At 44.5% G+C, this 65526-nt stretch overlaps 1 protein-coding gene across 2 annotated transcripts; it reads left to right on the plus strand.

Moving 5' to 3' along the window:
• The first annotated feature begins 1298 nt into the window (after nt 1-1298).
• On the plus strand, nt 1299-35202 carry WDR75 (WD repeat domain 75). Of its 2 annotated transcripts, none has more exons than XM_053360216.1 (21): nt 1299-1419; nt 3642-3771; nt 4931-4996; nt 5727-5826; nt 8504-8628; nt 9686-9756; nt 14737-14847; nt 15777-15865; nt 17295-17453; nt 19410-19469; nt 19564-19679; nt 21682-21857; nt 23227-23390; nt 26117-26297; nt 27685-27779; nt 28117-28212; nt 29585-29754; nt 31023-31082; nt 32722-32862; nt 32964-33055; nt 34900-35202. In XM_053360216.1, the coding sequence occupies exons 1-21, from the start codon at nt 1334-1336 to the stop codon at nt 35111-35113; spliced, it is 2502 nt and encodes an 833-aa protein (XP_053216191.1). In that variant the 5' UTR covers nt 1299-1333; the 3' UTR covers nt 35114-35202. The 2 variants fall into 2 exon arrangements, with proteins under 2 accessions (XP_053216191.1, XP_053216197.1); XM_053360222.1 differs by lacking the exon at nt 1299-1419 and adding an exon at nt 1426-1525.
• The last annotated feature ends 30324 nt before the right edge of the window (nt 35203-65526 follow it).

Below are 65526 nucleotides of genomic sequence, written 5' to 3' on the forward strand. Positions count from 1 at the left end.
TACTGCCTTCAAACGATGGAGACTTTCTATCATATTTACTCGAGTCTAATGTGCACTTCAATTTTCAGAACCTTGAAACAAAAAAAAGTATTTGCTTGCAAATATAAATGTGCCGTCGAATCTAATGTGCACCTTAATTTTCGCAACATTATTTGGCCAAAAAAGGTGAGTAGTAGATTCGAGAAAATACAGTGTGTGTGTGTGTGTGTGTGTGTGTACACACGTACATTTGTGTAGAGAAGAGCTTTCCAAACTTTTCATGTTGGGGACACACTTTTTAGACATGCATCCTTTGGCGACACAGTAATTCAGTTTTGCATCATGTTGTGATACAGTAATTCAGTTTTAATAGCAAACCAGAGGTTAAACTTACCCCTTTCCAGCCCCAGGAGGAGCGCAGGGAGCATTTGTGCGATGCAGCTAACACACTAATGTGTCACAACACATAAGCTTGGTAAGCGCTGGTGTAGAAGATTATAAGTGTAAAAAGTCACCCACCCATGATTTTGTTTTAGCTAAAGGAGTGCCTCCAATTCTAATCTCAGGCAGACGGGTGGGGCTACAAATAACAAAATTATTATTCTTCATTTATCATTACAATTAATCCCCAGAACGGCTTCCATCAACGGCTTATCTTTATCTTTTATACCCTGCTTTGACCTGTCCATAACACCCCCTGCGCCAAGTAAAACAAAAGCCACGCAATGGCCACCACACCGTTTATACTCAAGCGGAATAAACGCGCAATGTCACGAGGCTGCCGCCCCGCCTCCCTTAAAAAAAGTGAATGAAACTCAACGTTTTGTATTTAAAGGAAAGTCGCCTTTAACTGTGAACTCTTTATATTGCGTTGTTTCCCACGACTGATGTATCTATGATGAAAACCCTGTCCTGTACACATAGCATTGGAAGCGAGATGGAGACCCAACTCAGCCTCATGCAAAATAAGGATTGCGCGACTCTTCCATTTCTAGCTCTATGCCCCGTTCTTCCTGGCCGGGAGCCGATTGCCAGACCCTGACGCGGACTTTCAGTCCATAGAGCCTAGAAATAGAGGAGCGTCGCTCTTCCGGTTTCTGTTTTGAAAGCTCTTTCTATCCCATTCCTTTCCATCTCTATGGTCCCCCCCCCCATCGGCTTCAATAGTAAGAAAACCGGAAGTACGGGTCTAACCCCTTGGTACGTCGTGACAGGAGAGCGGAAAGAGGAGGAGGAGGAGGGCGGTGCTACTGAGTTCTAAGGGAAGGCTTGGGCTAGAGCGGCAATGGAGCTTTTGCTCTTTCTTCCGGAGGAGCGAGGCGGGTCGGGGGAGGTCAAAGGTCGCCGAGGAAAGATGGTGGCGCGTGAGCAGCTCCGCGTGGTTCGCTGCGGCGGCAGTTGGCTGAGCGGGAGCCGCGCGGTCTTTTCGGCTGATTCGAAGTGAGTGGCGCTGAGGGGATCAGTGGGGGCTTTTCAGGAATGCCAGCCGCTTAAGCCGCGGGGCGGCGGCGTCAGCCCCGTTGAACGCGGCTGAATTTACTCCCGAGTAAGACACGCGTCTAGACGCCGCATTATTAGTAGTATTAAGACACGGGCTCAGGCTCCATATTATTATTATTATTATTATTATTATTATTATTAATTATTAAGACGCGCGCTGAGACTATTATTATTATTAATTAAGACATGCTCTGAGACTATTATTTTATTATTATTATTATTATTATTATTATTATTAAGACACACGCCAAGACACTATCATTATTAAGACACACGCTGAGACTCTTTATTATTATTATTTATAAGACACGCAATAAGACTCATTACCTGTACAGTGGTACTTCGGGTTAGGAACTTAATTCGTTTCGGAGGTCCGTTCTTAACCTGAAACTGTTCTTAACCTGAAGCACCACTTTAGCAAATGGGGCCTGTTGCGCCGCCGGAGCACGATTTCTGTTCTCATCCTGAAGCAAAGTTCTTAACCCGAGGTACTATTTCTGGATTAGCGGATTCTGTAACCTGAAGTGTATGTAACCCAAGGTACCACTGTATCTTTATGGTAATGATAATTACTATGATATAATTGCTATAATTAATAGTATACCGCCATGTTCCAGAAAGTCGCAGGGTGGTTACAACATAAAATCACCAACATAGAAACACAAAAGACATAACAAAAATAAAAACAACCCAATAACACACACACACACACACACCCGTCGTGTTTTGTGGGTTTTTCTACATAAGGCTGAGTGGGCTGTAGGATCACACACAGTCTGAGGTGCACGGTTTAGGTTGGTTTTCTTCCATCCTTTTCCCTTTTTAATTTCCTAAAAATTATGATTTCAAACAACAACGACTACCACAATTAAAAAAAGAAAAGGCGCTGCTACACTAAACTATCAAAATATAATTGCAAATGCAGAACGGGCATTGTGTGGCAACTGTGGTGGTGCTGATTCTGCCAATTAAATGTAGGGATAGGAGGTATGTTCTGTTAAAAGAGTGGATTTTTCTTCATGGGGATTTGTGCCCCAGTATCAGTAAGCTTTTAAGATCTTTATAACAGTGAAAGCAATGCAAGAGGAGAGGAGTATTACACTAGATCAGCATAAGAAATTGTCTTCTACCCGGGCCTTCTGCTCTACCACTGAGCCTATACCTTTTCCCCTTAGAGTTTTGAAAAGTGCATATATTATGTGGTACAAACAATCCAGAGTAAAAGAGGCTTCCGATAAACTGGTATTTTTAATAGACCTTAAACTTCCTGGTACTATGACAAAAATGTGTTTAAACCACATGGTAATAAATGCAACACAGTTCATTCTCCAGTTATCTTTTGCTTCCATTCCCTTCTCTTGTCAACATGTTTCATCCCTATCCCCCCCCCCCAAAAAAATTGAGCTGTACACTCTTTTTATGCTACTCTAAGCACTGTGTATATTAATGCCAATATATTTAAAAAGCATATTTTGGTCTATTGCGATCATTTGGAGAAACAAAATACAAGAATATTTATTTAATTTTTTTACAGTTATATTTCACTTTTCTGTCTCCATATTAGGCGCGCATGGCAGCTTGTGTTTAATATAGTATTTAAATGCCATTACACGTGGCATTTAGATACTACATGACCTGGTTCCCATGTATCATTAAGATAAGCCAACGGTTAAAATGCGTTTGCAGGAATCATGGCCACATTGCTCCTTTCCCCCAGTTGTCCTTCTCTGCACCAAACTCAGCTTTGGTTTGGTATAGCCAAGGTTTGTTCTGCTTACTATGTATGGTTTGTCTGGAGGTGACAAGCTATGGGCCCATGACTTAAGTTGCTAACTCCCACCCAAAATTAGCTCCAGATAGCATGGCAGTAGGAGAACTGGAAGAGGAGTAAAACAGCTACAATTTTTACTGAGAGTACTTGCATATCCGCACATTCACGGTTTGGTACTGTATGCATTAGATATGAACTGGACCATACTGAAAAATAGTCTGGTTTTCCTTTGGCAGTTGGGAATTGGTCTTTTACATGTAATGCTGGATGTGAAGATGGATAAATATTATCTAATATGCTTCTAGAATTTTCCAAGTTAGCCTACGTTGTTTCTGTCAAGTACTATAAATGCCTTTTAATTGATTTCTGGCTTTGATTTCATTGTTTATAGGTACCTTTTGTGTGCTTCTGGTGACTGTGTGAAAGTCTACAGTACAGCTACAGAAGAATGTCTGCATGTTCTCCAAGGTCACAGCAACATAGTGACAGGAGTCCAGTTGAATCCCCAAAACCATCTACAGGTTGTTAAAATTTTGGCAATGCTAGTCCTATCTTAGAGCCAACCTACAAGCAGCATATGTAACATAATTGTCATTAAGTGCAAACTTTCCCCCGCCCCCAACTTGCTTGGAGAGGGGCAATTTGGATTAGAGGGCCTGAGAGAGCAATTTACAAGAGGGCAAGGCGGCTCCCACTAGAGCCTCTTTTTTCACTGCAAAATTTCAGAACCACATAGGGACCATAGCAGAGGGCAAAGGATTTACGTTCCCTCCCCACATATGCCAGGGTCCTGATCAACATCGGGGCACCAACACTCACATTTATGAAAGAAAATTGGCACTCAAGGGGAAACTGGGATAAATATCCTAGGTAATTTTGCTGTGCTTAACGGTGACCTGCCCTATAATCTTTGAATGAAGGGCAGCATAGAAATTTGATATATTGTTGCTGTTGTTGTGATATGTTGTTGTTGTTGTAATCCCAGGCCAAATCCATGATTATGGCCAGGTATGAGTATAGCTCAAATGGAGCAAATTATACCTATTCTGCAATAGTTTCTTATCAATTCCTGGCCCAGTTGAAAATGCTGGTGGAAAACGTATAAAACCCTGCCTGGGCTGAGGTCTGCATAGCTTAGATAACATTTCCTCTCACCCTCATGTGCAGATCTATAATGGAGATGCTGCTTCATATCTTGTCCTTTATGGACATAAGAATTTGAAAGGACTCAAGGCTGCATCTTCCTTATGTGACAGACACAACTAGTGGAACATTCTGCTCAGTGATATGACTAGCTACATCTCTGCTGGTATTTTGGTTTCTCATAGAATACATTTCTTCCCTTTTAAGAGCAGTCAGCGCTAGGACATACTTATTTGGACTTAAGTCGCAGTCGTTTTGTCTGCATCATAGTTGATTTTGATTATCATCCCATCTCTGGGCTGTTTTTCTCGTAAATGTGCTTGTGTGTTATATCTTCAGCAGAGAACATGGTATGTGCAGTTTTAATTAAATAAGTAGTAAGGGCTTTTTTCAAAGGTGTTAGAACCACTTCACATTTTGTTAGCATTTTTGTCATACACAGGGAGTAATCAGCACTGCTAAGAATCAAAATGCTTTGTAGATAAACCAGAATAGGACCTTACAAATCATTTTAATATGTCATTTTTCCTCCACCAGCTCTATTCCTGGTCTCTAGATGGCACTATTAAACTCTGGGATTTTATGGATGGCATTCTCATCAAGGTTTGTTATGTTCTCTTTGCATCTCTTCTTTCTGTATAGCAGCCCACGGACTTCTCATTAGATTAACGAAATAGTATGCATTGGAGTGAATAAAACAAATCTCTGTGATTCGTGAGTAAATGCTCTGTTTGCAGACCTGGACATGCTTTGCCACTGCTATGCAAACTGCACTGTGGCATCTTGGTTGATACGAGTCATCACTAACTGCATCTACAGTGGAATCCTCAATATAGCTACTCAAAACTAAGACTGTTAAGTTGAGCAGGACTTATTCCCAGCCAAGTGTGTATAGGATTGCAATGTAAATGCATTGCAATAGAGTAGGGGGGCGAATGGGCTCTTTTCAGCATACGAGTGTCTAGCTAGTAAGCAGGATCTCTTCTTATCCACAAAGGCTTAGAATGGACAGTGTTTTCTGTTGATGATTCATGACTGAGATGAGCTACATAAGAGATGGGGAACCTTTGGTCATCAGGATGATGTTGAACTACAACTTCCATCATCCCACGCTGACAGGGACTGATGGGAGCTGCGGTCCAAAAACATGTGGCGTGCCACAGGTTCTCCATCCCTGAACTGTATGCACAACTTTATTGATAATTGTACCTGATTAAAAACCCGTTCCGCACCTTCTAACTAGCAGGGTTGTATAAACTTGCATGGGTTTTCAGCTTAGTTTTTAGATGAGACTAAAGAGATTGATTTTGTGCGTGTGTGTTTTCTCTTACAGACATTGGTGGTTGGGTTCAAACTCTTTGCATTCTATGCACTTGCGGGATCTGAGAATTCGGTATTTGTTATCATCTCAAAAGATAATGATGAAAGATCAGGTATGTCATAATTGCTGTTCTTTTAATTTTGTACATCTTGTTTTTCATGATTGTTGTTAACATGAAGACTGTGAGCATTTTTGCGGGTTTTATTGTTAAGTAGAAAGGCAGGATAAAGAAATTGTTTTCCCCTTTTGTTGCTGTTTTTTCTTGCCCTTGGGGGGAAAAGTGGGGTACATAGGAGCTTCGTCACATCTTAGGGATTGGTTATTTGTTATAGACTATTAGTATAGACCATATCAAAAGTGAACAAAATAAAATACAAACAAACTCCACATACGTGAGTTCAATGCTCAACATAAAAGTATACCTAAAATAGAATTTTGTATGTGATGGGGGATGGGGTAGAATCCCTATAAGGAATAAATTCCCAGAGAGGAAATTTATGTATCACTTAAGTTTAAGTCCCCTAACGGTATACCAGCTGCGGTAGTGGAAAGGTTTGCACAAGAGAAGGCATAGGAAGCCAGCATGGTTCTAATGCCTGGTTGCAGCTCCAATACCTGTTGCACAGCAGGCTTCCGCTAGCACAATGGTTGCGCTGTATTTTATATTGTGCAATCATAATTCTCGCCCTTACACTAGCACAACACCCCTTAGGCTGGCAGAGAATGCTGAATCCGGTCTCCTGTTTGTTTTGAATGTTCCTGCTATAGCAGGGTGGTCCGCCTTTAATGGCAGTCATCAGCAACAATCAAGAGATAACATCTTAAAACCTTTTTTAAAAAGTGTGTCATATTTTGCTAACAAAAGCACACGCATCTGTTTGTGTATTAAATTTATGTAGTAATTAGATCTATTAATTGTGTGTTTAATTAAGTGTATTTAATTACACATATTAATTAAATATATTTAATTACATATATCGTGTATATTAAATATTAAATGTATTGTGAGCACTTCAATTTACAATATGGAAATGTAGTTCAGTGTGTGGCAGCACTACTGCAGCCCACTGGGTATGAAAAGTTGGACTGCCCTGTGCTGTAGGACAGCAGAGGAGTAGAAATAGGTTTCTTAATTTGTGAAAAAGATGCTAAGCAGACTTCTTAAAACACTATGTTGTCTTGGATTTGGACATTTATGGAGCGTGGAGGCATAGCTGTCATATATGCTGCTCGGAACTTGAAGCCCAGTCCCTGTTCTGGCTGGTAAGCATTTATGGTTAGGGTGATATCCAGTGACTGCTATATCAGCACTATCTCTGGTATGCTGACACAGGAAAGCCTAATCAGTGCAGAATAGGTGGGCTGGGACTACACAGCCCAGAATCTGTTAACAAAACTGCATGCAACAGCTTTGTGAATAGGGGACAAGGTGCACTGTTACCGTGAGTGCATATCCCACCCCACCCCGCCCTGAATTAGTGGGATTACAGATTTATTCCAGTTCACTGCCTAGCACGGGAAGAATGCTTTAGGTGTTTTAGTATAAGCTGCTGTGGATATGAATTTGCTGAACTAATTGTTAAAAAGGGATATAAAAAAGGGAGGCGTGAGGAAGTCAGGAAAATAAGTTAATTGAAGATAAATAACTAGAAAAGAGTGATTTGTGTTTTTTCCTATTTTATTTTTTGTGTGTTGACTGTTTTTTTTCTTGTTAAATGTTTGTATTTTATGTATTGTGAAAGTTTGTATTGTTGTGTTTTATATGGTTTTTCTGTGTTTTTATTGTCCTATTTTTCTATTGTTAAACTTAATAAAAATATTATTTTTTAAAAAAATAGTATAAGCTGCTGTATCACAAACAGGTATTTTATTTAGAGGATCGATGAACCGCAGATTAAAAGAACTAAAGGTAGAAATGGCTAGCCCCAATGCATTTAACGCTCCTCATCTTAGTGTGGCAGTCATGCTTAAAATGAAACACTGTGCTCATCAGCTTTTGCCAACCTGCTGGAGGGCATTATGTTGGGGAGATATACATTGCCATAATTTTGTCTGTAACTATAAAAGTTTGCACAGTGCGTGTTAATTTCTGCCGAGCATTGTGGGGGGAAATATTATTTAACCATAGAATTGTAGAGTTGGGAGGAACCAGATCATCTTGTCCAACCCTCTACAATGCAGGAATCTTTTGCCCAATGTGGGGTTTGAACCCACTACCCTGAGATTCAGAGTCTCATGATCTACCGACTGAGCTATCCCAGAGTTTCATAAGGCATGTGGCTGCATTGGCTAGGAATCAAATCTAGGCCTCCCACGTGGCAGGCAAGAATTATGCCACTGAACCACAAATGCTGCTATAATTCACAGTACACTTAGTCTTTGTGTAGGCTTGTTAGGAGAATAAAATGAGGCAGCATTGCTGATGTCGCTTTGAGTTCTGGGGACGACAACCTGGTGCAAATATGATAAATAAAGGCCATACAACAAAATACAGTCATACCTCGGGTTACAGACGCTTTGGGTTGCCGAACCCGGAAGTACCGGAACGGGTTACTTCTGGGTTTCAGCGCAGAAACGCTAAATTGCAACCCACGCGTGCGCAGGCACGGCGCTGCGGGTTGCGAATGTGCCTCCCGCACAGATCACGTTCACAACCCGAGCGTCCACTGTAGCCTAATTGCACTCATGCTAATGAATGAGATAAAAGTTAGATGTGATAAAAAAATATTATTATTTCATCTATATGAGAATAATTGGTTTTAAACTGAAATAAATTTTGTTTCCATCAGGTCTATTTCAGCTAGCTTCACTGAAAATCCCCAAAACACCAGGTCAGGAAGTAGAAGCCAATGATCTGGAATTGATTTTGGATGGTGTAAGCCAGTCACCCAAATGTACAGCGCTTGGAAGAGAAGTATATACCTTTTCTTTCTTTCTTTCTTTCTTTCTTTCTTTCTTTCTTTCTTTCAGTATATCATATTAGAGGTCTGCATGCACAAACTTGATGTCAAATCATCCTTCTTTACTTCCTCAGCTCTTAGAGCATGCACCCTCTTCTTAGCCTGTTCTCCAACCACAGCCTTACTCGTTGCATTCCTAGCCTCTTTGCCTTGGCTGCCCACTGTAAAATCTCAGAAATTTAGCCAATCCAATGCAGAGGCCCTTCCACTTTCTCTGCTTTTCCATGAAATGTGGACAGAAAGTCAGTCACTGCCAGGGCGGCTTTCTAACTACCATAAAATCCTTTACCGCATTACAGCGTAGGTGTTCTGCTGTAACTATCATATTCTGTATAGTTTTGAAGAAATCCCTCTCTAAATTTCCCTGTTTCTGACCCTGGACACAAAATACCTGTATTTCTCTCTGCCTTAAGGGGGTATCCAAAGAGCTACCTTTTTATCTGTTACCTGTTGTGTTCTCAAAGGAATTTATCACTTTTATATGAGGTCTGCTTTTCAGGCTGTTTTGGAAACACTTCCTGTTCCAAAAACAGGTTAACAAAAGGCAGTGGGGTGTATGGCATGTTTTTGTAAAACGCAAGCCCAAAACTCCTTTGGGTACACTCCTATGTCTTAGGATACCAAGAACCACATGGCCAGTTCTGTGGAGCCAAAGGAGCTTCAACCTTGTGGTTTGCCGCCAGCAGCTAGGCTGACTTCACCCATGTTCAGCATCTTTGCTATGTTTCTTTAAACTCCGCTTTCGATCCAGATCTCAGGGCACCTGAATTAGCCATCATTTCTCTTGAGATCACTCTGGGTAAAAGCCATGGAGGAAATGTCTGAATTTGATTTAGAAGGGAAAAAGCACTGGTTGCAAATATACCATTGTGCTGCTTTAGCTGACTTGCATAGTAGTTGTCTGTCTCTTGCAGTTTGCCCATCACATGTTCTAATTTTTATTTTTTTTAATCATACATTTTAATCCACTTGGACTCTGGTATGTACTAAACTATATTTTGTTTATAACAGGGTGAATATGTGGTATCTGCTTGCGGCGGTCACCTCGTCGTCTGTTTCTTCAGGAAGAAGAAGCTTTACAGGTGAGGGCAGACAACTCCAGCTAGTAATTGCTTTGCTGCTTTGAATATGCATCTGTTGCTTCTGAACTGGCCAAGAATTTGCTGTTTCTTATAGAAGTGTCCGTAGCCCTGATAACACTTATGCTTATTAATGAAGAAAAGAAAAGAAAAACCCAGATGGTGATATCCAAACTGTAGTTGGAGTAGACCTATTGAAATCAATGTGTTTAATTCTATTGACTTTAGGGGAATTATTCTGAATATGACTTAGCTGCATATCTCCCAGCTATTAATATCTTTGGAGAAGGAAAGGCTGAGGAGGAAAAGGTGAAGGTAAACCACTTCTGGTGCAACAGGACAGCGGGATGAGCGCCAGAGTGCAAGGAAACGCCATTTATCTTCCCGCCGCAGTGGTACCTATTTATCTACTTGCACTGGTATGCTTTTGAACTGCTAGGTTGGCAAAGCAACGGGAGCTCACCCCGCCGTGCAGACTCAAACTGCCAACCTTTTGATCGGCAAGCCCAAGAGGTTCAGTGGTTTAAACAACAGTGCCCCCCACTCCTTTTATCTGCTAAGGAGTAAACCCTACACAAATCCGGAGTGGAGTTTCCTAAGTGGATGGTGCCTTGTGTGCCTCCTTCCGGCATCTCCTGCCGCTGAACTGGTGCCAAACATATTGCTCTGCTTTCCTTTAGACCACAGGGGGGCTGGGGGGGTGGTCTTGTCGTCTGGGCAGTCCAGGATCTCCATACACACTACCCAGGTTTGACTTCACACACACACACACACACACACACACACACACACACACCCGGCACACTCCATTGTCTCTTGAGACAAATGAATGCCAACAACAAAATGAACCAGTGATAGTATTGTAAATCCCATAGGGTAAGGCTTGGAGGAGCAATAGAAGCTGCCTTCTATATAATCATTTCATACGTCCCGACCAGATTCTCTCCCAGCCCTAGCTGGAGATCTTGGAACTTTCTGCATACAGAGTATGTGCTGTACAGCCTGTACCTTGTGCTAGAGTTCTGTCTAGTCAAGTTGAGTGGGATCAATTCCAATCTGTTACCTCCGAGGATGTGGACAGGCTGCTTGGACGAGTGAGACCAACCACCTGTCTCCTGGATCCTTGCCCATCCTGGCTTATAAAAGCTAGCCGGGAAGGACTGGGCGATGGGCTTCGTGGGGTGGTGAATGCTTCCCTCCGTGAGGGAGCCTTCCCAGACCCGCTGAAAGAGGCGGTTATTAAACCGCTTCTTAAAAAACCATCTTTAGATGCGGCCACGATGGCCAACTATCGCCCAGTCTCAAATCTTCCATTCTTGGGCAAGGTGATTGAGCGAGCGGTTGCCGAACAACTCCAGGCACGCCTGGAAGAAGCGGACCATTTGGATCCCTTCCAGTCGGGATTCAGGACTCATCATGGGACTGAAACTGCCTTGGTCGCACTGGTTGATGATCTCCGGCGGGCTAGAGACAAAGGTGAGAGCTGTTTCCTAGTTCTGCTGGATCTCTCAGCGGCGTTTGATACCATCGACCATAACATCCTTCTGCACCGTCTTGAGGGGCTGGGAGCTGGGGGCACTGTCATACAGTGGTTCCGCTCCTTCCTCCTGGGCCGTGTTCAGAAAGTGGTGGTGGGGGATGAGTGTTCAGACCCCTGGGCTCTCACTTGTGGGGTGCCTCAGGGTTCTGTCCTCTCCCCCATGCTTTTCAACATTTACATGCAGCCGCTGGGAGAGATCATCAGGAGGTTTGGGCTGGGTGTTCATCAGTATGCGGATGATACCCAGCTCTACCTCTCTTTTAAATCAGAACCAGTGAGGGCGGTGAAGGTCCTGTGTGAGTGTCTGGAGGCGGTTGGAGGATGGATGGCGGCTAACAGATTGAGGTTGAATCCTGACAAGACAGAAGTACTGTTTTTGGGGGACAGGAGGCGGGCAGGTGTGGAGGATTCCCTGGTCCTGAATGGGGTAACTGTGCCCCTGAAGGACCAGGTGCGCAGCCTGGGAGTCATTTTGGACTCACAGCTGTCCATGGAGGCACAGGTCAAATCTGTGTCCAGGGCAGCTGTTTACCAGCTCCATCTGGTACGTAGGCTGAGACCCTATCTGCCTGCGGACTGTCTCGCCAGAGTGGTGCATGCTCTGGTTATCTCCCGCTTGGATTACTGCAATGCACTCTACGTGGGGCTACCTTTGAAGGTGACTCGGAAACTACAACTAATCCAGAATGCAGCAGCTAGACTGGTGACTGGGGGCAGCCGCCGAGACCATATAACACCGGTCTTGAAAGACCTACATTGGCTCCCAGTACGTTTCCGAGCACAATTCAAAGTGTTGGTGCTGACCTTTAAAGCCCTAAACGGCCTCGGTCCAGTATACCTGAAGGAGCGTCTCCACCCCCATCATTCTGCCCGGACGCTGAGGTCTAGTGCCGAGGGCCTTCTGGCGGTTCCCTCATTGCGAGAAGCAAAGCTACAGGGAACCAGGCAGAGGGCCTTCTCGGTAGTGGCGCCCGCCCTGTGGAATGCCCTTCCAGCAGATGTCAAAGAGATAAACAACTACCTGACATTCAGAAGACATCTTAAGGCAGCCCTGTTCAGGGAAGTTTTTAACGTGTGATATTTTACTGTATTTTTGGTTTTTATGGAAGCCGCCCAGAGTGGCTGGGGAGGCCCAGCCAGATGGGCGGGGTATAAATAATAAATTATTATTATTATTATTATTAGGGACGCAGGTGGTGCTGTTGTCTAAACCACTGAGCCTCTTGGGCTTGCTGATCAAAAGGTCATCGGTTCAAATCCCCATGATGGAGTGAGCTCCTGTTGCTCTGTCCCAGCTCCTACAGACCGAGTAATAATAATAACAATTTATTATTTGTACCCCGCCCATCTGGCTGAGTTTCCCCAGCCACTCTGGGTGGCTTCCAACAAAGTTTAAAAATACCGTATTTTTCACCCCATAGGGCGCACCTAGTTTTTTTGGGGGGGAAATAAAATAAATTATTTCCAGCCCCCAGAACAGGCTGCTATCCGCAAGCCTAGGGAGCCCGGCGGGAAGTCGCGCCGGTCTCCCCAGGCTTGCGGAGAGCGGCGCGAAGCCTGCAGGCAGCTCTCCGCAAGCCATGGGAGAGCTGCGTGACTTCGTGCCGGGCTCCCAGGGCTTGCAAATAGCTTCCTGAAGCCTGGAGAGCAAGAGGGGTTGGTGCGCACCAACCCCTCTCGCTCTCCAGGCTTCAGCGAAAGCCTGCATTCGCCCCATAGGACGCACACATTTCACCTTCATTTTTGGAGGGGGAAAAGTGCATCCTATAGGGCGAAAAATACGGTATATTAAAATGTCACACATTAGAAACTTCCCTAAACAAGGCTGCCTTCAGATGTCTTCTAAATGTCAGGTAGTTGTTTATCTTTTTGACATCTGATGGGAGGGCATTCCACAGGGCGGGCACCACTTAACGAGAAGGCCCTTTGCAGGGTTCCCTGTAGCTTTGCTTCTCGCAGTGAGAGAACTGCCAGAAGGCCCTCGGCGCTAGACCTCAGTGTCCAGGCAGAACGATGGGGGAGGAGACGCTCCTTGAGGTATACTGGGCCGAGGCCGTTTAGGGCTTTAAAGGTCAACACCAACACTCTGAATTGTGCTCAGAAATGCACTGGGAGCCAATGTAGACCTTTCAGGACTGGTGTTATATGGTCTCGGCGGCCGTCACCAGTCTAGCTGCCGCATTCTGGATTAGTTGTAGTTTCCGGGCCACCTTCAAAGGTAGCCCCACGTAGAGGGCATTGCAGTAGTCCAAGCAGGAGATAACTAGAGCATGCACCACTCTGGCAAGACAGTCTGCGGGCAGGTAGGGTCTCAGCCTGCGTACCAGATGGAGCTGGTAGACAGCTGCCCTGCATACAGAATTGACCTGTGCCTCCATGGACAGCTGTGAGTCCAAAATGACTCCCAGGCTGCGCACCTGGTCCTTCAAGGGCACAGTTACCCCATTCAGGACCAAGGAGTCCTCCACACCAGCCCGACCCCTATCCCCCAAGAACAGTACTTCTGTCTTGTCAGGATTCACCCTCAATCCATTAGCTGCCATCCATCCTCCAACTTCCTCCAGGCACTCACACAGGACCTTCACTGGTTCTGATTTAAAAGAGAGGTAGAGCTGGGTATCTGCATATTGATGGATACCCAGTCCAAACCCCTTGATGATCTCTCCCAGCAGCTTCATGTAGATGTTAAAAAGCATGGGGGAGAGGACGGAACCCTGAGGCACCACACAAGTGAGGGTCCAGGGGTCTGAACACTCATCCCCCACCACCACTTTCTGGACATGGCCCACTCTGTATCAGTACTCCCAGCTCCTCTAGACAGTCCAGAAGAATGTTATGATCAATTGTAACAAAAGCCGCTTAGAGATCCAGCAGAACCAGGAAACAGCTGTCACCTTTGTCCCTAGCCCGCCGGAGATCATCAACCTAGCAGTTCAAAAGCATGCCAGTGCAAGTAGATAAATAGGTACAACTGCAGTGGGAAGGTGAACAGTGTTTCCGTGCGCTCTGGCTTCCGTCACGGTGTCCCGTTGTGCCAGAAGCAATTTAGTCCTGCTGGCCCCATGACCTGGAAAGCTGTCTGTGGAAAATGCTGGCTCCCGTGGCCTGAAAAGTGAGATGAGCACCGCAACCCCATAGTTTCCTTTGACTGTCCAGGGGTCCTTTACTTTGTCAGAGTGAGCACAATGGAAAGGAAATCAGCTGAAGTTATACAGAAAGAGCATGTGCTCTTCTTGCATGTTCCTGGTGGCAGATATTACTGCATCAGAAAAGCTGGGGGGGGGGGGAGAGAGATTTATGCAATGCTTGCTAGTACATCCCCGAAATGGAAAGGTATTCGCCATCCACCTTCCTTGCACTTTTGAGCAGCCAGGGATTAGTTGACATTTCTTTCAGCTCAGTCCAGCCAAACTAACTTAAAGCCATGACTCCTGTTTTTGAAGCTTTTCTGTAGATGGGAAATCCAGAATAAGCGACTTCTTCACCTGCGTAGCCTGCCACCCAAAGGAAGATTGCATAGCAAGCGGACACAGCGATGGCAAAATCCGGCTGTGGTGAGACAAACGTTTGCTGCTATTGGCAGTGGTTTTCTGATAAGCATGCATATCCTTCCTTGCTGTAATCTTGCAGTGCAAGTTTGCAGTGCAAAGGCACAGTTTTGGCCTCTCCTCCCTGCCAAAGCTTGCGATAAAATGCGCCTCTGATTCCAGCAGAGAAAGCTTCTGTCTTAGAAGGTGTTGATTATGGAGTGGTAAAGATATACTTGGGGCAGCTGGAGAAAAAGGAGAAGGGGCCTGCTGTACAATTTAATAGTTGTTGGAAATATTTACTCTCAATCTTCATACTTGAATAGTGGCAAGAGTGCATATCTGTAAGTGAGCAAGGGCTATTTATTTGTTACATGTATAGTCCAGTCTTCTTCCAAAGAACTCAAGAGTAGCTTACATGTGGTTCCTGGGCTGTTGACTTGACCAAACCTGCTTAGTTGCAGTAGTAGGATTGCGCCATCTGCCTACAGACCATTCTCATGGTTATTGGTAGAAGACCTGGTATTGAGGCTTCTGGCCTTAATCCAGTTTTAGTCGTCAGTGGGCAAGTAACCGAGGGAGAGGATGGATGCACCATGTGTATTGGAATACACCTTGGGATGTACACCCCACTAGAAAGGACTGCAATGCAGGTGGACCACATTTTATTTGGGCTTTGAATGTGTCATCACCTTTAGGCTTGCAGTTTCCTCTCTGGTGAGCAGTCCCCAAGTGAAAGCCTATTGATGCCAACAGAGCTCTTTAGCTGAATCACAGTGCCATGTTTTTATTCTGTATGCAAAGCACAGGAGAATATAATTAGAACCCAAGAATTATCATAGGTTAGCAGTTTCCCAAAGTGCTTCATGCGTCTCTTTGTACACCAGTCGTCCTCCTCAAGATCCCTAACTTGAAAAGTTTGCCCTAAATTGAATGGTTTTTTTTCCCCGCACTAGGAGAAATTTTAATCACAAGAATGACTACACATACTCCACAATGCACTGGCACCACGGTGAAGTTATGGATCTCGCTTTCACTGTTGAAGGTAACGTTACCCAAGCTAGAAACATTTGCTGTTTCAATTCTCTCACCTCTCCCATCAGCTCACCAGTGGCCTTGAGCAAGTCACTTTTCTAGCAATCTCTCCCCATGCAAATTCACCCATCTGCAATATGATAGTTCTGAAATTCTACTCTCTTGTATTTGATTTCTGTTTTCTGTACGTGGCTTTGAGATCCTTTTGAATATGAAGCAATTAAGAGAATTTCTCAACAGATTCCCGACATTCTCTTCAGAAAACGCTTGTGAACTGCTCTTGATATATGAAATACGCTATATAAATGCACAGCAGTGTCAAAGCAAAAGAGTTGGATCTCCTCGATGCGTCTTGCAAAAGTGTGGAAGTTTAGAGATAGGACCGTGGCAAAAGCAACAGAGTTGTCTGTGTGTTGCGTAAAGACAGAGATAGCTAATCTGGTGCCTTCAGCTCCAGCCACCGTGGCCAATTTTGGGGGATGATTAGAGTTGTAGTCATATTGTGAGCACAAGGTTGGCTACCCCTGCATAAAAATGACATTAAAAGCACTTTTAATGTGAGCCTGCTTCATGCCATTCCCTTTGAGTTGACAGGCAGAAGTAAACTGTTTCGGTTCTTCAACAAGCAGAGGAAGTAGGAACCTCTCGCAAAATAGAACTAAATAAAAATTGTTTTTCTATGTTGAAAGCTGTGAAGATAAAATCTTGTTGACCTCAGCGGGAACTTGAAGTGACCCACCGCAGTGTTTATTTTATTCTTGGCTTCCCTCTGAAACAGGAAGCAGTTTGACCTGGCAAGTGGGAGGATTTTGTTGTGTTGCAACATAACTATTTGCTTCATAAACACAATCCAGTTGCTCCTGATCTTCTTGTTGCTGGGTTTTTTCAGTTCTTATAGTTGGGCACCCAAGAGCCCACGCAGTCTGTGTCCACATGTGTGTATATTATTTATTACACTTGCATTTGTGTCCATATGGCAATTGTGCACCAAACTCAGTGCATGCCTATCTACTGGGAAGTAAATCCTATTGGGTTCACTGAGCCTTAATCCCATGTATACGTGTATAGGACTGCAGCCTTGGTCCTTTTCAGCATCTAAACCTAGATCAGGGTTGCACAACCGGTGACCTTCCAAATGTTGTTGGACTACACCTCCCACCATCCTCAATCACTGGCTTTGCTGTCTGGGGCTGATGGGAGTTGTAGTCCAGAAACATCTGGAGGGCCGAAGATTGTGCACCCCTGTCCTAGATTAATGTATATGGCAACAGGTAATGATGCCCTCCGAGACTGTAATATCCATGGAGAGTAACCAGATCTGTGGCAAGTCACATTGCTCCAGTTGCACTGAGCAGTATGCTGTGTGTGTGTGTGAGAGAGAGAGAGAGAGAGAGAAGTGCTACATTTCTAAGGCACACACATTTTGTTCGGTTTGATAGGAACTAGCCTCCTGAGTGGCGGAATCGAGTCTGTCCTAGTGCAGTGGCGAGATGGGTCGGATGCGAAGAAAGAATTCTTGCCCCGGTTGGGATCCACAATAGAGCACATCTCCGTCTCTCCAGATGGAGCCTTCCTTTGTACCTCGCATGCAGATAACAGTAAGTCCAAATGGAGGAGAGAAACCTACCTCTTTATAATATCAAACAACCATGGCTGTTAGGGTTTTGAAAGGTGATAACCTCCTTAAATCAGTCTTTTATATCCAAGCACCTCCAGCTTCAAATTTCCGTGAGCACCTGAGCCATGGATTGGAAACCAGCAATAGCCCTCTAGGTACTGTAGGACTACCAACTCCCATCAGCCCCAGCAGTCAGGGATGATGGGAGTTGTAGTTCAACAGCATCTGAAGCCACCACCACCCCCCGGCCCTTTCCCTCCCTGCTTTGTGATTGGCATCTCTCCGATTATTCTGTAGGGCTTGTGGGGAGGAGGAGGGTTGCTGTCTCTGGAGAGCCAGTGGTGTAGTGGTTAAGAGCGGTGGACTCATAATCTGGTGAACCGGGTTCGCTTCCCCGCTCCTCCACATGCAGCTGCTGGGTGACCTTGGGCTAGTCACACTTCTCTGAAGTCTCTCAGCCCCACTCACCTCACAGAGTGTTTGTTGTGGTGGAGGAAGGGAAAGGAGAATGTTAGCCGCTTTGAGACTCCTTTGGGTAGTGATAAAGCGGGATATCAAATCCAAATCCATTTATATTTTTATCTCCTGTCGCTCCATGAGGATGTTCCTGCCTCAATTAAGCCCAAACCCAACGATGAACTGGCTTTCTTTCAGGGCCAGTTGTATGCCCGAGGTTGGTACTGATTTAAAAGACCCTTAAGCAGCTGTACATATGAATGAACAATGTTTATAACGGCGAGGCTGTGGTGCTCTCCCACCTGGAAAGTGGGAGCCACTACTGAAGAAGCTTGTTCAAGAATCACTCCCAGCCCTAATAGTTAATGGGGCCTTTTCAGCCAGTCTGAAAAGATTGGGGAAGTACTCATTGGAGAAAGAGTTCTCTGTTCCCTAGCGAAACTGATTAACAGGCTTACAAGATAAGCACCAGAACTTTTGATTTAGCACAGCAGCCAGGGAAGCAAATCTAGCATGGGTGTGGCCTGCTCCTTGTATCTCATACCAGGCTCATTCTGAAGTAACTGTGATTTCCAATCTGCCTCAGCCAAGCATTGCAGTAGTTTCTAGGGCATGTTCAAACATTTTAAAGTCCCTCCTTTCAAGGAAGGGGTGTTCTTGTTTAGCCGTGTCTGACTCTTCGTGACCCCATGGACCAGAGCATGCCAGGCACCCTTGTCCTCCACTGCCTCCCGCAGTTTGGTCAGACTCATGCTGGTATCTTTGAGAACACTGTCCAACCATCTCGTCCTCTGTTGTCCCCTTCTCCTTGTGCCCTCCATCTTTCCCAACATCAGGGTCTTTTCCAGGGAGTCTTCTCTTCCTAGGAGGTGGCCAAAGTATTGGAGCCTCAGCTTCACGATCTGTCCTTCCAGTGAGCACTCAGGGCTGATTTCCTTCAGAATGGAGAGGTTTGATCTTCTTGCAGTCCATGGGACTCTCAAGAGTCTCCTCCAGCACCATAATTCAAAAGCATCCATTCTTCGGCGATCAGCCTTCTTTATGGTCCAGCTCTCACTTCCATACATCACTACTGGGAAAGCCATAGCTTTAACTATAAGGACCTTTGTCGGCAAGGTGATGTCTCTGCTTTTTAAGGAAGGAATATCAACTGGCAGATCTAACTAAGGCTGACCATATGTGCTGTTGACCACCACATCAGTCTTGGCCATACCAAGTGGAGTTCTGCATCCAATAACGTTCCTGAGCTGCAAGCCATAACTGGCCATTTGAAGTGCACCATTTTTTTTCCTGAATAAAATGTTTTATGCCCAGAGAAGGCCATCTGAAGCCCTCTAGATGCTGTTGCATGACAAGTTTCCCACCCCGGTTCTATGGGCTGATGCAGATTCTGAATCATCATTTGGTAAATAATAGGCCTTTTAATGCTCTGCCAGCTTTCATTCTTAACCTTATTAACCTTCTTTTAAAACTCCTGTAGAAATAACCATCATACACAGCAACTTGAAGGTCTCCACAGTCATTCAAGGATTGAGCAGAGGTATGTTTGCTTCAGAGAACTTATTTATATACCTGCGTATCTCCTTTTCTCCAAAGAAACTGCATTCCAGCTCAAACCATCTGTTTCCTTTCAGGCAGTGACGTCAAGGCTGGCTTGATGGTTGACCCTCGAACTAAAGCTTTGGTTCTGAACGGCAAACCAGGCCACCTGCAGTTCTATTCGTTGCAAAATGACAAGCAGCTTTACAATGTAAGTTAGGCCAGTGATGATCTAACGGTAGCTCAGGACGCACTTGGTATGTGTTATCTATGCTCTCGTCACAGTGGCAAATAAGGCTGAGGACTACAACACTAGTTGTGGCTGCTGTTTGGGGTTGTTGGGGTTTTTTTTAACATTAACTGGACATATAATTTCTGCATAGAAACAAAATACTACTAGGGCTGGGCGGTATCTGGTTTTCAACATCATGATATATCACCAGGTAAACGTCGTGTACTGATACAGTGGTAACTTGGTTCTCAAACTTGATTCGTTCCAGAAGTCCGTTCCAAAACCAAAGCGTTCCAAAACCAAGGCGCACTTTCCCATAGAAAGTAATGCAAAACGGATTGATCCGTTCCAGACTTTTAAAAACAACCCCTAAAACAGCAGTTCAACATGAATTTTACTATCTAAGGAGATAAAATGAAAGCAGTAAACAATGTACTGCAGTCACACATGCATGCAATCAATCAATCAATCAGTAGCTGAACTGGGTTCCACACAGTCACACAAAAAAAAGAAAGAGCTGCCTAAACAAAAACGCAAAATAAATAGCAAAAACAGACAGACCCCAGCATAGCACTCAAAACGGAAGTGTGGCACTCAAATCGGAAGCATAACACTCAAAACGGAACACATTCGACTTCCAAAAAAAGTTCGCAAACCGGAACACTTACTTCCGGGTTTGCAGTGTTTGGGTTCCAAGTTGTTTGAGTACCAAGACATTTGAGAACCAAGGTATCACTGTATATCATGATGTCTGTAATAAGGATAGAGCTATGTAGAGATATTGGCTGGCTTCACGGTTTTTCCCACATTGTTATTTTTGCATAGCGTGCACACACACACATATACGTGATGTATTGATATATCGCCCAGCCCTAAATACAACCCTGGCCCAGATTGCTAGAGAACAAGTAGTGAACACAAGATGTGGGCTGGCAGTGTTGCTGTAGGTAGGATGAGGCTAAAGTATTTCAAGAAAGGCTTTGCTGGAGGTAGTGGGGAAAGCAGCGCAACTCAGGGATGGGAAGAAGCTAATCAGATGGCATTGGGATGAGAGTGGGTGATGGGAATAAAGAGGTACAAAGTGCATATGTGTTTCTTCTCCAGTAGCTGGCTTCAGAGTGTTGGTGTTGACCTTTAAAGCCCTATACGGCCTCGGCCCAGTATACCTGAAGGAGCATCTCCACCCCCATCATTCTACCCGGACACTGAGGTCCAGCTCCAAGGGCCTTCTGACGGTTCCCTCCCTGCGAGAAGCGAGGTTACAGGGAACCAGGCAGAGGGCCTTCTCGGTAGTGGCGCCCGCCCTGTGGAACGCCCTCCCATCAGATGTCAAGGAAATAAACAACTATCTGACTTTTACAAGACATCAGAAGGCAGCCCTGTTTACAGAAGTTTTTGATGTTTGATCTTTTATTGTGCTTTTAATATTCTTTTGGAAGTTGCCCAGAGTGGCTGGGGAGGACCGGCCAGATGGGCGGGGTATAAGTAATTTATTGTTATTATTATTGTTGGGGACGCGGGTGGCGCTGTGGGTAAAACCTCAGTGCCTAGGACTTGCCGATCGTATGGTCGGCGGTTCGAATCCCCGCGGCGGGGTGAGCTCCCGTCGTTCGTTCCCTGCTCCTGCCCACCTAGCAGTTCGAAAGCACCCCTAAAGTGCAATTAGATAAATAGGTACCGCTTTATAGCGGGGAGGTAAACGGTGTTTCCATGCGCTGTGCTGGTGCTGGCTCGCCAGAGCAGCTTCGTCACGCTGGCCACGTGACCCGGAAGTGTCTTCGGACAGCGCTGGCTCCCGGCCTCTTAAGCGAGATGAGCACGCAACCCCAGAGTCAGTCACAACTGGCCCATACGGGCAGGGGTACCTTTACCTTTATTATTATTATTGTTATTATTGTTATTATTATTCATCGACTGACTGACCTTCCAAATGTGCATGAGCCCATAAACCTACTTCATCTCTTCTTTCAAAAAATTGCAGTTGGATATTGTGCAGCAGGAGTATATTCATGAACACGGGCTGAACCAGATTGAGTTAGTGAAGGCTGCTTTTGATTCTGAAGGCAACTGGCTGGCTACTGTAGAACAGCGGCAAGGAAGCAGCAGCGATCTTGAAATGTACATGAAATTCTGGGCTTACGACGAGCAAAAGCAAAGGTACTCATGCTTGCATTGTCTAGCAAGTTGGCAGAAAACCCGTTGTTTCAGATAATGTAGATTCATCAGTCTCAAGTGTTTTCATTGCCCACACTTGCTGCCCCCATTAAACCTGTGACAAGATGGGACTTGAGGGATGAGCATCAAAGGGAGCATGCATGTGCAGTTGTTGCGCGCCATTACTTTGTCCATGCACATGTGCGCACACAGATCCCTCCCAACATGTGCCCTAGTGGCATGGCTGCTCCTGTTCTGTGGCCGCTGTCATGTTGGTCGGAACCTGTGTAACAGTATCCACCAAGGCAGATATGTGCCTCTTACTATGGAAGCAGAAGCTCCTGCAGCTGAGTGAGACACATCTGTGGGCAGCCTGAGGAAGTGGGCCAGCCCATAAAAAAACAGGTCTGAAGTAAGAGACTAGGGTGATTTCCAAGAACTCTTCTCGTTGCGAGGCTTTTGGGGGTAAGCTGAGAGGGTTTTTTGACCCCGAGTGAGAACCCAGAGGCTAAGGGAGGGTGTCTCTCTCTCTCACACACACACACGCATTCATTCATACCTTGGATCCCAAACAACTCGCAAGTTGAACATTTTGGCTCCCAAACACTGCAAACCTGGAAGTGACTGTTGCGGTTTGCAAACTATTTTTGGAAGTCTGACGGGGCTTCTGTGGCTTCTGATTGGCTGCAGGAGCTTCCTGCAACCAATCAGAAGCTGCACTTTGGTTTCCGGACGTTTTGAAGGTCGAACGGACTTGGGGAACGGATTCCACTCAACTTCCAAGGTACGACTGTATATATGTAGCGTTGAATTAATTACCATTTTATATGTAACTCTGTACTGTCACAATATTTTAAACAAAATAAAAAAAATCCTTCCATTAGCACCTTAGAGACCAACTAGGTTTTTTATTGGTATGAGCTTTCGTGTGCATGCACACGTCTTCAGATACCACTTCAGATAAGTGTGCATGCACACGAAAGCTTATACCAATAACAAACTTAGTTAGTCTTTAAGGTGCTACTGGAAGGAATTTTTTTATTTTGTTTTGACTACGGCAGACCAACACGGCTACCTACCTGTAACTTCAATATTTTAAGTTATTTGTTGTTCATTTTTTTACACACTGCTTAGAGATCCTTTTATAGCGGTATAGAAATTAAATAATCAAGCTATCAAATTGAATCCAGTCAGATGAAATGAAAATGTAAAAAAATAAAATAAATCTCCATCCTTTTTATTTTATCTAATTTTCTTAGGGAGGGTGGTTATAATGTCAAAGTATAGTGCTTACGGAGATCGCAATCCAACATGGAGTTAGGTGCCCTTAAGCACAGTGGCTTCAAGGAATCTCTCTCCTCCTTTCTTGCAGCTTTACTCTGAACACAAGAATAAACATGCCGCATGAGGATCGTGTCACAGCTATGTGTTTCCGTTGCACAGACACATCTGAAAATATAACCCCGACTTTGGTAACAGCTGGCAGCGATGGGCACTTTAAAGTCTGGATGCTCCTGGTTGACAATGATGGTGAAAGTGAGTAAAAGGATGGTGGTGTACCTGTAAAATACTACATTGTGCTTTTATGCACCATAGAGAGGGGGGGGGGGAATCCTCTTCTCTCTGTTTACTGATAAGGGCAGGGGACCTGAAACAAGGCAGAGCAACACTTTTATCCTTCCGTAGATTCACATAGTGTGCTTCTGATGCCTTTAGATTGTGTTTGTTTCATCCTCAGGTCAGAAACAAGAGCTTCCCACAGAAAACACAGGGCAAGTCTGGGATTGTTTTCTTTTTGGTTAATAAATTGTTTTTATTAGTTTTCAATTACAGTCCAATAATAGCCTCATTGGACGCGGGTGGCGCTGTGGGTTAAACCACAGAGCCTAGGACTTGCCGATCAGAAGGTTGGCTGTTTGAATTCCCGTGACGGGGTGAGCTCCCGTTGCTCGGTCCCTGCTCCTGCCAACCTAGCAGTTCGAAAGCACGTCAAAATGCAAGTAGATAAATAGGTACCGCTCCGGCGGGAAGGTAAACGGCGTTTCCGTGCGCTGCTCTGGTTCGCCACGTGACCCGGAAGCTGCACGCCAGCTCCCTCGGCCAATAAAGCAAGATGAGCACCACAACCCCAGAGTCGGTCATGACTGGACCTAATGGTTACCTTCAGTAGCCTCATTATAACAATATCAATTTACAGGGAATTGCTGGGTTTTACGGGGGGGGGGGGGCAAACTGAAATCAATGGAAAACTTAAGGGGCCAACTTATGGATTGGTTGCAATATCACCAGATACACAAATTAGATAGAAAGAATTGATTTTCTGACCAAAGCTCACAATTTTTTTAAAAAAATCTTACAACATATGGGTAAACTTTTGTCTAAAATGTATAATTTTTAATTAGAATAAGAAACAAAAGACGAGCTTGTTAAAGCTTCAATGACATACTGGGCAATAGATATAGGACACAACATAGATGTTAACCTCTGGGAGAAACGTTGGAAAAGCGACCTGAAATTTACTGCATGTTATTCATTGAGAAAGAACTACTTGGAAATGATTCAAAGATGGTATTTAAGTCCGAGTAGGTTGGCTAAGAATTATAAGGCGGAATCAGATACATGTTGGAAGTATAAATTGAACTAACTTTCAGAGGAGGGTTGCCGAATCATAAATGTAGAGAAGAAAACTTTAAATAAAGAAACCGTAGGCTCTCTCCACACACACACACACACACACACACACACACACACACACACCAATCTTTTGCATCAAATGAAGTCTTATCACAAATTCAAACTTTAAAGTCCTTGTAGTTGGTTTGTTCCACAGTTTGTGCTCTCATCTCTTCTACCACACACCTGTACTTTCGTCCAATTAAGCTCTAATTAACAAAAGAACCTCTGCTTCTTAATGGCGGCATTGGAGGGTTTTCACCAGGCAGAGTGCTTTTGCACTCAGCGCCTCTCTGCTGCCCGCATTCCATGCCAGAGCGAGAGCCAGGTACCGAGACGAACTGCAAGTGAAGCCCTATCCCTGGGGGTGGAATTTGCAAGGATAATTTACCCTCCATCACCCTTTGTCCTTCACCTACAATCTCCTGCCTGCAATCTATTAAGGCAGAGCGGAACTGGAAGCCAAGTCTGGGGTTGTTTTCAAACAAAAAGGCATATGTTCCTATGCCTGGCATTCAGCAAAAGACATATAGTACTCATTTAATGTGGTATAAGAATATAGTGCCTCTTTAATGTGGTTCTGACAACTCCTACAACAGAAGTCCGAAATTGGCCTTGGACACATCCCAGGAAAAACAGCTGAGGTGGTCACACACCTCAACTATCCTTTTTCAAGATTTAAGTACTTCCTTCTAATCAAAACAGTGAGTCATGTTTGTGCCAGGAAAAGCCTACACACTTGTGATCACTATCCCAGAATTGCTGTTGAAGTTGATGTCAGCAGAAATATGCAATTTAAATAAGGTAATGGCTTATTTAACGTTTGATTAAATGCTCAAGGAGCACACAGTTAGGTATTAACTAAGTGCCCTCACCTGATTCCAGGATTTCTGCATGCCCACAGGAAGTGTGGCACTGCTGTCTGGTGACAATGGCAAATCCCAGCCTCAAAAGCTTCAGCTATGGGCAGGGGTCATCTCAGCAATTGCACAACAATCCCCATACCCCAGACATAGGCAAACTTGGGCCTCCAGATGTTTTTTGGGACTACAACTCCCATCATCCCTGACCACTGGTCCTGTTAGCTAGGGATGATGGGAGTTGTAGTCCCAAAACATCTGGATGGCCGAGTTTGGGGATGCCTGCCCTACCCTCTTCCCAGTTTCAGGGTCAGGAAGAAGGTAGGGAGTGTTGTGGCCACATGTCCAAACAGTCAAGCATTCCCCCGCCACTCCACTTCCTGCCCTAAGAATTAAGGCGTGGTGGAAGGCTGCTGTTCCAATGCGGGGCCCAATGTGTAAGCCCCGCCTCCCCTTATGGAAAAGGCAATGAAGGATTCTTGGTCTTCTGCAGCCAAAGAGAGACCAGGAAACTTCCCTTTTCCACCGAAGGTCTGGATCGCCTTGCCGCATGATGCATCCAAACTTTCAAGGGGTGAGACAAGTGATCATAGTTCTTGGCTTGGGTACCAAAGCCAAATGGAAATTGTGGACCCTTGCCTTAATATTCTTTCATACTATTTATCATGTTACTCAGTTTTAACACATATGTCCTGTTATAAACGTGTGGGATTTCTTTCTCTTTAACAGATCAAAGCATAACTTGGGCCTGCGACTTCGTAGGAAGCTATCACAACTATCAAGCTACAAATTGCTGTTTCTCCGAAGATGGCTCTTTGCTTGCAGTCAGCTTTGACAAAATAGTCACTGTGTGGGACTCGGAACTGTGGGATCTGAAATGTACTTTCTGCCATCTTCCTGGGACTATGCGGTAAGTAACCATGTGCTCCTTTAATTTAAATCAGTTTTTTTTTAAAAAAAAAAAAGGTTCATTGAAGCATGTAATGAAACTAATATTTCCCCAAAGTTTTTAAAGCAACAATCCTTATTATTTTCCTTTCAGAAACTTCTTTATTGGGCCCTTCTGAGCTTTCACAAGAATCGTTGCTTTTAAGGGAAAGATAAAGATAGCAACAAAGCTCTGTAACAAAATCAGCTTATTTTTTACATTTGTCCAGAATAATCTTTGCAGAACTAGAAATTGCATTGGGTGGGAAACAAACACCCATCTTCCCTCCTGCAGCCACCAACCTTCCCTCAAATTTTGCCCCAGATGGTCCTCAATCCTCTGGAGCAGATTATTGGGCTCATGAAAGTTTGGGCCATGAGTAGGAAGTAGTAGTTCTGTCATGTGACATTGGGTGTAACCTACAGTTTGATTTCAACAAGACTGCAGAAATACCTTGTGCTTTTGGAATTACCTTCTTGCATGCTGCTTGCTTCCCCTGCCTAGTTTATTTATTGCAAAAGTTTCCTAAAGAAATCTTGCCCTGCTTTTTTAGCACCTGCCCACACCAGTGTTATCTTAAGGGGGATTACAACAGAACGGGTTTGCTAAGAAGCTGTAAGCTCTACAATTAGCCCGAGAAATGCCTCTCTGTTTATTTAGAGTACACATTTACCTGGTTGCAAGGGGGGGGGGGAATCTCCCTTGTTGGAATTAGAGGGTCATAAAATAAGAGTCTGAGCGCAAACAAAATTGCTCTTGAGATCGAGAAGAAAGAGAAAGGTTGTGTGGTGGTTTAATGGAAAGACTTCAGCCAGTCCTGACTCTTGAATCCCTGATTTGCCTAGGCATCAGCAGTGCCCATTGTGACCCACTTTTTAATGTGTGGCAGGTCTCCAAAACTGTAATAAACCACTTTCTTTTGAGCACACATAGCCTTTCACTTAAAATTACTTGCTTAAACTGTATACTAAAGCATGCAGAAGGTAGATTCCCATCTTTTACCCGTCTGTGAGGTATGAGTGCTTGAGCGAGGGTTGGGGAAAACGAAGCATGGCACCTAAGGCAGACATGGCTGGCCTCCCGCCTGTAACCATTTCAACCATGGAAATAGCAGAAATAGCTGCCTGAAGTGAGCTAGGGTTGTCTTAGATCAGGCATGGGCAAACTCGGCCCTCCAGGTGTTTTGGGACTACAACTCCCATCATCCCTAGCTAACAGGACCAGTGGTCAGGGATGATGGGAACTGTAGTCCCAAAACATCTGGAGGGCCGAGTTTGCCCATGCCTGTCTTAGGTTATATAGTGACCCTACGGCGAAATATCTCATGGACTCGACTAATTAACATTATCTTTGTTATTTATTCTTCCAGAAACCTGTGTTTTGGGAGGCAGAGTTGTTCAAAATACCTTCTTGGCACCACCAACACTGGATTTTTGTGCTGTTGGAACTTGCTGAGCTGTACATGTAAGACCATTTTATCACCTTTTCTTCCTTCCTTCCCTCCTTCTGTTCTTTCTTTGATTAAAAATTGGTCATTCTGAGAGAACCCAAGGAGGCAAATTGCTTTATATTTCAGCTTAACACCAAATACTTTTAGTTTTTATTTATCCAGTCGTTGGAACCGTATCGCATAAAATTATACGGCAGGTATTGTTGCTGAATCCCCAACCGACCTCCGCTCCCCAATTCAGATCCTCCCTTTGAAAGTTCTCTTAGCTGCATTCATGGTTTGAATTAATTGCAGTTCTGTCCTCCTTGGGAGTCTGGTTCTCCATCATAATCTGGTTATTTTGATTTTCAGTGGAATGGAGTGCCCAATTAAATGTCATTGTTCTGCAGCCAGATTGTCTGTCTGAGAACATCGTCGCGGTTTCATCCCATTCAGAATACTCAGATGGTGAGCATAAAGACCTCTTTCATTTTTGTTAAGGATCACTGGCCAAAACTGCAGAACCATACTGCCCAGGAAAATATTTTACTTCCTTGGACTTGAAAGCCACTTAAAATAACTCTTTAAAATAGGCCGCTCTTGTCTACATGGAAACTATATCATGGTTTGGATCTTAAGACAAGAAAGTTTGCTGATGGAATGTTTCTCATCCCCCTTGTACTCAAACCTAGCTTTCAGGCTTCCCCATAAGCCTCTGGTTTTCCTCTGTGAGAACAGAATCCTGGACCAAGTGGGCTGTTCTTTTCCCCCACAACTGCATCCCCAAAATGCCCATCTATAAGATGGCTGGTCCTTCTGAACCAGGCTGGAGCATGGTGGGATTGCTGGGTGAGAGGGCAAGTGCCCCAGAATTGGTTGGCCTGAGCTTCCTTGTGTCTTAGCACCCAAACCCCTTTTATCTAGAGCAGGCATCCCCAAACTCTGCCCTCCAGATGTTTTGGGACTACAATTCCCATCATCCCTGACCACAGGTGCTGTTAGCTATGGATGATGGGAGTTGTAGTCCCAAAACAGCTGGAGGGCTGAGTTTGGGGGGCGCCTGAACTAGAGCAAGGTGCTCTTACCATTACTGAAGTAGGGCAAACTGTCTAGCAGACCTTTGGGATACCATGTCGCTTAGAGTCTTGCCCTGAGATCTGTTTTCTGGGTTGTAGATTTTCATTATAAGAAAGCTATTTTAATGAAAAAGGCCACCTGACAGTCTTGGCACCGCAGAGCCTTTTAATAACTCTCACCCCCTACTGGGCTAGATCAGGTGAGTGGTAATATCTTGTTCACATTCCTTGTTTTCTGCACGTGGGGTGGTTGTTGTCAGGGAGTTTAAAGTCTATGGTGGGGGGGAAACCTATTTCCATTTCAGGAGTTCCTTTTTACTGTTCTTTATCCTGCAATGTGTGATACTCTACAGCTGGGTTGGGCAGCCCATGGTCCTGCAGATGTTGCCAGACTACAGTTCCCATCATGCCCAGCATTTAGCCATACTTCCTAGGGCTGGTGGGAGTTCCCCATCCCTGTTCTGTAGCCTATTTCTCACTGAGGTGGTACAGTCCAGTGACAGGTTTACTAACTGACTGAGAACTAGGCCTATCATGCTGTATCTTGATCCATACTAATCTTTATTGGTGGAACTCTGTAGACAGTGGACTGGTTTATTTAGACTTTGTTGATAGGTTCCCATATAAGTACCAGGAGCTATACTGAATGTATGGGTTTCTTTATCATTTTGTGATCATGCATTGACTTCAGACCTCAGAAAAGCAACGCGGAAAGCGGTTCTTAAAGACTAAAATTCTCTTTTTCTTCTTTTTCTTCCCCTCAGTATTTGTATTCAAACCCTGTGAGCCGCAGCCTTTGTGTATCCACAGAAAGGTCTGCAGAGGCCAAGTCCGGTGTGCTGTCTTTGTTCCAAGAGATCTACCCGAGTCCGTTCATTCAGAAAAATATCAGTGGCTCAGCCAATCTCAGTTTTACTTCTTGACTGAAACACTTGTAAGTGTTTAAATGCGCATCTGGGACAATATTACAATGAGTTGTTAAGAGCTCAGAAAGCCAAGTTGTCATGCTAGTCATTTCTGTAGCCCTTTTCAGCTCTGCTACCCTTACCTACCATTAACATGGTGAGACAGGACGAGAGGTCCTCATTTAGCCGCAAAGCTCACAGGGGGACCTTGAGTCAGTTGAGAGGTAAACCTGAATCCCTCACTTTGGAAATCAATGTTGTGCCTGATTTCAGTACATATGAATTGCTCCCTTTCTTGGTATAAGTTTTCTGGACAACACTGCTTTAACTCAGAAATCTTCTGCTTCCTTTCTTTAATTAGTTCTTATTAGGGGAGATGGGCGATAGTTCAGTAGGTAGGACAGGAGACTCTTAATCTCAGAGTCGCTGATTCAGGTCCCACATTGGGCTACAGATTCCTGTGTTCTGGGTTTGGATTTGGATTTTGGATTTGATACCCCCCTTTTTCACTACCCTAAGGAGTCTCAAAGTGGCCAACAATCTCCTTTCCCTTCCTCCCCCACAACAAACACTCTGTGAGGTGAGTGAGGCTGAGAGACTTCAGAGAAGTGTGACTAGCCCAAGGTCACCCAGCAGCTGCATGTGGAGGAGCGGGGAAGCGAACCCGGTTCACTAGATTATGAGTCCACCGCTCTTAACCACTACATTGGACTAGATGACCCTTGGGGTCCCTTCCCACTCATATGATTCTGTTCTGTTCTAGTCTAAATGTTAGCTAATCATGTGAGCTTTAGTTTCATAAGGGTAAAATCAGTCATGTCGACAAAGCTGTCATACATTGTTTCTTTTTGATTCCTTCCTAGAATAAGAGAGAGAAATGCCTTGACTACAGGGGTGCCTTTCTTCCACAATTTTATACGTACTTCTGTTTAAAACCTTTCGATCAGCTAAAAAATTGTCAGGTGATAGGGATATAGACCGATAATAATGTCATTTTTACTTGTAGTCAGTTAAATCACACAGTTTTATTTGGTCCCAAACAATACTGTCAAATACTAATGAATATCCCCAGTGTCCCTTGAAAAGAAAAAAGAAATCATTTCAAACAGCATTAAACCTTTCATGCTTCATGTTATATCTCTTCTGGATTTTGTTTTTAATGAGTAAATGCTTATATTTCTTAAGTGCATATGCTACAAAATAAATCATCTGGATTGTGTGCCATATTTTAAGACTCACCGAAATCCTACCAAAAGATTGTTTTTTGTAATAGTGTTTCTTCCTTCTGAATGTTTAGGAATTGATGACATTTAGCACAAGGACACCAGAAGAGAGACTTACACCTTCCAGCAGACAGGTAATTGTTCTTTAAAAGAAGTGAACAGGAATTGTAAATGAGTCTACATTCCATTCTGTGTGGTTTTATTGAACTGTATTAAAAATCGGTTTGACTTATATTAAGTTTTGGATCCAAAGATCTCCTTCTGGGTGGTGTGCAGTGCATCAAGGTGGGACTGCAGGGGTAGAAGATCTACTTTGGAATAGACCCTTGGGCCCAATCTATCCCGTCAGCTCTGTCATACTAGATTCCTATTTCAAGAGATTCTTGTCAGTAGCTTAGGGATATGCCAGGAATCTTGCTAGCATCCATAAAATGATAGGCCTGTGTTCTTAACTTTTTCAAACCTTGGGTGAAAACACAAGTGTTTGGGCCTCTTTTTTAATTGTACCATGGTGATTCTTGGGCTTGCTGATCAGAAGGCCGGTGGTTTGAATCCCAGCGACAGGGTCAGCTCCCGTTGCTCTGTCCCAGCTCCTGCCAACCTAGCAGTTCAAAAGCTGCGGCAGGAAGGTAAACAGTGTTTCTGTGTGCTCCGGCTTCCGTCACGGTGTCCTGTTGTGCCAGCAGCGGTTTAGTCATGCTGGCCACATGACCCGGAAGGCTGTCTGTGGACAAACGCCAGCTCCCTTGGCCTGAAAGTGAGATGAGCACCGCAACCCCATAGTTGCCTTTGACTGGGCTTACCCGTCCAAGAGTCCTTTACACTTTTTACCTACTTATTTTTTTAAAAAAATATATCTGCATCACACTTGGACTGGGGGGGGGGGAGTTCTATCTTTAAACTGCTTTATCAGTACAGAAATGCATGAAAAGCTAAGCTTTTGGCATTTGCCCAAATTTAAATTATGTCTGCCTAGGCAAGGATGAAGTGAGCACTTAATTCTGTTTATACTTTACTCATAAATAAGAAGCAAGCTGGAAAAAAGATACCTGCCTTTCTAATTTTTACAATTGCAAAAATAAAATATTTTTGTAATTTCCCCCCAATATACATGAGGTACAACCAGTCCAACATAAAGCCTTATAACAGCCATCTAGAGCCATACAGTGGGCCAGGAAATAAATGGTGGCAGATCTCAGGCTGCCAATGGGACATTTGGCCCCAGCAATGTTCAGGAGGCCACCAATTTGACTTCACCCCCGGAGGCGCACTCCACTGTCTTTGGAGACAGACGGATGCCAACAACAAGGAACATAACTAACTTTTGAATAAGATATGGCTGGATCCAACCAGTAGTAATTGCGGGGAGTGGGGGGTGTCTCTCAAAAGAAGCTGTTGGGTTTTTCTCTTAGCCTACTTGCTTGCTGTTAAAGTGTGCTGTCATTGAATTCAGAGGGATTCTCATTACAGCTTTGCCTTCAATAACTTCTAATGGTTCTTTATATATCCAAAAAAAGGAGCCAGTCACTGTAAGGAAGCCATTGGGGACACACCTGGGAATCCTGTGCCCCTCCGGAAATTGTTGGGCTCCAATTCCCATTAGCCCCAAGCCAAAAGTTGGGGATTCTAGGGCTTTGCTTGACTTTTCTCCGGTTGCACTTCCCCCCTCCTTTAATTTAATAACTTTGGACACCAAAGTGGGTGGGAGGCAGGGATTAAGTACCCTGTTCTGTTCTTTAACTCGGGTCTGTTTTCTCCATCACCACTTTTTAGTTGGCAGTTGAAGAGAGCTTCCCCATGACTCCTTTTTACTTGCTACTGGGAAAGCACCAGCAACAGAACAAAGAGGCTACAGAAACTGGGAGACTCCCTGTTCAGAAGAACTTTGCACAAGCATCGCCTGCCGTCAAAGAAGTAAGAATAAACACGATGCCTTTTCAGGAACATGCAAATACTGACTACCATTTAACAAGCTTTCCTTCTTATTGTGTCCTTTTTTTTCCTTTCCTCCCCAGCTTCTTCGCACTCCAGCTCATGTCTTACCGTCTGCCTCTTTCCTGTGCCCCATTTTTATCAACTCACTGCTGCTATCCAAAGCCAATAAAAGGTAAGAAGCCCTCAGTTTTTTAAACGTTTGTTTTCGAAGGGAGCCGACAATAAAACTGAACTTTACAGAACAAAAGAAGGTCGTGCACAACATTTCCCCCTTACATTCTGAGGTGGTGGTTCTTCGCGAAGCTGAGTTAAGAGGGCATTAACACGTTACCATTGTCATAGAAACAGAAGCATTTACACTGAGGTGTCCTTTGAAAATGACTCTTGCCCTATAGGAGGCACAGCCACATTCACAAAAGATATGAGTGAGAAGAGAAGGTGTTAAAACATACCATATACACACCTGACCGTAATACGCACCTAGTTTTTAGAGGGGGGATGCAAGTAAAAAAAATATTCTTTAAAGGGAGTGCTGAGCAGAGCCTGTATGCATCCCAGGCTCTGCTCAATGCTCCCTTTCACGTGGAGCGTGTGTGCGGCACTTGCAGGCTTTTCCCCTAGGAGGGAGAAAGGACTGCCCTTCTCCCTCCTCAGGGAAAAGCCCCCAAGAGCCACACACACGCTCCACATGGCTCTTTAAAGAGAGCGCTGAGCAGAGCCTCCCGCCTGCATTCGCTCCATAAGATGCACAAACATTTCCCCTTTTTAGGAGGGAAAAGGTGCGTCTTATGGAGCGAAAAATACAGTAATTCTCCTATTTGGGAACCTGGCATGATGACACATATCTCGTGGGCTAGAGAATCTCATGTCTGAGGTTGCATTCAGAAACGGGGTGTTATTTCATCATTTCCTCATCATTAACGGTAATGTGTCAATTCTTACATTCCTTTGACACAGCATAACTTTCTTCCATTAGAGAACACTGCCTTTTTGATCAGTATACTGCCATGTCACACTAAATTTTAAATGTTTGGAAAGGACAGTGTGCCAGAACGCTGCCTAAAATTTCATCATGTGGAATTACAATGCAAAACTGCAGTTTTCTGGGTCACTGCGGCTGCAAACGTATTTTTTTCTGGAAACAGGTAACACAGAATTTAGCACTAAACTTTGCCTAGATTCCACTAGTTTTCCAAAAGTGGCTTTTACGTCATGCGAAAGATCACATAAGATATGTAAATTCAGTCGTACCTTGGTTTTTGAACAGCTTAGTTTTCAAAAGTTTTGGCTCCCGAACGCCGCAAACCTGGAGGTGACTGTTCCAGTTTGCAAATGAGTTTTGGAAGCCAAACATCCAACGGGCTTCCTGCAGCCAACCAGAAACCACGCTTTGGTTTCCAAATGTTTTGGAAGTCGAATGGACTTCCGGAACGGATTCTGTTCAACTTCCAAGATACGACTGTAAAGGAAACATTGTGAAAATGGAATTAAGTGTCTCAACACAGCCTGAGACCTGTGTGGCTAGGCCCAGCATGTTCAGTAGAACTATTTTATAAAATACTGAAAGGTTTAGTGTGTATTAGTATGAGAGGTTGTGTGTAAAACTGAATCTTAGCAAAGGCTAGTTTTAAAGGCACCTCCACTGCCTATACACTTCAGGAACATTTCTGGGCCTTTCCCTGCCGTGCCTGTTTACAGAGTATTTTCTTTGTGTCAGGATGCATTGAAAAGCTTAATTCCCTCCTAATTTGTGTTTCCTGCTGATCTCCCACTGCTTCAGATTATTCTACAACCCTTATAATTCCCATTCTCTTATTGGTGACTTGTGTGGAAACTTTTTTCCACTTTTAAGAAGTCCACGTCCACCGTCATACTAAAGCTTACTTATCATATTCATGAGAATCTTGAGAAAAGTATCTACAACCCAGCAAATATTCTAGCTCTGAGACTTGTTATAAATGTCTCAGTGGTCTCAAATGCACATTTCTATTGATCCTTCCATTTGTATTTTTATAGCACTAGTGAAGTTGCCAATGAAGTGGAAATGGAAAGCGACAACAGCGAGAATGAATCGGAGGAGGAGGACACGGAAGTTGCTAAAATGGACTCAGAGGCACCACAGGCGACAGATTGTTTGGAGGACAACATTCCACCTAAATTGTCAAAAGAGCAAGGAAAAAAATTGCGCCAGTTAAGAAAAATGGACTACAGCTGGGCATCTGTTCTCTAGACACATAGTATTGTGGACTACATGTATTTATATTTCTTACCAATAATTCCACAAGATGTCATTCTTTCAAATAAAGGATTGCGATTTTCCAGGATGTTTCTTCACTTCTTGGAATAAATTGTAACAAGTGTCTCCTGCAGTGAAGTCTTTGAAGCAAGCATTTTTATGGTTTATTTACAGAAAATGTGGTTTTGTAGGGGAAACAATTCAAAACAACTGCATGCTTCTACCTCTAGGTTTTATCCAAGGTCCAACTGGTTTTACAAAGTGTTGAGGTTTTGAAATGGGAGTTGCTCTGGAAATGGGAAGATTTGCTATTATTGTTTTCTGAAAGCACAGTGAACAATCATAGCACGAGGCACCCGTCCTTCAGGAGGGACGGCAAACTTGCTGAACAAAATGGAAGTATTTATTAATCTACATTCCTAAGACGTCCAGGAGCGCTTGAGGCAGAATTTGAAATGCAAGACGCAAAACAAATCCACTTTTGTCCAGTGCAGACAGCGGGAGCTAAATAGGTCACTGGGTAATAAGTCACTTCTGAACTCTCAAAATAGCCTGCTCAAAACCTTTTAGTAGAAAGCATTGGGAGGGAGAAATTATATGCATGCTCACCAAGATGAAAGAATAATGAAATTAATACTGTGGACCCCAGGGACCATTTCAAACAACACTGCCTCCCATGATAAACTGCGATGTCAACAGTTCCACTATGCTAGTATAAGACCCTTCTGTCAGCCCAAACAACTCTAAATCCAGTGCGTGTCTGTGCATGTGTCTATAGGTATGCATGTTAGTGCTGTTGAACTCTGAAGAAGCATCTATCTTAAGTACAACTGTTACACAACAAGCAAAGGAATACATGGTACCTCTGGTTACGAACTTAATTCGTTCCGGAGGTCCATTCTTAACCTGAAACCATTCTTAACCTGAGGTACCACTTTAGCTAATGGGGCCTCCTGCCGCACAATTTCTGTTCTCATCCTGAGGTAAAGTTCTTAACCCGAGGTACTACTTCCGGGTTAGTGGAGTCTGTAACCCAAAGTGTTTGTAACCCGAGATACCATTGTACTAACAGTACAACAGCTCAATATTAAAACCGACGAAATGTTGTTGGGGAAGCAATGAGTAGCAACCAAATTGGCTCATACTTATTCATTTGACCAGAGCTGCTATGGAGGAAAGTGTTTCTGAGGAAAATAATTTCAGTATGGACAATTCTGTATGATAGGGCAAACTGCATCTAGACCAGCACTTTACCTCATGGCTGGCCAGGTGGAACGCCTGATGATAAAATACATGGATATAGCTTGCTTCCTCAACACTTTTAAGTCAGAGATGTTCAGAGCTGGGGTGGTAACGTGTCTTTCCAGCTTTTGGACTACAACTTCCACCTGAGACCATTGGCCATACTCGCTAGAGCTGATGGGATTCCAATTTTACATCCCGAGAGCCCCTGCCCCTGGTATAGAGAGACTGGGTTGGCTCTAGACTTGGAAGCAAAACCCAAGAAACTAGCATTCTCTGCAGAGCTGGGGTGAAACAAATTTCGACAAACAGTATCCAGGCAAACATCAGAGCAAGGGCATTCTAGTTAGGCAAAATGGGTGATAGTAGGGGCAACAAGGGTGGTGGCCTGGGCAGAGTGCCAGAAAAACTGGAGGGGCAGCATTTGCCGCCTGGGCCTAAGGTCCCCCATTCCTTTAAACAGCTGCTTTAACTGATGGCTGAAGCTGGAGAACATTCCTGTTAGGTTTTTTTTCCAACTTGTCAAAACTTGTGCCCCTTACAGACCTCCTCCTCTCATTCAGATTGCAGTTCTGGTGACCCTCATAATTCTGGTCTCCTGACAGTGACTTTTCTGTGGAAAGTAGTATTTTTAGGTCTCTCTGCTCTTTTCGTGCGAAGATCTTCTTGTCAAAGCAGGAAAGAAACGGTATGCGCTGAAGTAGATAGCATTTTGCCCCAACATGCAAAAGGAGAAAAAGATAATGCATTAGTATGTCTTGTCTGTTTCCATACATCGACCCTAGCTGCTGGGCCTGGTGGAAATGGTAGCACAAAACACCTGACAGGTCTAGAACCTCACTTATGGGAATAGTTGTGGCCAAGTGGCGAGGGGAAATGACATATAAAGTTTAACATCACTTTTCTCTGCTCCGCTTCAAACCACTTTTTCCTGTTGCTAGGTAAAGGTAAAGGGATCCCTGACCATTAGGTCCAGTAGTGACCGACTCTGGGGTTGCAGCGCTCATCTCGCTTTATTGGCCGAGGGAGCTGGTGTACAGCTTCCAGGTCATGTGGCCACCATGACTAAGCTGCTTCTGGTGAACCAGAGCAGTGCACAGAAACGCCGTTTATCTTCCCGCCGGAGTGGTACCTATTTATCTACTTGCACTTTGATGTGCTAGGTTGGCAGGAGCAGGGACCAAGCAACAGGAGCTCACCCCGTCGCGGGGATTTGAACCGCCGACCTTCTGGTCGGCAAGTCCTAGGCTCTGTGGTTTAACCCACAGCGCCACCCGCGTCCCTGTTGCTGTGTATTGTTGCATGGCATTTTGGCATTTGAGTTCACCAGTAGTCCTGGCTCAATCTCTACGCCTAAATCGCTCTCTGTGCCCCTGGCTAAAGTTGTGTGTGTGTGTGTGTGTGTGTGTGTGTGTGTGTGTGTGATGTCCAGTCTCTTAATTCAAAGGAACCGTCAGCTCAAATACAATTTCCATGCTAATGGAGAAGAAGGCAGGGTGGCTCTCCTGAACGTCTCCCTCTCTTTTTAAAACAGATGTGTTATTAATTGGTTCACACTCGTAAGCGAAGGAAGAAACCAATAAGACAAGTTGGGTACATGAGGTTACTTCATCTGTTTTTCTGTGCTCCAAAAATCCAAAGGTCTAGTCAAACTTCTGCTGGGCTTACTGAAACAACTGCAATTAAGAAAATAGCATGATGCTAACAGATTTGGCAACGTCTCACAAGTCTCACGATTGAAATTGTAAGGGTGGTGTCTGTTGTGTTGAGCTAATTGCAGGCTGTCTGTCCTTATCTACTTGTTTTTCTGGTGTGTTCCTTTGCTTCAGTCGCTAGCAGTGCATGAGAGTATTTTCATGAAATGCTCTTTAGAAATCTAATGATCTTTGGATTGGTCTTGAATGCAGCAATTTGCCATATTATTGATGAAACTCTGTATATGATATAGCCACCAAGAAAAAAAAGATGCTTAATAGTGTTTCTCATTCTTGGATCTTTCTCCTTCATCTGCCTTATGGGATGCATGAGGTATGAAACAGACTTCCACCACCTTATAAGTACTGCAAATACTGAGATATATTATATACATTAATAAGTACACACACAATTATCATGCTTGGAGAACGCCCTTGTAGATGCTTATCGAGCTAAACACCTACTAGTTTCTCAGTTTTGACTGCAACTGAAACATCAATGTTTGTGAAATGCAGTAAATGCCATAAGTTGATGATGTGAGTGAATTTTAAAATAATGATTTGATTTTTACCTGTTATAGCAAGGGAAATTGCCATTTATGTGTCAATAGGTTCCAAAAAATGCTATTTACTGTTCCTCAAGTAACTACCCATGCAGCATGGGTCCCTTGGTTCATTTTATTCTCATATGTTGTAGAACGCCTTGAAATGTTGTGGTTGTTTTAAGTGTGTATTACACACACACACACATTGTGTATTTTTTTAAAGCTTTCTGGTGAATTTATTTACCTCACACAATAGTTTTCTGTGTAAGAGCAGCTGAGTGTTTTTCCTTGGTGTGCACTCAGAGGTGATGTAGTCTCATAAAGGCCCGCTTCATAGCCTTTTCAAAGACTCTGCCTTATTTTGAAGTATTGAACCTCACCGGATAGCGACAGAAGTTTCAAAACCCTTTCTGCATACCCCAAAACTGCAGTTTCAATTCATCTTCTTTTGTTGAGTATTGCAGAAAGCTCAGCCAAGGTTAAAGATGATGTCTCAAATAGAACTGAACCAAAATTCTTCAGAATAATTTTTCCCGGAAAAATCTCTGTGATCTGTGTGTGTTTGTGTGTGTGTGTGTGTGTGTCTCTTCATCAACACAGTTCCCTCCAAAAAAGCAACCTTATAGGATTTTCTCTAAATAGTTTCCTTCCATTTTGGGGGTGGCATTTGCCATTACCCACGCACAATGTCTCAGAATGATGCAAAACGGGGAGTGCAAATAGTGCACCGGACTAACAAGATAGTTACTGGAGCACCACACACACACACTCACAAACACACACACACACAACGGAGATCTTGGCGGGAGTGGGGGAGAAAAAGAAGCTGTGCTACTTCCTCAGCTAATGTTGAGTCTCACCCCTAAGACACTGTTGGAGAATTTATCTTTGCCATGGAAAATTTCAGTAAAATGGTCTCTAGATCTCTCTGTCAACAAATAGGGGAGAATTTTGTGGCCATTTGTGCATATCTACAGTCTCAACAAAAACAGTATGTTAAGAGCCTGTCATTTTAATTTTGGTCATCTGCTGTTTCCTTCTAGAGGTCAGTTTTTCCCTCTTCATATTTGTCTTAAGAGTGTGAGTGCCAGATTTTGCTGACAGCACGGGCTACGAAATTTATTTTTCCATCCGTCACATGGAGTCGGGGCTAAAAGAGGTAATAATAACCCAGTTGCATTGCAGGAGGTTGTGTTCAGAGCTTTTCCAGAGGGCTACGATGAAAATACTGTACGAATTGACACAAATAACTTTATAAAAATGGCCTCATGCTGAAGCTTGATATGACTAGCTGAAAGCTGGCAGAATTTACTGCTGAGGGAAGAGCAAACCATACACACATGACAATAAATGGATGAGAATATAGAAATTGCAGGCTGTAATTGATGTTGACTTTGCATTACTGGAAAGCGCTTTCATTCATACAATTTGGGAATCCAATTTTCACTTATTTTTACTGAATGGGACACATTTGTATCCAATCTCAGCTATATTAAATTATTTGATTTCTTTAATTTGATGTCTCAAAGCAGACCTCTCTTCCATTCCAGGGGATGTTTAAAAAAGCTTCTTAGTGTCAACCACTAAGACTTGATTTAGGCAAACAAGAAAACTCAACTCTTAGCATGTTATAATAAGTGGTACCTCGGGCTACATACGCTTCAGTTTACATACGCTTCAGGTTACAGACTCCACTAACCCAGAAATAGTGCTTCAGGTTAAGAACTTTGCTTCAGGATGAGAACAGAAATTGTGCTCCGGTGGCGCGGCAGCAGCAGGAGGCCCCATTAGCTAAAGTGGTGCTTCAGGTTAAGAACAGTTTCAGGTTAAGTATGGACCTCCGGAACGAATTAAGTACTTAACCTGAGGTACCACTGTACTTGGCACCATTTTCAGCAAGCTTTGTACCCCTGCTCTAGTATGTTTTCCCCAAATGCAATTTTTCGATTCCATCTCCCCGAAACAGCATGATCAGGTCTAGGTCCTCAAGAAAGTACCTGCATCTTTAAGAGTTGTACAGAAAAAAGAGAATTGCTCCAAGTGTGTCTTTTCCAATACAATGGGGATAAGTTCTGCCTAACAAATTCCTTTCACAAAACTCTCAAGGAGCCCTCTGAACATTTTGCCCTTTATTTGAGGAGTGCAAGACATCTGTATCTTTAATAATGCTACAGAAGAAAGAAATCCAGCATTTACAGTTTTTATAACTCCTGATAGACAAGCCACACCTGCCAGAACTCTCTCTCTCTCTCCCCTACCCAATTATTAAAAGTACAGGAGAAGACTTAACTTCCTTTGCATGTGGTCAATTTACCCTCATCTCAAAGATGAATAACATCTCAGGGCTACGTTTCTGCACATTTCAAAAAAATGCCCCCCTTGTTGAAATTCAGAGAAGGCAATGTTTTTCCTGGATTTTCGACTGAAGGGCAAAACTTTTCCACAGAACACCGTCTCAACATAAACACCAGGAGGATTAAGAAATTCCAAGTAAGCCATGATGTTACTGCTTTAGAAGTTATGCCAGGGTGTTAGCCGCAACAGCACGAACTGGTAAAAGTTGTCAAGTTCAGTGGCTGCAACTGCCTTTCCCGATATTATCCACGCATAACACTATGGTCCCTGTCTGCTTCTAAATCAGCAAGTAGATCAGCTATTAAGAAATCATCATCATAAGGTCCATATAGTAAAAGCTATGGTTTTCCCAGTAGTGATGTATGGAAGTAAAAGCTGGACCATAAAGAAGGCTGATCGCCGAAGAATTGATGCTTTTGAATTATGGTGCTGGACGAGACTCTTGAGAGTCCCATGGACTGCAAGAAGATCAAACCTCTCCATTCTGAAGGAAATCAGCCCTCAGTGCTCACTGGAAGGACAGATCCTGAAGCTGAGGCTCCAATACTTTGGCCACCTCATGAGAAGAGAAGCCTCCCTGGAAAAGACCCTGATGTTGGGAAAGATTGAGGGTACAAGGAGAAGGGGACGACAGAGGACGAGATGGTTGTACAGTGTTCTCAAAGCTACCAACATGAGTTTGACCAAACTGCGGGAGGCAGTGGAAAACAGGAGGGCCTGGCGTGCTCTGGTCCATGGGGTCATGAAGAGTTGGACATGACTAAACGACTAAACAACAACAACAACAAATATTATCCACACATAACCCTGTGGTGCCTGTCTGCTTCTAAATCAGCAAGTAGATGAGCTATTAAGAAATAATAATAATAATCATAAAGTTTCCTAACTTTGTAAGAAAATACAAGAAAAGAACAGAATCTTGATACGAGTAGCCTTGTTAAAATATGAAAGAGTCCATATTAACTGAATCCTTCTCACAGTGGTCTGGTTTGTTGGACAGAGGCTGAACATTGGCACTAACTTTCCCCTTTTATCTTGCTATCGCCATTTCAGATTCAAAGCACCTGACTACTTTGTGGAGGGAAGCATGTCAGGATCGCCTAGCAACTGTAGGACGTTCTTTTCAGTCACATAATCTTTTGGCTCTTTGTAGCACAAATCAGCTACCATTGATGAGTCACAGGAAACCTTGATGAGTCACAGGAAACCTGTCAACTTGAAATGCTGCAACAAAACATTATGACTTTAAAAAAACAACAACCAATGATCACTTGGCAGTATCTAAGCTCGAGACTAATTTTTAATCTTGTCATTAGTTGCTCTTTTTGAAACAATACTGCAGACACAAGCTCTATAAAATTACAAAGAAAGAAGAGAGTTTTAAAATGCACATTGTGTATATACACTTTGTTCTTCAAGCTATGACCAATGAGCAACAATTGGCGAATACAACAAAGAAGGAAAATGGAAGAGGCGGCAAAAGAAGCCAGTGATAAAACTGGAGAAAACTGCAGTGGCAAATTTTGAAACAAACTTTGGGGGGGAGGATGGAGGAAAAATCTGAAAGCACTCATGTATATTTCTCCTTGGTTCTCAAAATCCGTTCCGGAAGTCCGTTCCAAAACCAAAGCCTTCCAAAACCAAGGCACGCTTTCCCATAGAAAAATGGATTAATCCGTTCCAGACTTTTAAAAACAACCCATAAAACAGCAATTTAACATGAATTTTACTATCTAACGAGACCATTGATCCATAAAATGAAAGCAATAAACAATGTACTGCAGTCACACAATCAATCAATCAGTAGCTGAACTGGGTTCCACTCATGGAACTTTGAAGTGTCAGGCATAGCTCTAATGGCTTTAGCCCAAACGTAGCAGAGTTTTCCTGCACAGCGAAGAAGCTAGTTGAGGTGGAAATGACTAGTCAGCTAGACTCAGAATAACTATTTACAGGATTTATTAAAAGGAAAAATAAAACCAGCAGAGTTTCTGCATACAAAACAAAGCAAAATAAATCCTTTCTTTCTTTCTTTCTTTCTCTCTCTCTCTTTTAACCATACACAGCACTCCTACTCCTAACACACCTCACACCAAACTGTGCTAGCATTCCTAGATAACAGAGTTGAGTGCTGGTCGTTAACCAATCAGAGTAAGTAGTTTCTAGGTCAAGCTGACCTTGGCTTTCTGCCAAGAGTAAATTGACACTGCCTTGAGTTAATTGTGTGAAGCCAGAATCTGTAAGTTTCCCATGAGAACCAATTAACAGAAACTGAACATGCACACAGTCACAAAAACAAAAAAAGAGCTGCCTAAACAAAAACGCAAAATAAATAGCAAAAACAGACAGAGCTCAACATATCACTCAAAACAGAAGTGTGGCACTCAAATCGGAAGCATAACACTCAAAACAGAGCATGTTCAGCTTCCAAAAAAAGTTCACAAACCGGAACACTTACTTCCGGGTTTGCAGTGTTTGGGTTCCAAGTTGTTTGAGTACCAAGGCTTTTAAGAACCAAGGTACCACTGTAAAGAAATCTGCATTTCACAGCTGACACTGAATAAACCTTGGTGTCAATTTAGTGCAGAAAAAGATGGTAACCTGTATTCATAATGTAGAAGAAGACTATGTAAAATCAATGGTCGGCTACCAAGAATTTCTGTATGCCCAATAAAGACAGTCTTAACAACTTGGCAGCATGTTACAAATAATGTATTCATTTAACTGGTAAGCATGTTCTAAATGTTAACGTTAATCAATATTTTAAAATACTAGGTGCTACCCAGTGAAACAGGTGTGTCTCACCTGGGTCTACTTAAAATAAATTCTTGGATGTCTGTGGTTAGGCCAAATACAGCTAGGTAAGCAGATTTTTCCTGGGATGGTCTTAATTTTTCTGTGTCAATAAAGTACATCCTGCCACACTATGAATCAAAGTCCTTGTTTAATAGGAAACATGACAATTTTAAACTTTCCAGGTCTTTCTGTCAGCTGATTTTTAAAAAAATGTTTGCCCACAGTGAAGTTACCACACAAACTTTTTAAAAACTTATCCTGGCAAATGTTCTCCATCCATGTTAAATGTTTAAAAGGAATCATGCATTAGTTTTTTCTGGCTGAAATAAGGATTTCAAACAGTGGAGCAAGGTTTATGAAGCATGCCTTCACCCAAAATCATTCCTTAGGCTCTAATGCACAACTTGGGAGAAAGTCCCATTCAACTCAATAGGACTTATTTTTTGTGCCAGGTGTGGGGAACCTGTGGTCCTCCAGATGTTGCTTGAGTTCACCTCCCATCATTCCTAGTCAACATCAGGAATGATGGGAGCTAGAGTCTGTCAACACCTGAAAGGCCACAGGTTCTACAACCCCGAAGGCATTTTCCCATGCCTTTGTATATTGCATTCGCTTTATAGGTGAGATCTTCATTAAACTGAGTTCTTCAACAGAGTCAAACCCAACAGTGGACTCTGTACCCAACAAGCAAGATCTTTATGGCTTATCTAGCCAAAACATGGCAGTAAGAGAGTCCTCCCCACGATCCTTCATTCAATTTGTTCTAACAGAATCTTGCCACATAGTGACTATCAGAGTTGCTACACAATGAAATAAACTATGTCAAGTGAAGTTCTGAGGCTGGACATGGGTCAATTATGGGCTGAACGTTACGGCACTGTGAGTTTTAAGCTTCTTTCTTTAGAAAATTATCCCATTTATTTGACTTTCCAATCTGCTGTTTTAAATGAATGCACTGTTTGTTTCAGCCAAGCTCATCAAGAAGGCTTTTTACATGAAAAGCTCTGCATTGCAAAATGACCGTTCCGACTTGGTACAAGAAGAGTGTGTGGGCAAATATAAGGTGGCCACAAGACCATCAGAGACAGGATCAACAATCAGAGTGCTAGGCAGCAGCAATATTCTTTGAGGGGCTGCTTTGACCAATTTGCTCTGCGCTTCACAGATAAATTGGCTGACCATGATGCTGTTGTTGTGACTAAGTGAGCTATGGATGGGACCAAGATACCATCTAGAACTGTTAGGACAGATACTTTTCAGGTTGCTTTGCCTGAGGAGGTGGACAAACTGTTTGGAACGGCAAGACCTATGACCTGCTGTCAGGGACTGGGCAGAGGAGGAATGGTGGAGACAGCCTCCCCTCTTCCAGCTTGACTCTTCCAGAGAAGGAGGAGACAGTTCAGAATTACAACAGGGGTTTGAGGAAGGTCACAGCTCAGAGGAAGATGAGGGGGGAAATTGGGAAATAATGGGAGAGGCGGAGGAGAAGGCAGAGCCAGAGCAGCTGGCTGACACTATTGCTAGAAAGCATTCTAGGCCCGCCATCTCCCAGAACCCGGCAAGCCTTGAAAGTAGGAGAGCAAAGAGCTTGGAGACAGATGGCCCTAAGCGGCAACCGTGTGTGTGTGTGTGTGTGTGTGTGTGTGTGCTGTTGATGAATGAGAGCAGTGGGGTGGAGATGTACTCGGGACAATGTCATTTCCAAGCCTCTCTCTGTGAATATTGAATAAAAGTAGATGGTAAGAACTTTTCCTGGTCTTGCCCGTTCCTGGCAACCTGCTGCGGGGTTTGGTTTCTGTGCTGCCCGACACTTGCTTACTTACCCCTTGCCATTCATGGCTTTTGGTAGCTGTGAAATCAGGGCTGGGTGACTGGACCCCAGAGGTAGTTAATGCCTCATTGACAGAAGGAGTGGTTTCTATCTGCCTCAAGGGGTGAAAGTGTCACCGCTCCTAAAATGCCAAATTTAGATCCTTTGGCCATGGACAACTACTGGTCTGTTTCTAATTTGCAAGGCGATAGAATGAGTGGTGGCCTCTCAACCTCAGGCAGTTTTGGATGATATCGATTACAGTGGTACCTCAGGTTAAGTACTTAATTCGTTCCGGAGGTCCGTACTTAACCTGAAACTGTTCTTAACCTGAAGCACCACTTTAGCTAATGGGGCCTCCTGCTGCCGCCGCGCCGCCAGAGCATGCTTTCTATTCTTATCCTGAAGCAAAGTTCTTAACCTGAAGCACTATTTCTGGGTTAGTGGAGTCTGTAACCTGAAGCGTATGTAACCCGAGGTACCACTGTACTTGGATCCATTCCAGTCTGAATTCAGACCTGGTTATGGGGTGGAAACAGTTTTCGCCATTCTGGTGGAGGACTTACATTGGAGAATGGACAGCAGGGGGGAGTTTGGATTTGATATCCCGCTTTATCACTACCTGAAGGAGTCTCAAAGCGGCTAACATTCTCCTTTCCCTTCCTCCCCCACAACAAACACTCTGTGAGGCGAGTGAGGCTGAGAGACTTCAAAGAAGTGTGACTAGCCCAAGGTCACCCAGCAGCTGCATGTGGAGGAGCGGGGACGCGAACCCGGTTCACCAGATTACGAGTCTACCACTCTTAACCACTACACCACGCTGGCTGTCCACACAGGGATGCACCATAAGTCTTCCTAGATCTCTCAGTGGTTTTCAGTACCATTGTCCATGAGGCTGCCTTTGAAGACAGTTCAGAAACTCCAACTAGTTCAGAATGGAGATGCTAGAGTCCTTCTGGGGCCAAGGGAGTCAGCCTATGTAGCACCTTTTATTGTATCAGCTCAATTGGTTAATAGTGCATTTTGGGGTCTAGTTTGCTGTTTTTAACCTTTAAATCCCAAACAGTTTATTGGACTGCTTGCACCCATCCCATCCTGCCTGCTCCTTATGATCTGCTTCAAAGACTGCCCTGGTGTCCCCCCCTCTTCAGTGAGGAAGGCAGGTTGCCACAAGAGAGCCAGTGTGGCTTTCAGACTCCTTCACGTAGTGATAAAGCGGGATATCAAATCCAAACTCCTCCTCTTCTTCTTCTTCTTCTTCTTCTTGAGAAGTATGGTGTCTTCTTGGCTATGGAACCTCATCTCATTGGACCTTCACAAAATCTCTACACTGCTCTTTTTTCAGAAGACCCCAGAGGCTTTCTTGCCCCCTTACTTGCCTTCAGGCATGGTGCTGATTAGATGAATGGTGGTCCTTCTCTGTTACGTTGGTTCTGTTCAAAATATAAAATGCCATGTATGGTTGAGCTGTAGTGTTATGTTTTCAAAATTATCAGTTCTGCACTGCTTTTATTGTAAGCCATTTTGAGAAAGCATTTTTCCAGAAAAGCAGCCTATTATAATAATAATAATAATAATAATAATAATAATAATAATAATAATAATAATAATAATATACTGTGACTTACCATGTGGAATATGGATGCACAAGTAGCATGGGAACCTACTGAACATGGCCTGTGAAATCAGCCTGTCTCATTCTGCATGCAACTTTTTAGTCAGTTTTGTCATTTATTATCTTAAAATATATATAGTCTACACAACAGGGCTTTAGTTTGGGAATATTTATTTAACTTAAAAAAACAAACAAACAGCAGCATAGATATGGCCAGCCCACTATGGATTGTAGTCAACGCAGTGCTAATCAAATCATGCCATGAGAACAAGGCTTTCTCCTTGTACAATGAAATGTTTCCTCCGCTATGAGCCCCCTAAATCTATTCACGCAATTCCCCCAACCCTCCAGAGCAGATGTGGGGACAGTGTGGTGCAAGGAGAAGGAAAAAGTCCCATTGCACTAGTGCTAATCCTTGTGCTAGTGCAATTATTCAGTTGAATAAAGTAAAGGTAAAGAGACCCCTGGCCATTCGGTCCAGTCGTGACCGACTCTGGGGTTGCGTGCTCATCTCGCTCTATAGGCCGAGGGAGCCGGCGTTTGTCCACAGACAGCTTCCGGGTCATGTGTCCAGCATGACTAAGCTGCTTCTGGTGAACCAGAGCAGCACACGGAAACGCCGTTTACCTTCCCACCGGAGCGGTGCCTATTTATCTACTTGCACTTTGACGTGCTTTCGAACTGCTAGGTGGGCAGGAGCAGGGACCAAGCAACGGGAGCTCACCCCGTCGCGGGGATTCGAACCGCCGACCTTCTGATCAGCAAGTCCTAGGCTCTGTGGTTTAACCCACAGCGCCACCCGCGTCCCTCTATTCAGTTGAATATCACCCTATAAAAATACATTGGCATTAAGTTACCCCTGTCTCCCTTTTCATGTATTTGTGGATGCAGTTATCATTAACAGAAGAAAATTCTGCACACAAGAACAATACTTTGGAGCTACAACATTTGTGTAAGCACATCGATTCTGCTGACGAAGGAAAAAAAGAGCAGCTGTTCCTCAATATGTGCCTTTCTAGCAATTCAGGTGGTTGAGCTGATGCAGATGCCAAGACTCATGACTTAAGTTCCTGCTGTGGTGACTTAAAGTGCCCACACAGCAGACAGAGCACTGAAATGGAAGAAGCAGCTAATGGGCAAAAGCTGTTCCCAGGCTCCGGTCAGATTGCCAAGCACAATATTTTGGATACCATGCCAGGACATTTGTGTTGAATGTGTTCATAATTTGGTTTCCAAGGCATAATAAATTACTGAACTTTTAATGCTTTGTTGATTTCCCCCCTCTCTTCTGCCAGACAATAGCTGTTTCCATTAATTCATGTCCACAATAACATACTGTGTGTGCACATCAGTGACACACACACACCTGCTGTAATATTTTCATTGAGGACCATCCCACTTATCTTCCAGTACACTGATTTTATGAAATGATATTGCATTACCTTGTTTATTCTATTCTGCCTTTCTATAAAAACTTGGTATTCACATTGGCTTTACAAATATTATATATTTGTATACAATTGGTACCTTGTTTTGAGTCCGGGATCCGTTCCAGAGTCCCGGACACTCAAAGAAAGGGACGCTCGGCAAAGCACTGCTCTGCACACGCACGTAAGCGGTTTTGCGCTTCTGTGCATGCGCAAAGCGAGATTTAGTGTTCCTGCGCTGTGCAAGCTTGAGCGTCAAACTCAGAAGTAACCCATTCTGGTACTTCTGGGTTTGCCACAGATGCTCCACGAAATGGACGCTAAACAGGGCGGACTCACAACGAGGTACTACTGTACATACATACATACATAATATATGGCTGCAGCATCAGTAAATAAGTTATTATTTATTTGTTATGTGCTGGCTGGGGGCTGATGTAAGTTGCCGGCAAAACCTCTGGAGAGCACTTGCTCAAAGTATAACTTTCACCAATGTTTCCATGAATTTCCAGTTGTTTACAGCATTTGCTTTCAACTTTCACCATATTTGGGGCACTCACTAGTCCTCGTCTGGTATTTAAGCATGGAGAGAGCATGATTAGAGGCTAAGATTGCAGCACCGATGGCAATGCTCGAAAAGGACTGCTATAGCATACCTATGTATATTTGCTGGAGCTCTCCAGCTTACACTTTACTTCTGGTGTAATCTTCAGGACACAAGAAGAAGAAGAAGAGTTTGGATTTGATATCCCGTTTTATCACTACCCGAAGGAGTCTCAAAGCTGCTAACAACCTCCTTTCCCTTCCTCCCCCACAACAAACACTCTGTGAGGTGAGTGGGGCTGAGAGACTTCAGAGAAGTGTGACTAGCCCAAGGTCACCCAGCAGCTGCATGTGGAGGAGCGGGGACACGAACCCGGTTCACCAGATTACAAGTCCACTGCTCTTAACCACTACACCAGTTGCCCAGCTCACAGAAGTGAATTATAAAGGACCCAAAACATGTATGTGTTTGGGTTGGTTGGTTGGTTGGTTGGTTGGTTGGTTTACATTATGACCTACCATCTTTAGTTTTGAAATGCGCGACTCATCGTTTTTCATTTGTGAGGAGAGAAAACTTGCCAAGTCACCCATCAAATGCATGACCAATTATGGCACCAAGCCTTAAGCAGGAAGCACATGCTCATCATTAACGAAGTGTGAGCATCCATCAAGATTAAGCTTAGTGGCTTAATTTTAAGTGAACTACCCAGTTTTGTAGATCAAGAATGTGATTAAGTGCCTTCCTGGCTTGTTGGCTATCAACATTATTAATATTAATTTGTCATAAAACGCATAATTCAAAAAGATTTTCCCCAGGGTGGTTTGCAAATATCAAATACAACCCATACATTTATATTACAATCCAGTACAGTGCAGAACTTATATCTACTCACTTGTGAACCACTGACTTAAGTGGGGCTTGCTTCTAGGCAGCCTAGCTACATAAGGTCTAAAAGCTGCATTAGAAACAGTGTAAACCAAGTTTCAGAGGCAGCAAAGCTACTAAGAGGCCATGGGAAATTAAAAGCTTTTCACCTGCCATCAAAAAGATAACAAAGATGGCGTCCAGAAGTCCACACCTCAATCTAATACCTTGTTCTATGTAACTCTCAAGTGCTGTTAAAGAACTTACATACTGTGGCCTCCTATATTGCTGCTAGTAAAGGAATTCCAGTGATTGCTTGCTCACAAGTAGGCCACTTACTCATGACTACGTGACAACTCTGGCTCTGAAAACGCATGCTGTGTTGTTGCTCTTTGGCCTGGGCCTAGACCATTTGGTGCAGGCCTTCTCAAGGACTGTGGGGTGGCTTCTCTGACAGCTGCAAGGGTTCTTCAGCTGGTCTCCCACCAGAAGGTCCCTCAGCACTAGTCCCAAGAGACCCTGCCTGCTCCTCATGCTCCTTAACCTGTGGAGTCTCTCTGGAATCATCCTCCAAGGACTCAGTGTCTGGCAGCAGATCAGGCATGTCATCCACCCACCAGACCAGAGGGAAGGAAGCTGTGTGTCCCTCAAGTTGTTGTTTGGCCTACCAAGTCTCATCATCTCTGATCACTGGTCTTTCTGGTTGGGGTTAAGAGGACTTGGAGTTCCTCACCTCTGTACAGTCGTAGCTGTGTACGTTCTGGAGGTCCGTTCTTAACCTGAAACTCTTCTTAACCTGAAGCACCACTTTAACTAATGGGGCCTCCTGCTGCGTCCACGCCACCGCTGTGCGATTTCTGTTCTCATTCTGAAGCAAAGTACTTAACCTGAGGTACTATTTCTGGGTTAGTGGAGTCTGTAACCTGAAGCGTCTGTAACCCAAGGTACCACTGTACTAGACATTTGGAAGTTGCTTTGCATTTCGGTTTTTTTATCTATCTGTAATGAACTCTTCCTTTGCTCCAGTAGCTTTACACAAATTTGCGAACAGCCAAGGAAACCGATGCTCCAAATTCTTGCATTATGAAAACCTACATACAGTGGTACCTCGGGTTAAGTACTTAATTCGTTCCGGAGGTCTGTTCTTAACCTGAAACTGTTCTTAACCTGAAGCACCACTTTAGCTAATGGGGCCTCCCGCTGCCGCCGCACTGCTGGAGCACAATTTCTGTTCTCATCCTGAAGCAAAGTTCTTAACCCGAGGTAATATTTCTGGGTTAGCGAAGTCTGTAACCTGAAGCGTATGTAACCTGAAGCGTATGTAACCCGAGGTACCACTGTATGTAAGTTCTATCATTGAATTGTTCTGGCCCACATTACTTCTAACAGCATTTAACTATTCATTACTTTTTTTAAAAAACAACCAGGAAAATCTCTGTTGTCTTTTCATGTTACTGTGGAATCAGCCATACAACCACACTGTTCCCAATCCAAGCTATTAGAGTGCTTTGAAGACGCATGTGAGGTGCATGAAAATGACTCATGTTGAACGCACATACCTTGCCAGCAATATAGGCCTACACCAAAATATTTGTTCTGGTGCTATGAAACGACTCTTCACACCCTTTTGCAATATAATGCAAAGCAATAGTGGCGATGGTTTTTATGTATGTAATTTTCACAATGATAATTGTAGCCTCTTGTGGAATAATTGTAGCCTCTTGTGGTGTGACCTTTTTCTTCAGTGGCAAAGCACAGAAAGGTATGTGGTTAAAATAATTCCAATAAATGGCCTCCCTTGTCTGTCACAGATTGCCCTATGAGGTAAAAAGGATTATCATGGTGCAACTGTTCGCCCTTTTGCATCATCCTTCATTGATTGTGACCTGTTTCAGCAAAGATCTGTATTTTCCCCCAACTCTTGTACAAAGCATACTGCTCTTTTAAGCACTTAACCAACCAACAAATAGCTACACAGTCTGATTATCTGGTACAGTGGTACCTTGATTCTCAAACTTAACCCATTCGAGAAGTCCATTCCAAAACCAAAGCATTCCAAAACCAAGGAGCACTTTCCCATAGAAAGTAATGCAAAATTGATTAATCCATTCCAGACTTTTAAAAACAACCCCTAAAACAGCAATTTAACATGAATTTTACTATCTAATGAGACCACTGATCCATAAAATGAAAGCAATGAACAATGTATTGCAGTCACACAATCAATCAATCAGTAGATGAAATGGAGTGCACACAGTCACAAAAACAAAACAAAAAAGCCACAAAAACAAAAACACAAAATAAATAGCGTAAACAGATAGACTCCAGCGTAACACTCAAAATGGAAGCATGGCACTCAAAACAGAGCATGTTTGGCTTCCAAAAAATATTCACAAACCAGAACACTTACCTCTGGGTTTGCAGTGTTTGGGTTCCAAGTTGTTTGAGTACCAAGGTATTTGAGAACCAAGGTACCACTGTAAACATTTTATTAAAATAAGAATTATTTAATTTATTACTTGCCCTTCACCCTGAGGTCCTAGGATGGGTTACAACATTACAGCACAACATTACAACACAATTTTTTAAACAGTTCAAAACAACTTGTAGTATCACGGCACCCATACTCTCCAACATTTCTCCGATGAAAATAGGGACATCCCATTCCATAATGATAATTTCACTATTTATACCCCCACACATCTTACCAGGTTGCCGCAGCCACTCTGGGCAGCTTCCAACATATATAAAAAACATAATAAAACAGTAAACATTTTTTAAAAACTTCCCTATAGAGGATTGCCTTCAGACGACTCGGGGGGTCAGATAGCTCCGTACCCTTCAACATTTCTCCAATGAAAATAGGGACATCCTAAGGAAAAGTGATGGACTGCGAGAAGATCAAACCTCTCCATTCTTAAGGAAATCAGCCCTGAGTGCTCACTGGAAGGACAGATCATGAAGCTGAGGCTCCAGTACTTTGGCCACCTCATGAGAAGAGAAGACTCCCTGGAAAAAACCCTGATGTTGGGAAAGATGGAGGGCACAAGGAGAAGGGGACGACAGAGGACGAGATGGTTGGATAATGTTCTTGAAGCTACCAGCATGAGTTTGACCAAACTGCGGGAGGCAGTGGAAGACAGGAGTGCCTGGCGTGCTCTGGTCCATGGGGTCACAAAGAGTCGGACACAACTAAACGACTAAACAACAACAACAACAAGGAAAAGTGGGACATTCTGGGATAAAACCAGAAACCGGAATGGCTTCTCAAAAACAAGGATGCCCCTGGCAGTGGCAGAGCAAGCTGATCGGGCACCTGGGGCGGCGCATGTGCCCTGTGCCCAGGGGTGGGAACAGCAGCCCGTGGGGCTGGGCGAGCTGGGGCAGAACTCTCCATGGGGCCTCCAAAGAGTCTGCCTGCAACCTCCCACTCAGCCGCCCTACAGCTGAGGGGGAGGCGGCGGTCGGACAATTTGGGGCAGCACAGAGTCTGCGGGCTCCCAAGCCACCGCATCACTCCCAGCAGAGATGTGTGGCTCGGACATGCTGCAGGCCCCGTGTTCTGGTCCTGAGGGTTAACCATGAGGCGAGGTCCGAGTCCAGTCCAAGGTCGAGGGTGCGGTATGGAGGCTGTCCGTCAAAGCTGAAGCTGGGTCCAAGGCAGGGAGTCGGGTGAGGTCAGGAACTCTGGCAGAAGAGCAGGACAGGGTGCAGGCAGGAGCAGCCTACCAACAATGTTGCTCCCGCAACTTGGGACTGGGGCTGGCTGGCTTTTTTCTGCCCCTAGGCATAGGGCGGCCCCGGTCCACAGGTGACTCACCTCTCCTGGCCTGGAGGCGAGCACTCCTCCTGTGGGAACTTAGTTCCCTCCGCCTCTCTGCCCTGAGCCTCTGCAGCTCAGGAGAGGCTGGAGGGTTACCGGACCCAGAGGCAACCTCAGCTTCCCCTGACGGGGCTGAGAATGGAGCACCTGGAGGCAATGGGTCCTCCATCACCTCAGGAGCCAGAGCAGACTCAGCTGGTGCCTGCACCTGAGGATCCAGCACAGGTGAGGGCCCTTCAGGCTCAAGCCCCAGCCCCAGCTCAGCTGGTTTTGGAGGCAGGGACTCCTGTGCAGGCTGGGATCCCTCAGGTTCAGCCTCCGAGTCTGAAACCCAGGCCACCACACCCCGGGGTGAGTGCAACCAGGCATTTTGTCACCCCCCTCAGTGGTGACACTCAGGGCGACCCGCCCCCACCGCCACCCTTCCTCCGCCCCGGTCCCTGGAAAATAGGGACACTTGGAGGGTCTGTGGTACCCAAAGGAAAAGACTAAGGGATGGGGTCTTGCAGACTGCTACTATTTGTGTAGGAAGGATTCAAGTGCAAATCATAGCTTTAGGTTTGCGCTATTTCCCCCCCCCCCCAATTTTTTAAATTAGTTTTCCAAATTTATAACAAACAAATCCACAAACATAAAAAGAAAACATTATAAAACAAACAAACAAGAAACATACTGTAATAATTCCATTTTTGTTAACATTGTTAGGTGACATCCTCGAGTCTCCCTGGCTGAGTTTCCATATAAATCATTGTAGCAGTTTCCAAAACTATTTTCACATACAATTTACTTGGTCGATTAACATCTTTCTTTCTTTTCATTTTAACTTTTGACATAGTATTCTACAACATCACATATGTAAATCCTAGGCCAATCTGATACTCGCAAGTAATTCTATTTCAGTTATCTTAACATATTTAGCTAAATAGTCTTTGAATTTCTTCCATTCCTCTTGGTACTCCTCCTCCTTCTGGTCGCAGACTCTTCCGGTCAGGTCGGCTAGCTCCCCAAAGTCCATCATCTTCATCTGCCATTCCTCCACTGTTGGTACTTCTTGTAATTGCCAATTTTTGGCCAACAAAATTCTAGCTTAGGTTTGCACTATCAATGTAGAATAAAGCATTTGGATGCCCCAGTACAACAAATCCTGATGGGACTGTTTCCCCATGATCTCAGCTTCTCTTAGATCAGAGAGAGATCATTCCCACAATTATTCCTGTTCTCGTATGAACAAGAAAGGGTTCTGGGTCACAATAAGAATTAAGAAGTCTGGGAAGGATTACAAAATGAAGCCCAAAGTTCGGCAAAGGCAAGAAAAAGCAGTGGATATATCACATTCTGTGCATTCTTTCTGGGACTCCTGTGAGTTTTTCTGTTGCTTCTTAACAATATGCACAAGACCAGCTCCGATACATCCGCCATTCACAAGGGCTAAAGGGAGAACGCATTTCTATAAATGACCATATACACCTGCCATCTTGGTCTGAGGCTGAACGCTTGTTGCATGCGTATACATATATATCTGGATTGGGGCTCTTAGTATTATTATAATATTCTTCTTCTTCTTCTTCTTCTTCTTCTTCTTCTTCTTCTTCTTCTTCTTCTTCTTCAATCTCTGTTAATGCCCTTAGGTTAACGTGTGAGGAAAAAGCACTTCAGCAGTTTTGCTTCCCGTTTGGAGTTCTTTTCACACATCATAAGAAAGCATACAGAGATTGGAAAAGAGCTTATTTAGAAGAAAACAAGGAGTTGAGCAAGGAGCAGGGAAGGTCTGCTGACCCAGAGCTGGACCCTGTGATTATTTTCTTCTTGTGCCCCCTTCGATGGGAAGTCTAGAGAATGGCAACACAAGAACAGGCCTTTTCGGTGGTGGCCCCCCCGCCCCCGCTTGTGAAATGCTCTGCCCACAAAGGGTCACCTAGCACCACCTTTATCTGTTTTTTAGGCTCCAGGCAAAAAGTTCCTTTTCACCTGGCCTTTTGGTTCTGAAGGTTTTTAAGTACTATTAGTGGGGTGAGTTCTGTAAGGCCTGGGTTTTATTTGTATGGGGTGTTTGTTTGTTTGTTTGTTTGTTTGTTTGTTTGTTTGCTGTAATTGGTTTTATTGTTAATACTGTGTGGCTGTTGTGTAAGTCACTTTGAGTCTTTTTAGTTGGCAAAGCGATTAATTTACTATTATTATTATTATTATTATTCACTAAATGGAAATACGGTGGTTCTTTGTATTTGCACATTCCTGTATTGGCCTCTGGAAGATGAAGGTGTCTGTGTTTCTGTGTAAAAGCATACTCTCCCACCTTTCTCAGATGAAAATAGGTACATCCGATTATTATTGTTGTTATTATTATTATTATTATTATTATTATTATTATTATACCCCACCCATCTGACGGGGTTGCCCCAGCCACTCTGGGCGGCTTTCAACATATATAAAAACATAATAAAACATTAATCATTTAAAAACTTCCCTATACAGGGCTGCCTTCAGCTGCCTTCTAAAGGCTGTATAGTTAACTGATCTCCTTGGCTTGGGGGGTGGGTCACATAATTCAATACCTCCCAACATTTCTCTGATGAAAATAGGGACATCCTGAGATCAAATCAGAAACTAGGATGTTTCTGTAAATCCAGGACTGCCCCTGGAAAATAGGGACACTTGAAGGGTCTGTAAAATAAATCAACTTAGCCCATCCCCAACTTGATTCCTGTGTTCAGTGGTGGAGGGCATATCCACACACAGTCCAGAGTAGCCCTGACATCACAAAGAAAGATGATGACAATTATTATTATTATTATTATTATTATTATTATTATTATTACCTATACCCCGCCCATCTGGCCAGGCCTCTCCAGCCACTATGGATGGCTTCAAACAGAATATTAAAAAATAACAACAATAAAACATCAAAAACTTCCCTAAACAGGGCTGCCTTCAGATGTCTTGTAAAAGTCAGATAGTTGTTTATTTCCTTGACATCTGGTGGGAGGGCGTTCCACAGGGCGAGCGCCACTACCGAGAAGGCCCTCTGCCTGGTTCCCTGTAACCTCGCTTCTCGCAAGGAGGGAACCGCCAGAAAACCCTCGGAGCAGGAACTCAGTGTCCGGGCTGAACGATGGGGGTGGAGATGCTCCTTCAGGTATACTGGGCCAAGGCCGTTTAGGGCTTTAAAGGTCAGCAAAAACCCTTTGAATTGTGCTCGGAAATGTACTGGGATGGAAATCGGTGCCCAAATTGTGCAGCCAGACTTGTCTAAGTGTTGTCCCCAGCAGGGATAAAACATGCTTTTGGGACGTTGCTTCAGGCAGCAAACCATCTTCGGCAAGCACCCCACAGTCAGCACCTTCCTTCCTTCCTTCCGGATCGTTTCCCAAAAATCTGTATCAGCAACACTTGTTTGCTAAAGCTAGATGAACTTCCTGGTTATTAGGACTCGCCATTATGTTCCAGACCACTAAATTATTGGCTCTTAATGCTGTGACTCAGAGAGTGGCTCTGCCAAATGACTCGGTGATCTTCTCTTCTAGCTAAGCCAGCCTAGCTTGTAATTTGAGGAGTCCAAAAGGGATAATAACAGTGCCGCTTGTCGTGTGGCTTAACACCGACTGCACAAAACAATTCACCGCATTGGCTTCCGTTAAAAACACAGGGAATGGTGACTTATTGATACCTGGGCAGTGCCCACACACAGGAAGTCCTCTTAACTGATACTTTCCTTCATCTTTTTTTACTATGCGTTGGTGATTGTTAAAAAGCAGTTTGAGCGTGTACTCTGCCTTATCCAGAAGTAGGTCGTGTCTGAAGTGCAAAACGTCATAATGATTTTGCTGAGTATAAAATTACAAGACTGGCTTCATAATAATACTCTTTGCTTGATTTAATGAACCATTGGCATAGTAACTGCTCGGTTTGATGTTAAAATAAGGAACCCTGCCAGGCTGGACTTCATCTTAAGTCTACAAGGCACAAACTTTTTTTTTTGGTCCTCCGTTCTTGCCTGTCTCTGAGCTTCTGTTACCTGTTATTATTACCTGTTATGACCTATCAAGTTGCCCAGAAAGAAATGAGAGTCCTTGAATGGAAAAAGGTTCCCCAACTCTGGCATATAAATAAGTGCTGGAAGTATACAAATGTTTCTATTTTCCCCTCATGAAATACTGACGGGTAAGTTAAACACTTTCTGCACTTCCCAGAAACAACTGAAGACATTTATGGATGAATATAGGTCTCTGGTGGCGCTGTGGGTTAAACCACAGAGCCTAGGACTAGGTCGGCAGTTCGAATCCCCACGACAGGGTGAGCTCCCGTTGCTCGGTTCCAGCTCCTGCCAACCTAGCAGTTCGAAAGCACGTCGAAGTGCAAGTAGATAAATAGGTACGGCTCCGGCGGGAAGGTAAAGGGCGTTTCCGTGCGCTGCTCTGGTTCGCCAGAAGCGCCTTAGTCATGCTGGCCACATGACTCGGAAGCTGTACGCCGGCTCCCTCGGCCAATAAAGCGAGATGAGCGCTGCAACCCCAGAGTCGGCCACGACTGGACCTAATGGTCAGGCGTCCCTTTACCTTTACCTTATAGGTCTCTGCCATGGGTGTCTACCTTGCATTGTTTTTATCTGCTTTCTGTGCTGTTTTTAAAACTGATTTTTAAAGCTGTTTTTATTCAATTTTGCCTTGAGAAGTGCTATATATTTTTCTAGGAAAAGAGGTGCTGGGACTCAGGACGAACGCCTCTCTCATTCTCTTAGAACGGCAATGGCGCCCATCTGAGAGGCCCCGGTTCCAGCGAATTCCAGCGGGGGGAGGCCTGCCCTTTAGACACATGTGTCAAAGACAATCAATGAATAAATAAGTTAAATGTAGGACTAAGGTTTTATTTATTTATGTAGAACAAATGCACTTGATGCGCCACACTTCAAATCAAATAAATGCATTTATGTACCACACTTGAAAGGAAGGAAGGAAGGAAGGAAGGAAGGAAGGAAGGAAGGAAGGAAAAATGCATATAGTAATAATGTATATACAACAGGTGCTTCTTTGCAGCGTGTCCTGGAGGCTCTGCATGTTGGCCACCCGGGAATTGTCAAAATGAAGGCGTTGGCTCGGTGTTACGTCTGGTGGCCTAACATGGACGATGCCATCACTGCCTGGGTGTCCGCCTGTCAAGCGTGCCAAGAGTCGAGGCCTGCACCACCGGCAGCTAAGGGACACACCTGGGAGACGCCAAAGACACCCTGGTCGATGGTGCACATCGATCTGGCTGGCCCCTTTCACGGCCGGACCTTTATGGTAGTGGTGGACGCCTATTCCAAATGGCTGGAGGTGGACCTGATGCCCTCCACCACTCCCAAGGCCGTCATCCGGGTGCTGCAAGGCCTGTTTGCGACGCATGGGTGTCCTGATGTCCTTGTCTCCGACAACGGACCGCAGTTCACGTCAGGCACTTTTGAGCGGTATCTTTTGGGACTGGGCATCCGCCATGCCCTAACGGCACCCTTTCATCCATCCAGCAATGGGCAAGCGGAGAGAATGGTGCGCTCGGCAAAAAAGGCACTGGCGCGCCTGGACCGGGGAGACTGGCACGAGCGGGTCGCCGAATACTTGTTCGTGCAACACATCACCTCTCATGCGGCCACAGGGCGGAGTCCTGCTGAACTGCTTCTGGGCCGCCGCCTCAGGTCACCGCTCGACCGGCTGCACCCGGACTTTGCCGTGGCCGAACCCCCAGGCTGTGCCAACGCGCCACGGTCATTTGTTCCAGGAAACCAGGTCTTTGCCCGGAACTATGTGGGGGACATTCCTTGGGTGCCAGCCACAGTAGTGGGAGTCACTGGACCTCGCTCGTACCAGGTGGCACTCGAAGACGGACGCTTGTGGCGCCGGCACATAGACCAGCTTAGGCGCAGGGTTGGGGACTTGGACACTACCATGGTGCCCCCAACTGCGCTTGTGGCTCCAGAAGAGACACTTACAGATGGCGAGGCTCCACCCACACCTCCCTCGCAAACTGCCAGCGTGGAGCCAGACCAAGCCACTTCAGAGGGTCTGCCAGACTTACCACAGACTCAGACCACTCCACTTGCGGAGGCTCCACCCACAGCAGCGGATCTAGGGGATTTGGTTTCAACACCACCTAGGGTCGCACCACAGCCTCAGCAAGAATTGTGTGGCCCTCCGGACTTGGCTACCAGTCCCCGGCGGTCTGGCAGAGTTCCCAAGCGCCCAACTTATTTAAAGGACTATGTTGTTGGACATGTATCACTGTTGGTCTAAGTATGGGAAATGTAACTGATATGCTTTTGTGCCTAATTGAACCATTACGTCTAGTGCTGTATATAAGGAAACCATTACGATTGTAACTAACGCCTTATCTCGGTGGGGAGGGGTGTTATGTATTGAAGTTCTCACCCTGGGCCAGCAGGGGGATACTGTAGATAGTTTTCACTCAGGTCCACGTCAGTTATTTTAGGCAGGAAACCCTGGGTTGTTGTTGCTACAATGTTGACAGCCGGCTGCCTATAAAAGCAGGCCGGCTGAGCTGTTTGCTGTTCAGTTCTGTCCAGCTTACAAGTAAAGAGCTGCTCTGGAGACATCGCTGTGTCGTCTGCTATGTTCGCCCACAACTTAACACAGAGAATGAGAAGATCACTCCACTGTCCTCCAAACGGTCCAAGTGCTCCAGGTGATCCGGTGCACGCAGCAAAAGAGAACGCTCAATGCTGTGTGCTCAGTACAGTGGTACCTCGGGTTACAGATGCTTCAGGTTACAGACTCCGCTAACCCAGAAATAGTACCTCTTTGCTTCAGGATGAGAACAGAAATCGTGCTCTGGCGGCGCGGTGGCAGCGAGAGGCCCCATTAGCTAAAGTGGTACCTCAGGTTAAGAACAGTTTCAGGTTAAGAACGGACCTCCAGAAGGAATTAAGTTCTTAACCCGAGATACCACTATATATAAAACCCTTGGCCCATCCCACAAATTGGCAACATCAAAATTTCCAAGGTAACCCAAACAGTCCAATCACTGCTATGGCCGACTTCCGGGTTGGCGCCATTGTTTAATGGCGGATTCCCTCCGAGCTCCGGAGGGAATCGGCTCCGTAGCGTCTGGGTCTGGCCGCTGCGGCGAAGCGGGGACCCTTAAAATCACAGGCGCGGATGCCTGTGAGCACAGAGACTCGGCGGGCACCATTCGCGCCCCCCCAATCCGTGACAGAGCCTTTTTAAAGGCTTCGGAACGGGGACAGGGTGAGGCGTGGTGCTGAGAGTACTCCCTCGTCTACGGAGTGAAGCCGCAAGCCATTGACAGAGAGCGCCAACTTCTTCTTTGATCGATTGGACTTTAAAACATCAACCCGTGAGTAATACGGAGATTGGAACTTTAAAAATTTTTATTTTGGATCTGGAACGAGCGGGAAGGGGTTAAAAAGGAAGTCCACCCCCCCCTCTTCGTAAACAATTTAAAGCAAAGGACTGGTCAGCTAAGGTCGAGAGAATCTGTTTCTTGCTTTTTAACAAAAGATCTTGACTTCACGGTTTTGAAATTATAAGAAGATATACTGGAGGATAAAAAGAATTTTGGGAGCTGAAATTTCACCCCCCCCCCTAGACCCGGGAACGTCCTATGAGAAAGCCTGCTGTATTGAAGAGCTTGACAGCTGTCAAGTTAGCTGTCAGTCAGCTAGTTGTCAGCTGGAAAAAGAGACATTGTTTCTGCTGTTTCTGCTGGTTTATTCGGTATAACTTGTTGAAAATAAGGAGGGCTGATACAAAATAACTGGACTTTTGGTTTAGAGCTGGAAGGAATATCAAGGAACTAAAATCCCCCTAGAGGGGTATTAGGGACACTACATTACAAAAATGGCTGGAGCATGTAAAATTCAAGCAGAATTGGACAGAGCATTTGTTCTCTTGGGAAAGTTACAAGATGAGTACAATGCTTTGTCTACAGAGGTCTCAGTATTATACTTGACAGTAAATAACAGCTTTGAGCCTGATAAGGACTTGAAACAGGAAGCCCATTCAACTGTACAAATAAATGAAACTGAAAGTGTAGACACGATGGAGCAATATGTTACTTTTGAAGAAAATGAAGGAGGAGCTGGAATTCTGCAGGAGTCAAAGGAGAGTTGCAATATGAGGCCTGACATGATGATTAAAAAGGACAATAAAAATTTGATGCGGAAAGCCTGGCCCGAATGGGAGTCTGAAAAATGGAGAGATCTCCTTTGGAGGAGATCTGAAGACCTGAGGATTACAAATTTGCTGAAGGTGAAAGTTGGAGCTTTGGGGACATGTGGATTTGAAAGAAATTTGAAACAAGAGTTGGAGTACCCCATAGGCTTTGCTTTTAAGTACGGAGGTCTGGCTGGAAGCAACATGGATCCTGTTGGGCCGGAGCCTCTCCGAGACTTGGGGTTTAACATCAAGGACTATCAAAGAGACCGGCAGAAAGGAACTGAGAGAGATATAAGGGCCTCGGACGTGAGATCTCCAGGCTAAATAACATAAAGACTGATGGATATTGGTTGGGGACTGGAACCGGGAAAAGGGTGGGTGGAGGTTGGGAATCCAAAGGGTACATAAGTATAATCTGCCTTGTTTTTTTTTTATATTTTGTTAGTTGTATGGAAATTGGGAAAATCGTGGAAGGGAAATTTTGGTCGACCTTAGAAAAAAAGGTTAAAGAATAAGTAATGAGGTATAAGTATTGATGTGTAAATTTGATAAGGTAAAAATGGGGTTTTTTTTCTTTTTAAATTAAATGAAAATAAGGCTGGTAAAAATAAATTGAGGGAATGGAAAAAAGAAGTAAAGTAAAATAATAGTATGTTAAAACAAATGTTCAAGCTAAAGTGAAGAAATAAGTTAAGGACTTGCTGAATTGACAATTTAAATTGGAATACAAGAAGGGGAGGTGTGAGGAGGTCTGAGAAATAAGGTTAAGGAAAATAAGTATTTGAAACCTTACGTGTTTTTTCTTTTTTTTCTGTTAAGTCTTGAATTTTATGTATTTTTGTGTTGTTTTTATTTTGTTTATTTTTTGTTTTTGATTGTTATATGTTTGTTGAAAATACCAATAAATATTTAATTAAAAAAAAAAAAACAATCACTGCTATGGCCATCTATACGATCCTGCCCATCAACATAGGGGTGGCCTGTCAGACCCCACTGCAACACGTGTTCTCCATGAAGGAGAATACGCTTGTGAATGTCCTTTGGAAGCCGAACGTCCGCCACAGCTTCCAGCTGAGTGCAAGAAGCTCCTGCAGGCAATCGGAATCCGCCCCTTGACCCCCCCTTCTAGAACCCACCACTCTCAACGAACTCTCAACTGCCTCCCCCCCAACATTCAAACTCGCTTTCAAAGCCTGAAAGGACCCTGCTGTACTGCTGTACTCTTTCTACAACAGTCTCCGCTGTGACTGAGTTTCCCAAAGGTGAGAGCCTGGAAGCTACAATCCCCAGGATCATTTGGGGGACATCTTGTGCTGAAAATGCTCATTAGATGCACTTTCTATATATGATATTGTTGTTGTTTAGTCGTGCCCGACTGTTTCTTCCTTAGGAGAGAGGCCGGCCAGAACAAAGGGGGAAAGGCTCCCACCTCAGGTAAGTGGAAATGCCAATTGAATGCCCTATATTATAGGAATGCTTTAATTTCCATGTCCCCCACCCTCATGCGCCAGACTGCTGCTAGCATGGCTGGGAGCCAGGCGTTTGCTGATTCCTTCATTTTCTTTGCAGGGAGGGAGCCTTTCCCCCGTGTGTACTTTATTCTGGCGAAATCCCTGGAGAGACGTGGCGACCATCAGGTACTTGGGCAGAGGGAACGAAGGGATCCTTGTGAAACATCTTTTGGGAGTCCTAGAAACACTCTCCCCACCTGTGGCTTCCAGGAAGTGCTTTTTAAAAGCATTACTCCCTCCAACTGGGTTGCGTGGCAAGACCCCTCCCCCATGTGAAATAAAGACGCCAGACACTGAATTTTAGGTTAATGGGCATAAAAAAGGCCACAACTTTATTGATTACAGAATTGGAAGGTATTGGCCTTAGGCATTGGCTCCTATCGACTACCCGGCATGGGGACCGGGAAGGGTTGTCCACAAACCGTGGGAGTCCTGTTGAAGTACGCCAACTAGGATCCCACGGGTGTCACCGCTCTGGGGCGTGCCGGGGGCCCTTACCTCCCTAGGTTTCGGACAAGGCCACGCCCCTCGGAGTCCTCTACCGGACTACCCATACTTTTGGGGAAGGTGATGGCGCTTCCTTCCCCCCTTCATTTGCATAACAATTGACCCCTGCCAATGCCTAACCGCCAATACCAAATTAAGTTGTGACGTTTGCTACGAGGTAGGCGAAAAAACCAAAAGGCCTGAAGTGAGCCAACTTGGAAAAATTCCTACCAGGCCCCTTGCGGCGACCAACCAAAGTCCATAGCAAGGTCAAAGCTAGCTAAAACTAAAGGGAGGGTGGGATGGGAAAAACCGCTCGCTGAGCTGTAAAGGGGGCAAAGAGGGCGGTCCTCGGTCGCGCCAAGCCTTAAATAGGCTAGGCCACGCCTCCCCGGCCCGCTGATTGGTGGGCCGGGTTGCTGACCCGCCCGGGGATTCCCTAACCACGCGGGGGCAAGGGCCAGCCCCCCGCGCGAGATGTGGGAGGGATTTCTGCCCGCAACCCCCTCTCCTCCCAAGTCGGAAATGGCTTTGCCTTGCATAACTCTCTGCACCATGCAATTGTCGCACCCTCTTTGAAAGCCACCTCATCCGAGATGCTCTTGTGGGGCATCTGATTGTCCTTGGCTTCCACTACAGGATTGCCAGGTGAAATATACTCGGAGTCGAGAGTGGATTTCATGCTCTTTATTCAGCTCATAGTGGTGAGGAGGAATGGAAGTTCCCCCAGAATGTCTGCTTTATATACATTATTTACACAATGGGCCCCACGTGATTGGCTAATTCCGGGATTCTCCTGTAGGCCAATCAGGTTGCAGATTCACTTCCACCTGGAGCTGGATTGGGTGGCTCCTGTGGACCAATCAGACTGCTGCATTCTGAATCCTATTGTTCTAGGACCAATCAGGCTGCTGCATTTTGGATCCTATTCAACTCAGTACATAACATGTATGTACATAACAGTACATGACAGTCAAAGTACATAACAGTACATGACGGTCAAAGTGGAGAGAGAAGCCTTTCAATATTTGGTGAGGCTAAGACAGCTGAATGTGCACCCATTCTCATATGATGTCCTTCTTCCTCCACAGGGCAACGCCTCCAGGGATGACGCTCCAGCTCTGGCTCCCGCGACGAAGAACTGGACAACATCCCAGCGGTTCCCGGCTGATGTCCCCCGCAATGCTTCCCCACTGCCCCTTCTCCATACAGGCATGGCTCCTTACCGGCCTGGTTTTGCACAGAAGCAGCAGCCAAAGTTTCCTCCTATTAAAACAGCTTCTCGGGTTATTTCTGAGAGGGAGGAGACTTTGCCTGCTGCTTCTGTGCTAGGCCGGTTGGGACGGAGCCGAGACACCCGTATGGAGGAGAAGTGGGGAGCACTTATAAGATCAGGTGGGAGGAAATGCCCCTTCCCAGGTCCCCCACCCTCCTGCCCCAGACTGGGGCTAGCATGGCTGGGAGCCAGGCGTCTGCTGATGTCTCTGTTTCGTCTGCAGCGAGGGAAAAGTTCAGCCGAGGAACCGCCACATT

The sequence above is a fragment of the Podarcis raffonei genome, chromosome 1, assembly GCF_027172205.1.
Source record: "Podarcis raffonei isolate rPodRaf1 chromosome 1, rPodRaf1.pri, whole genome shotgun sequence".
Classification (NCBI taxonomy): Eukaryota; Metazoa; Chordata; class Lepidosauria; order Squamata; family Lacertidae; genus Podarcis; species Podarcis raffonei.

Coding starts and splice junctions, on each gene's coding strand:
- WDR75 (XM_053360216.1), top strand. CDS start 1,334: ATGGTGGCGCGTGAGCAGCTCCGCGTGGTTCGCTGCGGCGGCAGTTGG. Junction 21,858..23,226: donor TACGACGAGCAAAAGCAAAG/GTACTCATGCTT, acceptor CCTTTCTTGCAG/CTTTACTCTGAACACAAGAA. Junction 31,083..32,721: donor TTACACCTTCCAGCAGACAG/GTAATTGTTCTT, acceptor ACCACTTTTTAG/TTGGCAGTTGAAGAGAGCTT.